The 52717-nt window shown below is 38.5% G+C and overlaps 3 protein-coding genes across 3 annotated transcripts; 2 read left to right on the forward strand and 1 right to left on the reverse strand.

Moving 5' to 3' along the window:
- The first annotated feature begins 3916 nt into the window (after positions 1-3916).
- Positions 3917-4852, forward strand: LOC128103772 (putative olfactory receptor 10D4). The gene has a single exon (XM_052728412.1). It carries the CDS (start codon positions 3917-3919, stop codon positions 4850-4852), a length of 936 nt encoding a protein of 311 aa, XP_052584372.1.
- Positions 4853-25920: 21068 nt separating this feature from the next.
- On the forward strand, positions 25921-26856 carry LOC128103780 (putative olfactory receptor 10D4). The gene has a single exon (XM_052728422.1). The coding sequence runs from the start codon at positions 25921-25923 to the stop codon at positions 26854-26856; it is 936 nt and encodes a 311-aa protein (XP_052584382.1).
- A 15975-nt stretch (positions 26857-42831) lies between these two features.
- Positions 42832-43749, reverse strand: LOC128103789 (olfactory receptor 148-like). The gene has a single exon (XM_052728433.1). The coding sequence runs from the start codon at positions 43747-43749 to the stop codon at positions 42832-42834; it is 918 nt and encodes a 305-aa protein (XP_052584393.1).
- Positions 43750-52717: the final 8968 nt, after the last annotated feature.

Below are 52717 nucleotides of genomic sequence, written 5' to 3' on the forward strand. Positions count from 1 at the left end.
AGTATATAATTTTTAGTGACAAAATTTCATCTTTGAACTAGAACAGATAGATTGTGGAGAAACTAAAATCCTGCCTCAACCCATGCCAAATGTAATGAACATAAGATTAACCAAATGAGCATTGATGCAGTTCCTGGCTGAGTCCCACGTGCATCATTTCAAAATGACTTGCCAAGGACCACTTCTACTGCGAGTATTTCCAAGTTTATTGCTTCTCCAAAATCATCTGATTAAAACTGAAAACCACATTATGCTTGTAGAACTAGTCACGCCCCTGTCCATAGTCCTTTTGTACAGTGGCCTTGTACATAGTCATAACCATGTCACCCAGGTACTTCTGGCAGATCTCCACAATTATGGAATACTGGTTATCACTGACCCAGCTCCTAGGTAACAGATGCAGTTCCAAGAAGTCATAGAAGCCCCCATTCCTGCACTTCACTGCCTGCTCTGGCCCTGATGTTGCCTTCTTAAGCCTATCCCTTAGATAGTCCAGTAGTTGCCCCATCATACCATTTAAGGGAAAGCCTGTTCAGCCATTGTGGAAAAATCCTAATTTTCAGTTGTTAGATTCTTCAACTGGTTCTACCTATAAACCTTGTTGTCTTACCTCATGTCTAACAAGACTGCAAATGAAAATCATTTCCCATGATTTTTTCAGAATAGGAGTAAGAAGGAGATGTGTTTATTAGGTTACACACACATTTTTTTCTGATATTATTTTCATTTGTGGTTTTTTTAATTAATCATTTATCCTGAACTCCAGATCTATGAGCTTAATAAATGTCTTCCCTTTAAATACTCAATCCCTGGAATTTTATTATAGCAATGAAACAAGTCGATAAAGATACCTTTCAAATTATGATTGATTGAATACTTTAGACTGCATCTTACTGAGTTACCCATGAAAAACTTGACTATCATCTTCATTCAAGAAGGACTAAATTTGTGAAGCTACTCACTCAGACTCCTAAGAAATTGAAAATAGAGGCTCTGACATAGAGACTATGACATTCAGGCCCAGCTCCTAAATTCTTTAAGTATGTTGAGTTCCTTTCCATCATGCAAAGTATACATGCCAATGCCTCAGATGGGAAATTGCTTTGTCCCTCCCTACCCAGTCTGCTGATTCACACTGCAGGTCCCAGCTAACAGAACATTTTCTGAGAAAGCACTTCTCTCACCTTCAGAGAACCCTACCTCACCATATAGGTCACTATGTGACAAATAGAATTTCAGAATTATCAGCTTGGAAAATCTTTAGCCACAGGTTAAGTATGTGAGAAAAATATTGAAATTTCAAGTAAACATTATTGAACAGTATTAGCCCTTAAGAATATTCACAAAAGATGTTGAAATACTCCCCTCCTACACCACCACCACCACCACATAATTAAAGCAAGGAGTTAATGAGATGCTTTTTCAATAAGACTCCTTCCTCTGGGGATTGATACCCAAAGGATGATCACTATTATTTAAAATCTCTAGTCTTGTGAATTATTGCAGTTCCTGGAACCAAACAGGAAATCGCTGCCAGGGAGCTAAAGCACACTTAGATGTGTGGAATTCTCCTGGAAACTGATTAAAATGAGGAGGAAGAATTATCAGTTCCAACTTACAGACTGAAGGATGGTGAGGCTCCTTCCTTCTGCTGGAGGTACACAGGAAAAGAGTGCTCAACAACACCATCCATCACATTAGGCTTCCTATTGTCTCAGTAAGTGCCCAAATGTCTCCTTCACCTTTATCAGAGTGCTCAGTCGTCTAGTCACTAGGGACATGATATGTTGGGGTCAGAGAGTTCAGAGTTTAAAGCAATAGATTTTCTGAGTTAACCTGTAATTTAAGGATTACCTGTATTAAAAAATGAAAATATGTCAGAAAATTTCAAAATATAAAAACTCAAAAGGAGTGCTTTCTATGCCCACCCCTTGTCTTTAACTCAAATATGGTTCCAGAACTAGACTTTGCAGCCTGAGGTAGTGGCAACAGTAGCTTTTCTTTTCCATATGGAATGCCAAGGTCTTTCTTTCTTTTTTTTTTTTTTTTTTTTAGTCGTATCTAACTTTATTAAGAAAATTATCAGGCATGCCAAAAAGTGAAGAAAGTATATAATACAATAAATCCCAGAGTATTCATCTTCCAGCTGTGACAATGTTTCACCCTTTTAATTTCATGTATCTTCCCCATCCCCAATGGACTGGTGTACACACTGATATAGTAAGGACAATATTTTCATTGTTGAAAAGGGGACACAGCATGACACTTGGTACATCTCCAGAAATTGTTGTTTTGTGGGACTGATGATGAGTGGTTGAATGTGTAAATGTGTTGACTTAGGACTTCATCACAAGTAGTAATTCACAGGTGCTGTATTATGTTACTCAGTCTGATATCCCTAGTTTGGTGAAAGACATGTCCAAAATTTTTCTCATGGGATAACTGTCATAGTCAAGTGTTCTATTGCTGTGAAGAGATGCCATGACCACAGCAACTCTTAAAAAAGAAGTCTGCCTCTATGCCACCCTGCTTCCTGCCAAGGTCTTTCTTTAGGTAGCCACTCTTTGTTGTCCCTCAGGACTCAATAATCATGAATGAAGAGTTAAAGGAAGCTCAGGTAGGATGATACATTCTTATGTTCACAGATGAACCTATGAAATTGGATGCAATCTTTCTTTGTTAACAGCAGGAAAACTGCATACCTTTTTAAATATCTGTGACTTTATTGTTTGCAGTGTGATCTTTGTGCATCCTGTCCCTTCCATACAATTGACCAAAAAAAAGTGCATTTGAGGTTGCCTTCTTGAACTCCACACCCTTAGTTTAATTTTTGAGATATATGTGACAAATGTCCTTTACAAATGTAACACAATGTGATTAGTGAGGTTTAGAAATGAGTCTCTCTCTCTCTCTCTCTCTCTCTCTCTCTCTCTCTCTCTCTCTCTCTCTCTCTCCCTCTCCCTCTCTCCCTCTGTGTGTGTGTTCATATATGTGCATATGAGATATATATATATAGATAGATAGATAGATAGATAGATAGATAGATATATTATGTGTTTAATAGAGAATGAAGAGATAGAGTAGACACAGCTCTTCTCTCATACAAGATGTGGCTAATGGAGTCTTCAGTCACTGTGTTATTCTCAATGTTTCTACTTGCAAGACACCGGATAATCCAATGTACAATCACACATCCTCATTATTTGCCAGAAGAGAGAGCAAGTATTCATGCTGCCAACTAAGAAAAATTTAGTGTAATTCATTAAGTTTACAATTTAGTGGTGTTCACACTTTAAACTTAAAATTGTGAGGTCTATCCTTTGCTGTTGTCATTTTCTAATAAATACTGTAGGTTTTGATCCTCATTTACCTCAGTCCAGAACTTGGTTGCTAATGTGATTTTAAAGACATAACTCTGCATTAATTGAATTTGTTTTGGACAGTTTTACGTCAGTATGTGATGTATTCTGATTATTCTCACTCCCCACTCTTCTTATCCCTCTCTTACCCTGCCTCCTCCCCATCTCCCCTACAAGTACATTTCTGGAGCTTTTTGTTTATTTTGGAATCACTGTACAGCATATGGGATGATAGAATGAGATCATTTATAAGAATTTGAGAGCAGAGGAGAGGAACCTTGGAAGTTAATTTCTGGATGGGGTTGTTAAGACACCTTCTACAATTGCCCTGTAAGTTATCTTCGGGCTGAGATTTTTAAGCAGCATTATCTGCAGTTAGGAGGCTAACTACACAAAGATACCCTGTCAACAGGAAAGGTGATTCTGTCTAGAACATCTCTCTGTAAATACCAGTATCTTTTTCTCTTCCACCCTGGTGAATTAAACTCATCTAATCCACATACGTAATAAATTTTACATCTTTCCACAGACTTCCAGGAGCTGATTCTTCCACAAACATGACAAACCACACCATGGTGACAGAATTCACCTTGCTGGGCATCCCTGAGACAGCAGGCCTGGAGAAGGTCCTGCTCTTCCTGTTCTCAGCACTGTATGCCTGTGCCCTCCTGGGAAACTTGCTCATTCTTACTGCAGTCATCTCCTCCCAGAGACTCCACACACCCATGTACTTTTTCTTGGGAAACCTCTCCATCTTTGACTTGGGTTTCTGTTCCACAACAGCTCCAAAGATGTTGTCATATCTTTCAGGACAGGGTAGAGGGATTTCTTTCCAGGGCTGTGTTGTACAACACTTCTTCTATCATTGTCTGGGTTGTACATTGTGCTTCCTGTACACAGTGATGGCCTATGACCGCTTTGTTGCCATTTGCTTCCCTTTGAGATACACGGTCATCATGAACCACAGAGTGTGCTGTGTCTTGGCCACAGGGACCTGGATGAGCGGCTGTGTGCACTCCATTATCCTAACTTCCCTCACTTTCCAATTGCCCTACTGTGGCCCCAGTGAGGTGGGCTATTACTTCTGTGACATGCCTGCAGTATTACTCCTGGCTTGTGAGGACCCCTCTCTAGCACAGAAGGTAGGCTTTACAAATGTTGGTCTTTTATCTCTCATTTGTTTTTTTCTCATCGTTGTGTCCTACACTCGAATTGGCATCTCCATCTTAAAAATCCGCTCAACAGAAGGCAGGCAGAAAGCCTTCTCCACCTGTAGTGCCCACCTCACTGCCATTATCTGTGTTTATGGACCAGTCATCATCATCTACCTACAGCCCAGTCCCAGCCCATTGCTTAGTGCAATCATTCAGATTTTGAACAATCTTGTGACACCCACACTCAACCCAATGATCTACAGCCTGAGGAATAAAGAAGTAAAAGTGGCCCTCAGGCATGTATTTTTTAAGAGATGTCTCAGTCTTGAAAATAAATGAAAACATCTAAATTTTTGCTGAATAAAGTTTTATTCACCATTTAATAGGACAGATTTGAATCTCCAACTTATTTTATAAGACAAATTGGCATCCATAACACCCAAGTCATATTAAAATGAAATATATTACATAAATTTACCACTTCCTTCATTGTTTGAAGATACATATTTATTTTGTATCTCCTTGTGTTTTATAATGAAATATAATTGACAAGGTCTCTTAGCAGATCCAGTGTTGATTTGTGTGTGTGTGTGTGTGTGTGTGTGTGTGTGTGTGTGTGTGTATGATGGATTAGGTTGTATAGCCTTGGCTATTCTAGATCTGTAGACCAGCCTGCCCTCAAAGGCATAGACAACCACCTGCCTCTGTCTCCCAAGGGCTGGGACCAACCGGCCTACCTGTGTTGATTTTGTGTTGTGTGGATTCTCTCCAAGCACTACTATTCCTCAAGCATTTGTTAGTCTTCTAACTCTTTAAATATGATCCCTCGCAATGTAGCTGTATGTACCTTACATGTGCCCAGATCACTTACTGTTAATTTTATCTCTAGGAGATAATCCAGTGTAGGGTCTATTTCTATAATTAAATTCTAACAACTCATATATGTGCCCTGATGGGCATATTGTAGTCATGATAAAATATGATATACTATTTTAGAATTCTGGCAACACAGTACAGCATAGAGCCTCAGTTAAGTTACAGTAGTAATGGCTGAGAGTTCAAGATGGCTTGCGTTGCCTTACCTTGTGAAAGAGCGTTACACTGCATCTCACTGCCTTGTGAGCAGATGAAAATTCAGACTGTGAAGTGTTGTTTCTATTGAGTCTATACCATTGTTTACATCATCATGAAAGCAAACATGCTAAGCAGAATGGTTGTGAATGGGGGACCAAATACAGCAGTTACCAAATAATGAAGTCCCGACTTCATCAACCATACTTAGCTTACTAATGGGTTTCTACGGAAGACTACCTCTCTCCTGATGGGCTCACCTCAATTCTTTCTATCAACACAGCATTCTAACAAACTTAGTGAAGCTGATACCCACCTTGTTGAGCTGTGATCCTGACTTATGAGAGGAAGTGGTCATAAGAGGACAGAATCTGTCATTCAGAGAGAGACAATTCCTTTTCAGAGAGATGAAAAATGCATCAAATGATGAAGTTCCTCTTGGACTAGAGAGCATTTATTCCCTCAACCCAGTCTGAAGCACTAGCTGTAATTGCATGTGACTATCTCAAAATTTTGGACTGGTTGGTAAAATGAGAGCATGGATAGAGGAATGGATGTCAAATGATAAATAATAAAGGGAGAGAAGATGCTATTGCTTTTCCACTTGACATGCAATCCTTGTTAACAATCAAATAAAAACTATTTCTCTTACACTTGCCTGGTACCAGTCAGAGACAAATACTGGAACAAATACTAAAAAAGAATACTGGTCAAGTTAGCAGGATTTTTTTAGTTTTAAGTATGTAGGAGACAAGGGACAAAATCAGGGTGAATTACAGAAATGCCAGTAACAATGTCCAAGATAGAGGTTTCTGAGTTCCAGGATGTAAACCTCAGCCTTGAGGACAGAGCTGTTCTGATAATCCGAGAATGAGTAGGTTCATATCAGACCCTTTGAACCACTTAATTTTTGTCTTACTGACACTATTCAGTGGCAATAACTTAAGTGTATGTGCCACTAACAACTTCAACCTCATCAATATCAACACTACAAGGTCACACAGCTCTCAAGATTATAAAGTCTTCATACTTTACTTTTAACCTCTTTGGGTCCTGTTTCTACTGTGACTAATTTTCTGAACTAGGTGCTGTAGGAATAGAAAAATAATCAGTTACCCAGAATTCTCAGAGGCTCACCTCAAGGATCCCATCTTCCATCTCTGTCCTTATCTATACTCTTGGGCCACTTGGATTACTTGTCTTTCCATATCTGTGATCACAGTACCTGACAGCACAAATTAAGGTGGAAGGTCAATTTGAGCTTGTAGTTACAAAGTCTTCATCGCAAGGTCACTTGATTCTGGGTGTCTGGGCCTATAATGTAACCATGAATAAACCCTGTTGCCAGGAATATGTGGTAGAAGGTATTCACTTCATGATGGGCAGAGAGCAGAAGCAGAGAATGACAGGGCTTGTGACAAGATCCAAGCCTTAAAACATGTCCCAGTGAACTACTTCCTCAAGACAGATGCACATCTGAAAGTTTCCATCGTGAGTGATAATGTTAATGTATGAGACAACATATTCCAAATCTGACATTGTCTCCCTTGCACTCAATGTCTCATACCCATCTAATAATTCCAAGACCACTTATTTTCTCTCCATCCATTTTCTTTGTGCGTTTGTTTGTTTTAGTATTAGAAATAGATCCTTCTCTTATACAATACATCCCTACCCAGTTTCCCCTGCCTTCATTCCTCCCGGCTCCCCCTGCCCCCAGTTTCAGCATTGGTCAAAAGTTCAATCCCCTGCCACCATCTGTGTCTAGGCTCTAGGAAGTGAGCCCATGTATATCCAAAGTGGCAGAGTTCCAGTGCACAGTAGCACAAAGCAAACATTCTAATTCCCAAATGAAGCAATGGAATAACATGAAGGAGCAATTAGACTGATGCAAGACTAAACAGGGCAAGCACTAAATCCTGTAGCTGTTTGCCCAGGATCTAGGAATCCCAAAGATTGTGCATTTGATCTTACTATTGGTGCCCACATGGCCTTTTTTTTTAAAAAAAAAAAAAAGACATAATTCTTTATTGATTCTTTGGGAATTTCACATCATGCACCGCAATCCCATTCACTTCCCGCTCCCTCCTATCTGCCCCTCACCCATGCAGCATGCTCCCCCTATAATTAATCAAAAACAAACAAACAAAACCCCACCTCTATCTTCAGTCTTTCCGACACCTCTTCATTCATCCTGATGGCATCTGGAGTTGTGGTGTGTCACACAGTATACCCGTTTGTCCAATCAGCCCCACCTACAAAATGTTTATTGCAATGAGTCACTGGTCTGCTTCAAGGCCTCTGGTACATCATCATCACTGGACCCTCACCGAAACTCCTCTTGGTTATCCTGCTGTACTCCCAGTAATGGAGATCCTGCAGTTAACAGTTATCTTTCCACAGGAGGTCCAGCAGGTCAGAGAGGGGGTAAATATTACGTAGGCCAACCCAAGGCCCAGGATTTGGGTCTGGGTGGTAGCTGAGCAGGCCAATCTTGCCACTGCCCCCACTCCACCTCTCTTATACCCATGCCACCTAGGCCATCTCTCCTACATCAGTGATGAAGGTTAGGGCCATCTCCTTGGATTGCTGGGGCCAGCTCTCTCATGGGAGTATTTGCCAGCTCTCCTGCAAAGCCCACTGAGGGGCAGAGTCAGTTATCCCAGGGCAAGTGGGGATGGATCCAGTTCTCTTAGGCCCATGGCACTCAGACCAGCTCTCCTACATCAATGATGAATGGTAGGACTATCTCCCTGGATTTCTGGGGCTAGCTCTCCCATGCGAATAGGGCCAGTTCTCTTCTCCTTGCCCAGGGTCAGCTATCTCAGAGCAAGTAAGGATGGGGTGGCTCAACATAGCCCTCAGATTTCAATACACATAGTTCCTATGATCCCTTGTGGTAACATAGCCATTGACATCTTCACAGACCCCAGCTTCAACAGAAACAAGGGCATCACCATGTTCCAGGTGGAAGCACAAACCACCCTGATCAGTATAGCCCTGGGTACAGCAAGGCCCTCAGACACAAACAGGGTCTCAGGTGGCTATCCAGACCCCAGGAGTCAGCATAGCCCCCGACTTATGGACATTTTTTTAAGCTGGCTTCACTAGTTCCTGTGGCTTTCCTTGAGAAATGTTCCATATTCTAAAGTTATCTAACATCCGGAGATCTCCATACTTGCTTAGCTTTTATCATCAGAGCTTCATCAATCACTCTGTCATGGACTGTCTGGAAAGACTGCAATCCATTGCCTGGCCTCAGTGACTTCCTTTTCAATGTGAGTGGAAGCCTCCATGTCTGCATAACCCTTGCATTTTGCATTCCTGCATATTTATTTAGATTTCCAAAAAAACAGGTACATGCCACTCCTGTGTACTTGGGGGTATATTTGGACAAGAGTTGAATAGTGTGTAAATCAGTGAGGTCCAATCAGGTGTAGAATAAACAACATCTATGGAAGGAGATTTGGGCTGGGGGGAATGCAAAGCCATATGCACTGTTTACCTAGTTGAAAACATGGTTCCACCTCATTATGAGACTAGATTTATTCATAATTTGTAAGGCAATAACATAAGTCTCAAAAGAATGGAATTTAACAGTTTACATATATATTAGATTGTGAAGTGAATAATTCAAAAACAATTATTGATTCCCCTATTCTGTACAATAGTCAGGATCTATGAAACACAGGTACACAAAATGAATATGAGGAGCTGACCTGCATAACATGAACTCTACAATTTTTGGTTTGGTTTGTTCTTTGTTTGTGTGCTCTTATTTGGTTACAATTTGGAGAGTTTGGGTGGTTGTTATTTTATTTTGTTTTGTTTTTTTGTTTTTGTAAGCTTTTTGTTGTTGTTGCCTTAGATCTTTGTTTGTATATTGAGAAAGCACTTATACTAGGGTGGGGAGAGAGGTGGAGAAGATCTGGAATGACTAGGGGGAGGAGAGGAACATGATGAAATACATTTAAATTTAAAAATCGTGTTCAATAATAAAAAGGAAAACAAGAAATGCACACCAGAAGGAATAAAGGACCTGTGAGGCAAACCCAAATACTATGATGTCACTGCTTAAATATTTGACTAATTTCCAAACAAGAAAACAGGAGTACTTGGACTTTTCTTTCCATGGAAGAATGAAGAATCTATCTTTAGGTTCTTTTCTGGGTATGGCAGCCATGTGAACCATCTGATCCTCACAGTATCATATTGATTAATATTTAGTTCTAAATCCAGATCCATGGTTTCTGTGCTCCAGGAAGCCATGCAACCTGCTGTGCATCCTGACAGTGCTGACAGTACCATCCCCTTTTCCTCCTGTGGTCTCTGTATATATATCTCTGTATATATACCCAAACCATGAAGTTTCTCTTATCTTTGAAAAAGCATAATATGATAATTATTTGAATTGGAATATTATTAAATGTCTGGGCATTTTTTGTTTTTGAATTGTTTAGGTGGCATGCGGATATTATGAAATCCATATTTCTACCCTTGGGAAAGTAGAAATTAAAGTCCCTGTGTTAGAACAATAAAACTTGTAAGTAGGAAAAGAGCCTCACCCTGTTCAATAATGAATGAACTCAGAGACCAGCAATAGGGAATCATGACTCAGTTAAGACACATCAACATCATATTAAGGTCAATGTGCAATTGTAGATGAAGCTATTTGGGGCTCATACATCTTTAAGAAATAACCAGAGAATAATTCATATTTACCTCTTAATATCTTTTCTAAAACGTAGAAATATTCACAATCAGAATTAATGCACTTTTTATAAATTAATAAAATTGGCATTCTATTACTTGGCATATTTTACAGTGTTGTAATTATTTTGCAGTTCATTGTATTAAGATAGAGTAAATATCATGCCCAGACATAATTTAATGGAGGTGACAGATGAGATAATGCATTTTTGGCTATATGCAAGTATTTACTGGATAATGTATTTATGTTCCTTTTTGGAATGAAATCAAAAGGTGGCCTGCTGGAGGACAGCATGCTGGTTGATTCAGGAAGCTGCCCTGTGGTTGCCTGGCAACAAGTTGCTGTGTGTGTGCATGCGTGTGTGTGTGTGTGTGTGTGTGTGTGTGTGTGTGTGTGTGTGTGTATGTGTGTGTGTGTGTGTGTGTGTGTGTGTGTGTGTCTGTGTTTTGTTTGTTTGCTTATTTGCAAATAGAATAGGCACATAAGCCAAGATTGTACTGAAAACAAGCAGGATAAAATGTTCTATTTCAGTTAATATCAACCTTTATGGAAATATGTATACAAATATGTATAGAATATATGTATTTATATAGAACTATAGAAATTAAATAGAAACATAAAAATCATATCTTTAAAGTCCCCAGAGAGACTGAAATATATTGAATTTTAGTAGTTAGGGTGAGGAAGTCAGCAGAAAGATGGTTGATAAAGCCCCTCAGTACACACAATTTCCTTGTTTTCTCCTTAGTTTTATAATGTTCCAAAAGTAAAAGTAAATAAAACCTTCAAGTTCATTTTTTCCTAAAAGCTGAAATGCAGAGGACTTATACTACCCCTTCCTGACATTATATTAAAAAATAAACAACTGGTGGTGAGAAGAGACTCTCAGACCAGCAGAGCTAGCTGCTTACAAGTCCCTCTAGAAGCTCAAGAATGCATCTTTGCTGAGTCACTATCCAGGCTGGGATGGGCTTCTCTGTGATGCATCTGCCTTTAAGTTATCCAAGCTTCTGTAAGTGACTGCTCATGCGTCCTACTCTTAGTAATCCCATCAACTCATTGGATAGGCAAGTTGGCCTTAGTTATCATTTTGGCATCATGTTGTTTCTCATTAACAGTTCTCCATGATCTTCAGATGCTGTATAACTCTTCAGTGCCCTTTGTGGTGCTGCACAAGACTACAGTGCTCTCTGTGGAGTAAACACATTTGTATTGTGCTCCATGGCATGCAAACACACACTTCTGTAGGTGTTTCTATTCACCAGCATAGAAGTGAAACCAACTGACTTGTGGTTTCTTAGTTACACTTTGTTACCTTCAAATAATGTTTGAGAAGGCTCCATTTACCTCTCCAACATATTCTCCTCACATAGTGTGTGTGTCTCAGAGATGTTGATTACTCCTTCGTGAGATTTAGAAAAATCAAAATGAAGAAGTGGTGCTTGGAATCCCACAACCATATTCACTGTCTGTGCCATTGTCCTGTCCCTTCAACTTCTGTGTTACATTTCCTCTCTTCTGATTCTGAGCAGCAATGCTTCTTCATGTGGATACTGAAAGGAACTGGCGATACTATTAAGCTAATGAGCAGCAATTGCAATGATGCCTCACAGAACTAAAAAGATATTTTGGACATCTTTATTCAATCCCAAATCATTCCAAGCTATATGATCAAACTAACTAATGAGCACTGAGCACAATACCTTCAAGTGGTGGATACTGAAGAAATATTTCATATACTATTGAACTTGGTCACTGACACCAGAGTTAATTCACGTTAATTAACTATGATTCTCAGTTAACTAACCTCTTATTTCAGAGATACAAACACCTTAAAATTATTCTGATATTAAAAAATAAAAATTAACATAGGCAAACTAAATAGGTCAGGAACCAGGGTTCTCAGAGTCTTCAACTGAAAGTAATTTTGCTTGGCAATCATTATTGGGTTTGTCAAAGATTTAGTTATTTTACTATTGACTAATATTGTAAGAAGAACTCACAAATCAACCTTTCTATCACACCTGTAAATATGGAAAAATTACTGGGCAGCATTTTTTCACTAAAACCCCAGACATTTGGAAAGACCTGCTTCGTCTACAGCAAATGGAAGCAGAACCTGGAATTTTATTCCAATTGAAATGAGTAGTTTGGTAAGGGAGGTTTCTGCTTTGGGTATCCTAACATGTCATTAGCTGGATAGCACATGTTTTGTTTGCCTGAAACAGTATTATGTGTTAATAAATAATAATTAAATAACAATTAATTAAATAAAAATAAAATAAATAATATTTAAAGGTTTTAGTTATTTATCAATGTATGTATATGCATGTAGAGAGTACATGGGTGCTTGTGAAAAGAACTCCAAAGGAAGGAGACAGTGAAGCCTTTGTGTGACAAAGCTTAAGGAGTCACCAGAGCATCTGATTACACAAAGTACCAGTGGTCACTTTGAAACATGGTCTAGGATGAGGCTAAGGATACTTTACCATAGTTCAGTCAACACTGAGTTTTAGTACATCATACTAGAGAGAACATATGGAGCGTTAACTGTAGCTATGGTGGAAACAGCAGTTACAATGAGCAGAAGGATATTCCTCAGCAAATAAACATCTCAGACTACAAAATTTAAAAACAGTTGGTCAAGAATGAAGTAATGAAAATAAGAGGTCCGATAAATCTGCTAACATTGTCTGTGGTAGAGGTTCTTTTTTTTTAGACTAACCTGATAGGATCAATAAAGCCCTTTATTTTTCGTTCAATAATGTTCTGTGTCTGAATGCACAATGAGAATCATATTTCAATTCTCATTAGCAGGAGAGACTCCCCTCCCCAGCCCTCAACAAAGAACCTCTGTGCACATCCAGGGACTGAGAATCAACAGGAGAGAGTAAGAGTTGAAATGAAAATAACTTGCCAGCAGTGTGGTGGCGCACGCCTTTAATCCCAGCACTCAGAAGGCAGAGATAAGTGGATCTCTGTGAGTTCAAGGCCAGCCTGGGCTACAGAGTAAGTTCCAGGACAGACTCCGATTTTTTTTTACGTTTCAGTATACCTAGTGTTGTCCCTGTCATGTCCACCCCATCTGCGACATTCCTGCAGTTTTAGTCTTCTCTTGTGCTGACCCAGAAGGTTGGTTCCACTAATGTGGAATTGCTGGTCTGATGCTTCTCTCCAGTATTTGTGTTTCTTGTAGACGAATTTCTAAACAGTCTTATTAAATAAGAAATGCCAAATATAGGGGTGAAAGCCGTAGAGATCAGAGAAATAGTGATAGCCACCAGCTAACCTTACTCACCACCGTAGCTTTCCCCAGAGAACCAGCTTCTTCCTATCTAACCTGAACCTTTATTGCCTTGCTGTTCTGCCTTCTCATTGGCTCTTTGACCAGCCACCTTATTTTTTCCGTTACTGCCGGTCTATATGGACCTCCAGGTCTTTATGGTTGGTACTAGGATTAAAGGCGTGGGTCACCACACTTGGCTGTGTTCTTGAACACACAGAGACTCTGCCTGCCATGTGATCGGATTAAGGGCTTATGCTACCACCGCCTGACTTTGGTTTATGGCTGGCTATGACCTCTGATCTCCAGGCAAACTTCATTTATTAACATACAAATAAAATATCACCACAGTCTCTTATGCACACATTGGGATTGCCATTCTGAGAATCAGTTCAGCAGAAGGCAGGCAGAAAGTATTCTCTACCTGCAGTGCCCACCTCACTGCCATCCTCTGTGCCTACGGACCTGTCATCATCATCTACCTGCAGCACACACCAAACCCCCTGCTTGGTGCTGTGGTGCAAATATTAAATAATATTGTCTCACCTATGCTGAACTCTTTAATCTGTCCACTAAGGAACAAGGAAGTGAAGAGGTCCTTAAGGAGAGTTTTCAAGGGTGTAACGCTTGCTTTTCAGAAATAATTTGTGGAATTAGTAATGATAGTCAAAACTTTGTCTCTTACCAAAACCCTTAATTTCCTTTATTTAAATGAAAAAATGCATTAATGGGCACACAATGGAATATCTGAAAACATGTGGCAAGCCTGTAACACTTTTTATATTCTTCTGCCTCTACAATTCCAGAGTCTTCCTACATAACGCTATAGCCAACTACAGAGGTTACTAGGGCTGAATTCTTAGTAATTCTGGTAATTGCTAAGCCAAGGGGCATAGTAACCAACAACAGAGAGATTTCCTGTGTATATGTGTATATATATATATATATATATATATATATGTGTGTGTGTGTGTGTGTGTGTGTGTGTGTGTGTGTGTGTGTGTATGTATGTATGTATACCATATATATATATACATATCTCACATACCTCATCCCACACATACCTCCTGGTTGAAGACTGGAGACAGCTATGACACTTTTCATCCCTTCCCCATGTCAAATCAGTCTCACTTCACACTTCTGCTTACTTAGAATGGGGTTACTCTCCTTTTCTGCTCCCAAGCCCTTCACTTCCCTGTTTCACAAAGAAGAATGTTAGACACTTAGAAGGCATGACATTATCTGGTGACTGTGATGCCCTCTTCACAACTATCATCTCCACATATGTACACACCACTCCTATAAAGTAAACGTTACCATTTCTATGCAAGAGTTCTCAGTATTGGAAACCTCAAATAACACATATTAAATCTGACATTATGTATTAGCATTATGGCCCTCAAGCATGTATCTAGTTAGCTAAGAGACTACTGTGCCTAATTGTCCACTCCTCCTGGAGCCACCCTTCATGACCTCTGTGGTGGCTTAACACACTCATCATCTTGCCAGAGAACTCATCATAGTAATGAATTGTTCAGGAAACAACTGATAATAAGTGCTGCTAATAGGTCTTGAGTATATATGGACCTCAATGTTAACTCCATTTTAATCTCTCGATTTCTCCACCTGTAGTAAGAATAGTTAGTATCCCGTCTCCTGCAGCAATCTATTGATGGCTGAACCTAGTCTGGGCCCAACTCCAATGCCTCCTTTCTTCATACTGTGTTAACAGCTTGATGCTGTCACAAGAAGGAACCATCGTGTTTTCACAGCATGGCTGATGCTGTTACATCCTAGAATCACTGTTTGTCTGACTGTGTTCACAGCATGGCCGATGCTCTGAACACCCCAGAACCACTGTTTGCCTGTTTTCACAACATGCCTGATGGTCTTACACCTCAGAAACACTGTCCGACTGTTTTCACAGCATTCCTGATGCTGTTACACCCCAGAACCACTGTTTGTCTGACTGTGTTCACAGCATGGCTGATGCTGTTATACCCCAGAAGCACTGTTTGTCTGTCTGTTTTCAAAGCAAGGTACTTGAAGATTTCATCCTGGTATTGGCATCATATTTTAGCAATTCTTTCATGGTGATGTCATCTCAACTCTGAAACATCTTAGCCTCTAGAGTAAAGTTATTTGGGGGAGGATAGTCTTTGTGTTCCCCACCGGTGGCTCAAGAGCTACAATGGAGGCTTTTGGGAATTTTCATTTGGCCACCCCAGATCTTCTAAATGTCCCATTACTGACTGTCTCTCAGGGCAGCAGCTGCTCTGGTAGGTGGCCGAGTGCTTTTTCACGAAGTACCCAGATACCACTGACTCAGTCAATTCTCCATTGTCAGTGAGGTGAATCCATCACTGTACATCCAGGTTGTGTCTGAAGAGTTTTCAGATGGCAATCACTTTAGTCTCCAGATATTTCTATACCTCTTCCTTATCCAGAAACTGGCAGAAATGTCAGAAAAGAGCTCTTAATATTTCAAGAGGGCAGCATTCTCAACCTGTGGTAGGATGCACTGGGATACTGGAGGAGAAAGAACTGGGGTTGAGAATTCTAATTTTTTTATATACTTATTTCATTATGTCTATAAAATGCATCCCACTGGAGATCACCACTGAATGTCTTTTCCCTGAGTATGAATTGTTTTTAGTGATTCTAGGCTGTCTTCGATTTAGAACAGATAGATTGTGATGAAACTCAAAGTCTACCTCATCCCATGCTAAAGGCAGTGAACATGATGTCAGGCTCATCAGCATTGATGCGGTTCCTGGCTGAGTTTCAGGTGCATCATCTTTCCAAAATGACTTGCCAAGGACCACTTCTCAGAGTATTTCTAAGTTTATTGCCTCTCCAATATCATCTAATTAAAACTGAATACCACATTATGCTTCTGGAACTAGACATGATCCTGTCCACACTCCTTTTGTGCAATGGCCATGTACTTAGTCACAACCATGTCACCCAGAGCCCCACAATAACGGAACCCTGGTTATCAATCACTGACCCAGCTCCTAGGTTATAGATGCAGTTCCAAGAAGTCATAGCAGCTCCCACTCCTTCATCTCACTGCCTGCATTAACCCTGATGTTACCTTCTTAAGCCTATCCCTTAGATAGCCTAGCAGTTGCCCCATCATACCATTTAAGGGAAAGCCTCCCCATCCATTGCGGAAATGTCCTAATTATCAGTCGTTATCTTGTTCAGCTGGTTCTCCCACCAAGCCTTGTTGTCTTACTTCATGCCTAACAAGACTGCAAATGAAAATCATTTCCCAATTTTTTTCAGAATCCAAGGAGCAAAAAGGAGGTGTGATTATTGGGATTATACCCACATTTTCCTAATATTATTTTTATCTGTGGTTTTTAAATTATACATTATCCTGGCCTCCAGAACTGTAAGCTAATAAATGTCCTTCCTTTATATTATAGCCAGTCCCTGGAAATTTTTTATGGCAATGAAAAAGAAATAAAGACCCCCTTCAAAATATGGACTACATACTTATTGGCATAAGAAGAAAGAACGTTAATAACACATTTTTATGCAGAACAGTGTTCTAAATTGGATGCATACCTATACTAGAAATGTACAGATATTTGAAAGTCAAAACATGAATAAACACTCATTCTTTGACTCCTTTTAAATAAATTTGTCAATGACTGTATCAAAAGTTCCAAACATTTTAAATAATCTCCAATTATAACACCCAACATTAGAATATTTAAAACTAATTCTCTAGATATATAGATAGATAGATAGATATAGATATAGATATAGATAGATATATACTATTAATAAGGAAACTATTAAAATACAAAGACATGGTTTTTGTTGATGGAAAAATTATGCTCTTCTATGCTCTTGTATTAATGAGACTATAAAACGGGAAAGTCAGAATGGAAATAGCATCATAGTTCCTTAAAAATAAGGAAGAATAAAATAATAAAATCAATCAATTCAGATTCTTATTGTATATACAAAATGCTCAAAAGTAAGATCCTGAAGAGCTACTTATGTTTCTGTGTTCATAACAGTATTAGTCACAAGGCCTAGGAATGGAAAATGTCTGAGTTTATGAATGGATCATCTCAATGTATTATACAATGGATATACAAAGTAATATTTTTCAGATGTGAACAGCAAGCAGGTTCTGACACATGTGTTACCCCTCACCCACATGGACAATCCTTGAGGAGAGTAAGCTAAGAGAGAACAGACAATCACAGTAAAATGAACATAGCCATTTTAGGCTCTAGAATGAGTTTCTTTTATTTAAAAATGAAATAGAATGATGGTTAATAAGGAGTGGAAACTTGGGGAGACTATAGAAGCAGAAGAAGAGGGAGCTTTGGTTTAATGGATGTATTTTCTTTTATCTTTTGAGATTATATATAAATTTCTCTTTCTCTTTCCTGCCTTCAAACTCTTCCTTATACCCAGCCTTTCTCTTTCACTTTCCTGATGTCTCTTTTCACTGATAATTGTTACAGGCATTCATGTAAATTATATATGTATATATTTCTAAATATAACCTGCACAGTCTAGATAATGTTGCTAATATGTGTATGTCTTCAGGGATTACCATGTGGTGTTGGATAGTCCATTGGTGTGCTCTTCCCTAGAGACTATTTCTCCTACTTCCAGCATTCTTATGGTTTTCAGTTTCTTTTAAAACTAATTTTAAATTATCCTACATAATCATGATCATCACTATGACACTTTCAGCATGTTTAAGTTTCAATTCTGCATAATGGAAGGATTCTATAGATTGTATAACAATGTGAATGCATTCCATACTGTTGAAACACACATACTAGAAGAGGTTTAAAGCTCTATCTTTAAAGCTGTTGCCTGTTTTAAGGCTGCATGCTTTTTGAGGTAGTGAGATAACTTCTTTTATTATAACTATATTCCTGGAGATTCTCGAACCACTCCATTTGAATTCTTCCCAACCTCAATGTAGCACAGCTAGGAAGCATCCGAGCAATAGAAAGCAGGGTGACTGAGAAACAGTGCTTACAGCATTAGCATTGTGTTCCCAGTTAGCACATCATACTCAATACCAGTCATGTGCGATTACTCTGTGGGTGCACCATAAGTGTGTCTGAGCTAGGCTGTTGTGTGATCATTTTGTAGATCAAATGGGAACTGGGAGTGTTAGAATGTTTGAAGTATTCACTTTGTGGAAATAAACAGGATCCTACTTCAGATGTTCACCCACCTTTGCACAATGGAACAAAATGGACTAAAACTAAATTGGTGACCATCACTATCTCCTAAGATATCTAACCACTATATTTATCCTGTTTATATCACTGGATTTTGTAGTCTTGTCCTCATATCCTTCACGGTCCCTCTTCTTAGCCATGGTTAATTTAGGTTTCTCCTTGTTGGCTTTATTACTCCAATTTTTTCTTTTGTTTTATACAAATCATCCTCTCTCTCTTTGAATTTCTTATCAGTCTGTTTCCCACCATAACAACTTCATTTTTCTCCTCATCTGGAAATAGAGATCTACTCTGGTACCATCATGTTAGGCTAACTAGCTCTTTTCCCATACACACTAAAGATAACATTTCTCTGAACTAATAACTATTCTTTCTCCTTCATTCCTGACCAAGTGTCTGAAAAGTCTCTAGTGCAAGGATCTTACTTGACTATTTGAATAGTATCTTCTTCCCCAGAACTATTCTTTGTACTGTAGATCTAATCATCTCTTCATATACTTTCTCACCCACAATATACTGAAACAGTCCTGCTTGAAATGGGGGCATTTCATCTACTCCTTAAATCAGAGACAACCTGCTTAATGTAAACAATGGGACCTTCAATCATCATCTGCTGTCTTCTCTCTCTCTGACTTTATCTTACTTGGAGTTCCCTTTCTACAACTCCTAACACCCCTTCCTTTGCAGTACTATGGATCAAACCTTTGGCCCTCCCCATGCTAAGCAATCACACTACAAATAAGTACACTTAAGATGAGCTCTATTCCTATCCACTTTAATTTCTTATTTTGAGACATGGTCTAAACAGGTTTTCTATGCTAACCTTGAATATACTCTGCCATTCAGTATAGGTGAAAGTTTCTGTCCTGCCAGCAACTCCCAAATATCCAGAAGCTGCTTTCCAAATTACCACATGGAGCCTTATATTAATTATAAATGATCAGCTGGTAGCTCAAACTTATTATTAACTAGCTCTTACATTTAAATTAACCAATTCCTATCCATCTATTTATTGACACGTGGTCCGTGGCTTACCAGTCCTCCAGCATCCTATTTCTTGGGTGGCTCATGGCATCTGCTCCACCCCCCACACCTCTTTCTCTGAGAGAAATACATATTCACAGGATACAAAAGACCATTCCATAGCTGTGTCTGGAGTTTTCGCTCCGGGTCCCACCAAGCCCTGGTAGTCCAACAGCCCACTTATAAAATAAACACACAGACGCTTATATTATTTACAAACTGTATGGCCATAGCAGGCTTCTTGCTAACTGTTCTTATATCTTAAATTAACCCATTTCTGTAAATCTACACCTTGCCACGTGGCTCATGGCTTACCGGCATCTTCACATGCTGCTTGTCATGGCGGCGGCTGGCAGTGTCCCTCCCCCCGCACCCCTGCCCCCCCTTGCCTTCCTGTTCTCTCAATTCTCCTCTCTGTTAGTCCTGCCTATACTTCCTGCCTGGCAACTGGCCAATCAGTGTTTTATTTATTGACCAATCAGAGCAACACATTTGACATACAGACCATCCCACAGCACATAGCATTTTGCCCTTTCTGTCTAATCAAAAGGAAAGGTTTTAACTTTATGATAGTAAGATTAAATATAACAAAACAATTACCAAGCAAGAATTATAGGTATAATATCTAGTCTATTCATATTTTATAAAATCAGAGAAAACATTTAATTATCTATGCTATCTTGGTGTGTCTAAAGTTTTATGTCTAATTTGCCTTTTATCATAACTAAGAAAAATTATGACTATGACTATCTAGTCTTCAACTCCATCAAAGACTTTAGAAGTTTGAAATGTTACCTAATGACAAGGACATCAGGCTGCCTGGACAGTCACCCAAAGTTTCTCTGAAATGTTGAGGCATCCATCTTTGGCCTACAGACCTAGAATATCTGACAGACCTTTTTCAGTAGCAGGAAAATTTGAAGGACTCTCTTACCCTGCCTTTGCAAAGTTTGGCAGTCACTTTTCTTTGCTTCTTGTTTGTCCAGACTAGAGAGTGTGCTTACTGTCAGCAGTCAAGGCAAGGGTAATCTCTTGCCCAATAGGCCAGTTGTGCTAAAAAGAAAACAAACTCCATATGGTCTGTCTTTGGAGCCTATCATCTTCTCTGAAGTAAATCGGAGCTGTCAGGAGCAGATGTGTCTCACTGTCATGAAAAGCTTTAAGTTATTGAAACATTTTAAATGCCATATTCTGTAGGTCTTTGAAGATTACCTATCTAATTGAAATATATCTTTGTATACCTAGATAACCTAACTAACATGACTATAAGTTTGACTATTATAGATGACTATTAATGTGTATTTTTAATAATACATTACATTTTTAAATAAGCTGTATAAACACAAAACCTGAAACAAGAGTAGAAATATACTTACAGTACAACAAAATTGACTTTAAATTTGTATCAATAAACTAAAATCCATAACAATGTAAAATATTTTGAGATTAACAGGTGTTTATTTTTTGGATTAAAGTAGATTCAATAATCTACCTTTTTTTCTATCATAATAGTCTATCCTTTCCCCTATCATTTTTATATCATATTCTCCTTTCTTCTTTAGAAAGTGATTGACTATGACCAATAACAATTTATAATCAACCCCCTAAACAAAGACAAACATCTATAATCTATTTTGGGGGAATGTGGGCATAGTTCTCTAGACTATTTCCTGCTGATTGGGGGCACTGATAATGATTTGGGACTCTGAGAAAATTTAAGATAATTGTTAAACTTTGGCTGTAGCATTTTGTGAGGCTGGATCATCTTAGTTAGCTGCCTTGAAGCTGTTTTGGATGCTGGATCATCTGGGCCATCGTTTTTATTGCTGTCTGATCCCCTTGCTCTAAAAATACATAAACTTTTAAAGGAAACATGCATCTCCATATTAATACAAATATAAACTGTTCATTGTACATAAGCCAGTCAAAGATAATTATTTTGTTTTATCTCTGAGCAGGTAAAATTATAAGTTACATATCTTGTAGTTACTTTAGGTTTATTTTCCCATGTCTGTAGTTAGAAATTCAGGGGGTCTTCCTTGATCAAACCTGATTTTTCTTAACCCTGAATGAAGCCTCTCATTTCCTGTGGAAACAAAAACAGAACCTCTTTCCCAGACAACATATCCCTTGACTTAAATTTTGAAGTCAAGACAATTTTAAAATATAGAGGTTGATATAATCTAGCAACTTTTATAATGTCTCTCAGCAGTTATCATTTGTTCATTAGCCATCAAAATATTTAAAGACATCATGATAATATACAGTATCCAGACTCTCCATATATTTTCCATTTTACATGGTTTATCATATTTTTTTTATTCTATTTCCTTTTTAAGGAACTTGTTATTTTTAAATCAATTTTTATGACTGTGATTACACTTTCTCTTCTTTCTCCCAAGTTCACACATATTTCTTAAACACATTTAGAGGGCTTTTTTGTTTTTGGTTTTTTTTTTTCTGAATCTATCTTTACTGCATATGTCTTTTTCTGACCATGAATGTCTTTAAATTACCAAGTGACATGATTAGGACCAAATCAGCTGGCCCCACCCCATTCCTTGGCTTCCTGAGAGTCTAGCTTCATGGTGGAGGTACTGGCTGGATCCATGTGTATCGCCCCAACACTAGGGAGTTTCTACATCTATGCTGTCACCAAGTAGCATGTCACCCACTGCACACAAAACCCATTTAAGTGTTTGGTAGCAGGGCCTCTTTAAAAAGCTACCCATTTTTGCCACTAACACTGAGTCAGGAAACTGTCTCTTAAAGGAGCTGTGCCTCTGCTTGCCACTAGCAAACAGAGCCTACCCAAGAAAAAGTGGTTACCAAGAAGCCGAGTTTAATTCAGTTTTCTGTGTTTAGAATCCTTTTTAAAGCTTTTAAGGCTTTATGTGGAAATTCTTGGCGAACGTTGGGTACCATATGTAAACAGAGGTGGAGTTTCTATCCCAGTTGCAACTCCCAAATACCCAGCAGCTGCTTCCCAAATTACCAACAGAGGCTTATACTAATTATAAATGTTTAGACTGTAGCTCAGGCTTATTATTAACTAGCTCTTACTTTTAAATTAACCCATTCCTATTCATCTATTTATTGCCAGGTGGTCCATGACTTACTAGTCCTCAGCATCCTGCTTCTTGGGTGGCTTGCAGCCTGTCAGGACCTTGTCCCTCTTCCTCTGAGTCCTAGTTTGACTCTTCTGCCTATCCTTATCCTGTCTTGCCATAGGCCAAAACAACTTTATTATCAGCTAATGAGAGAAATACATATTCACACTGTACAGAAGGACCATCCCCTAGCAATTCTGGAAAGTTTGTATTTGTGATCCTATTCCCTCAGACTCCTAAGAAACTGAAAATAGAGGCTTGTGGAATATTTTTTACACTGTATGAATATATGTCACTGTAACTGGTTTAATAAAGAATCTGACCAGCCAGCAATTGGACAGGATAAGGTTAGGGGGAGAGCCAACAAGAGAATGCTGGGAAGAAGAATGGTGGAGCCAAAGGAGCAGCAATCAGATACAGAGGGAAGCAAGATGGACATGTCATACTGAGAAAAGGTACCAAGCCACGAGACAAAGCAGAGATAAAAAATATGGGTTAATTGAAAATGTAAGAGTGAGCTAGAAATAAGTCTGAGCTATTGGAAGAGCATTTATAATTAATATTAAGCCTCTGTGTGGTTACTTGGGAGTGGTTTGTGGAGCAGAAAACTTCCACCTACAGAGACTATGACATTCAGGTCCAGCTCCTAAATTCTTTAAGTATGTTGAGTTCCTTTCCATCATGCAAAGTGTACATGCCAATGCCTCAGATGGGAAATTGCTTTGTCTCTCCCTACCCTGTCTGCTGATTCACATTGCAGGTCCCAGCTAACAGAATATTTTCTGAGAAAGCACTTCTCCTACCTTCAGAGAACCCTACCTCACCATATAGGTCACTATGTGACAAATAGAATTTCAGAATTATCAGCTTGGAAAATCTTTAGCCACAGGTTAAGTAGGTGAGAAAAATATTGAGATTTCAAGTGAACATTATCGAACAGTATTAGCCCTTAAGAATATTCACAAAAGATGTTGAAATACTCCCCTCCTACACCACCACCACCACATAATTAAAGCAAGGAGTTAATGAGATGCTTTTTCAATAAGACTCCTTCCTCTGGGGATTGATACCCAAAGGATGATCACTATTATTTAAAATCTCTAGTCTTGTGAATTATTGCAGTTCCTGGAACCAAACAGGAAATCGCTGCCAGGGAGCTGAAGCACACTTAGATGTGTGGAATTCTCCTGGAAACTGATTAAAATGAGGAGAAAGAATTGTCAGTTCCAACTTACAGACTGAAGGATGGTGAGGCTCCTTCCTTCTGCTGGAGGTACACAGGAAAAGAGTGCTCAACAACACCATCCATCACATTAGGCTTTCTATTGTCTCAGTAAGTGCCCAAATGTCTCCTTCACCTTCACCAGAGTGCGCAGTCTCCCAGTCACTAAGGATATATTATGGGGGGGGGGGGGGTAAGGGAGAGCACACAGGGTTTTAGGCAATAGATTTTCTGAGTTAACCTGTAATTTAAGGAGTATACTGTATTGGAAAATTGAAAAACTATTAAAGTATCAGAAAATTTCAAAATATGACAACTCAAAAGGAGTGTTTTCTGTGCCTACCCTTCTCTTTAACACAAATATGATTCCAGAATTAGACTTTGCAGCCTGATATAGTGGCAATATTAGCTTCTTCATTCCACCTAGAATGCTAAAGTCTTTTTTAGGTAGCCTATCTTTCTTGTGCCTCATGCCCAAGGAAATAATCTGGAACATCAATGAATCTACTGTATGAGTGACTTCAAAAATCATGAATAGACAGTTAAGGGAAGTTGACGACTGATTATACATTCTTATGTTCACAGATGAACCGATGAAATTGGATGCACCTTTCTTCATTAAAAGCAGAAAAAGTTCATACCTTTTAAAATATCTGTGACTTCATTGTTTGCATTATGATCTTTGTGTATCCTGTTTCTGCCATATAATTGGGCAATAAAGTGCTTTTTAGGTCGCTTTTTTTTGAGCCTCACATAATTATATGTGACATGTGTGACAAATACCCTTAAAAAATTTAACACAATATGAATTGTGAGGTTTGGACTTCAGTGTTTGTATGTGCATGTGTCTCTGTGTATGTATGTCTGTCTGTGTGTGCATCTGTGTGTTTGTGTGAGGTGTATATTATGTTTCCAAGAAACAGAAGTAAGTGAAGCTCTGCTATTATAAAAAGTAACTCTGGAGACTTCAGTCACTATGTTAGTCTCAACTTTCCTTCCTACAATCCGCAGAATTTTCCCATGTAAAATCACAAATCCTCATTTTTCACAAGAACTGTAAGCAAACATTCATGCTGCTGTGTAAGTAAACTTTAATGTATTCATTCAGCTTCCAGCTCCAGTTACGTTCAGATTTTGATTTTAAAATCATGAGGTATATCCTTTGCTGTTGTAATTTTTGTCATAAATGCTGTTGGTTCTGATTCTCTTTACCTGTAGTTCCAGAACCCAGGTGCAAATGTGATTGGAAGCAAAACTTTTTACTAATTAAAATTTTTCTTGGAAAATTTCAAAACTGTGTATAACACATCTTGATTATTCTCATTCCCCACTTTTTCTTATCCTTTTATACCCTTGCCATTTCCCCCATCTTCCATACAACTCCAATTCTAGTGTGTTTTTCTTCATTTTAGAATCATGAGCATCTGGAATGATGGAATAAGATCATTTATATGAATAGGGGAAGAGAGGCGATTAGCCTTTGAAGTTACTTTCTGGGTGAGATTGTTAAGACACCATCTGCAACTGCTCTGGAAGTTAACTTCTGAGTGACAATATTAAGAAGACTATCTGCAACCAGGTGCCTAACTGAGAAAAATACTCCATCAGCAGGAAAAGCAATTCTGTCTAGAACATCTCTCTGTAAATACCACTATCTTTTTCTCTTCCACCCCGGTGAATTAAACTCATCTAATCCACATACATAATAAATTTTACATCTTTCCACAGACGTCCAGGAGCTGATTCTTCCACAAACATGACAAACCACACCATGGTGACAGAATTCACCTTGCTGGGCATCCCTGAGACAGCAGGCCTGGAGAAGGTCCTGCTCTTCCTGTTCTCAGCACTGTATGCCTGTGCCCTCCTGGGAAACTTGCTCATTCTTACTGCAGTCATCTCCTCCCAGAGACTCCACACACCCATGTACTTTTTCTTGGGAAACCTCTCCATCTTTGACTTGGGTTTCTGTTCCACAACAGCTCCAAAGATGTTGTCATATCTTTCAGGACAGGGTAGAGGGATTTCTTTCCAGGGCTGTGTTGTACAACACTTCTTCTATCATTGTCTGGGTTGCACAGAATGCTTCCTGTACACAGTGATGGCCTATGACCACTTTGTTGCCATTTGCTTCCCTTTGAGATACACGGTCATCATGAACCACAGAGTGTGCTGTGTCTTGGCCACAGGGACCTGGATGAGCGGCTGTGTGCACTCCATTATCCTAACTTCCCTCACTTTCCAATTGCCCTACTGTGGCCCCAGTGAGGTGGGCTATTACTTCTGTGACATGCCTGCAGTGTTACCACTAGCCTGTGAGGACTCTTCTCTAGCACAGAGGGTGGGCTTTACAAACGTTGGTCTTTTATCTCTCATTTGCTTTTTCCTAATCCTTGTCTCTTACACTCGAATCGGAATCTCTATCTCAAAAATCCGCTCAACAGAAGGCAGGCAGAGAGCCTTCTCCACCTGTAGTGCCCACCTCACTGCCATTGTCTGTGCCTACGGACCAGTCATCATCATCTACTTACAGCCCAACCCCAGCCCATTGTTTGGTGCTATAATTCAGATTTTGAACAATCTTGTGACACCCACACTCAACCCATTGATCTACAGCCTGAGAAATAAGGATGTGAAAGTAGCCCTGAGGCACATATTTCTTAAGAAAACTCAACATCCAGAAAGTAAATAAAAATGTCTAAATCTTTGCTTAACAAAGTTTGAGTCAACATTTAGTAGGTCAGATTTGCATCTACAGCATATTTCACAAGAGAAATTGACAGCTGTAACTTCTAAGGCATATTGAAATGAAATGTACATTACATAAATTTACCACTTTCTTCTTTGTTTGAAGATATATATTCATTTTATGTTTCCTTATGTTTTATAATGAAATATAAGTGATAAAGTCTCTTAACAGATCCTGTGTTGATTTTTACGTGGTATGGATTCTCTCCAAGCACTGCTATTCTCCCAAGTATTTGTTACTCATCTAACTCTTTAAAAGGATTGAGACATATTTACTCCCTCAAACAGACTAAACCAGAATTTTATATCCTTTCTAAAATAGAAAGGTAGCCTCAATTTTCTACCAGAGACTCATAAATTCAAACTCATTAAGTTATATTTAAAGTGAGCTCTTCCAAGCATACAATCTTGCATGATTTCAAACTTGTTCCCTGTGCACATCTTCTGGGACTGAGATATGTGTGTTGTTCTGTAATTGTACCCCTCAAAAGGCACAAATGTGGATTATTTCTCAAGAGGTGGTCAATAAATCCCCTTTGTTGTTTTAAAATTTGTTTAAATCAGACAAAAAGGCCAATTAAATTGAAATACATTCATGTATTTTATGTGTCTCAATCAGGCAGCTGTAGTAAACTTTTAAAGGGATAACATATAACGTGTGTTTCTTCCCTTTTCATAGTAACATCTACAATGAATTTACCTTTCTCTAACCTCTACACTTCAAAATGCCAAGAAATAAATAGATATGTTTCATTTGTAGAACCTAGTTAAGTTTCTAATGAATGTATTCTTCCTCTTATCTTGGTTTTAGTTTTCTCTTAGTTTTTATATCTTCCTGACATCCAGGGCTATTCTTGAATTCTATATTCATTCCTATTTTGAAAAATAAATGATTAGATTATAGAGAGGGAGAGAAGAAAGAAGAAAGGGGAAAAATCTAGCTGTGTTGTAAAAGAAAAATTAGTACTGCATAATGGAACGATTGGTGTGTGTCTTTTTCATTAAGTTTCTGAGAAGCGACAGGGGAAGGCAAAGTCTTCCACAACTAGAAATTATAGATCAAAAGAACAAATCTGTAAGTGTGGTCAACTCTGTTAGAAAATATTCAAATGCCCCAGAGACAGTACGTTCCAATAACCAGGGCACTATGATGTGCTGTCTAAGGATCTTTGAGATAAAATACTGTAGATATCAGACAATACTGCTAGAAATCAAAAAGACATTAGTTTAACACAAGAAATCTTAGGTCCTTTCAGACAGCCAACATTAATTTGAAATATTAAACACACTAATGTTAAAGAGTCAAATGTAACCCACAGCTTTATACTCCCTCTGTCTTCAACATAAACCCTGAAAGTGGAATAACTACCCATTTCATCAGGAGGTTATGGTGTCAAACACTCTGCAACTCAGGAACCACTACAGTCAGACCTATCTTGTTCCTCTGCACTTGCCTTCTGGACAGAATGTCAAAATGGACGTGTTTTACAACCTTGCCTCACTTCCTCACTTTTACTACTTTTTCCACATTTATTCTCCCTCTTCTCCCTCTCCCCCTCTCCCCCTCTCTCCTTCACTCCCTTCCTCCCTCCCTCCTTCTCCCTCTCTTTTCCTCTCTCTCCCTCTCTCTCTCCTTCCCTCCCTCCCTCCCTCTCTTCCTCTCTCTCTCTCTCTCTCTCTCTCTCTCTCTCTCTCTCTCTCTCTCTCTCCCCCTCTCCTTCTCTCTTCCTCTCTCTCCCCCTTTCCATCTCTCCCTCTCTCTCACATAATAAATTGTAGTCCTAGCAGTTGCTGTCTTTTCCATAATAGCTTTGTGGTAAGGTTCACGGTCTAAGAATTTGTACACTAAAATTTATTTGGTTCAGATTACCAAGGGTGGATTCCACTCTTATGGTTTTCAGGACACTACTCATTCATCAGCAAAGTTCCAATTCTGACAGAAAAAGTTATGAGTTACTATGCTGCTACACACCACAGCTGACCATGACGACATTGGTCACCCTCCTGACAAATCATCATTACAAAAACATCACATGAAATCATACCATTTTGTTGTAAAAAAAAAAAAGTGTCTCTATTTAAACAGTACTTTAAAAAAACACAGAAGAAATTAAATATTTCTAAGTATAGAAAGCATACTTCAAAATAAATATTTCTAAGTATAAAAAGCATACTTCAAAAAATGTTTCTCACTCTCTGTTGTCATGAAATCTACACAGACTACATAGTATTGACATTTAAAAATCTATAAAAAAATATGGAAAAGGTACTATATGTGTACTATACAGGATCCATATACCCTTTACTCATTCTCAAAATGTTACAATTACATTTTGTTTACTTTCTTCATAGCACTGTGTGTGTGTGTGTGTGTGTGTGTGTGTGTGTGTGTGTACAGTTATGATGTGTTCTTGCCATTATGTAAACTCTAGAGTCACTTGTTCACTACTTATGAAGATGTCATTGATTTAATATGTTATCTGAAAAAATTACTTGACCAGGAAGGTATTTATTTCACTTTCCACATTAAAAATGATTGTTTTTGAAGTCAAGGGTATTTGGTGATTATTTCAACGGCTATTAAGCCTACATCATTGAAAGATGCTTCACAACAAAAGTTGAACACATCCTCTAATAGAACCCTTGTAAGCAAAGAACAAAATAGTTCAAAGGTGAAGTTAATACACTGATTCCTCACAATTTAACTGTGCCTATCTTATATGTGCCCAAAATATTTACTGTAACTTTTAACTGAAGAGGATCATCCAGTGTAGGGTCAATTTTACAATTAAATGCTAAGAGCTCATGTATGCTCCCTTATGGGTATATTTTAGTCATGATAAAATATGGACATTATATTTTAAAATGCTGGCATCACAGTAGAGCATGTAGCCCCGGTTACTCACTGCAGTTTTAGCATAGCTGAGAACTCAGGTGGCTTCCATTACCCTATATTGTGAGAGAGCATTAAACTGCAGGTCCCTACCTTGAAAGAAGATCAAAATTCAGACTTTGAAGTGTGGTTTCTATTGACCACATACCATTTTTTACATAATCATGAGAACAAGCATGCTAAGTCAAATGATCGTGAGTGACGGACCAGGTACAGTATAGTTACCAAGTAATGATGTATCTATTTAACCAATCATACTTCACTTAATTGGGTTTCTACTGAGGACTACCTCTATTCTGAAGGGCTCACCTCAATTCTTTCTATCAACACAGCATTCTAACGAACTTAGTGAAGCTGAGACCCACTTTGTTGAGCTGTGATCCTGACTTATGAGAGGAAGTGGTCATAAGAGGACAAAATCTTTCATTTAGAAAGAAAAAATTCCTTTTCAGAGAGATGAAAAACATATCAAATGAAGAAGCTTTACTTGGACTATACAGCATCTATTTCCCCTCCGAAGTCTGAAATGCTAACTCTGATTGTATATAACTGTCTCATAACTTTGGACTGATTCATCTCTTTGGGAACATGAAAGTATAGATAGAGAAATGAATGGCAAATGGGAAATAATAAAGGGAGAGGGGTAAGCTTTTATTTTTCCCCTTGTAATTAAATAATTGTTGAGTTAACAATCAAATAAAAATCAATTTCTTTTTCACTTGCTTGGTGCCAGCCAGACAAACACTGGGTAAAATTCTAAACTAAAACAAATAAGAAGTTTTTTTTGTTTGTTTGTTTTTTTGTTTTTTGTTTTTTGTTTTTTTTTTTTTAGTATTAAGTATGTAGGAGACAAGGGACAAAATAAGAAATGCCGTGTAGTCTCAGTTATACACTGTCATATTTGCATAACTGAGGGCTCAGAGTGGTTTCCATGGCCTTACATTGTGGGAGAACAGAATTACAGAAATGACAGCAACCGTGTCCAAGACAGAGGTTTCTGGATTCCAAGATGTAAATCTCAGCATTGAGTGCAGAGCTGTTCTGATAATCTGAGAATGAGTAGGTTCTTATCAGACCCTTTGAACCACTTAATTTTTGTCTTACTGACACTATTCAGTGGCAATAACTTATGTATATGTGCCACTAACAACTTCAACCTCATCAATATCAATACTACAAGGTCACACAGCTCTCAAGATTATAAGGTCTTCATACTTTACTCTCAACCTCTTTGGGTCCTGTTTCTACTGTGACTAATTTTCTGAACTAGGTGCTGTAAGAATAGAAAAATAATCAGTTACCCAGAATTCTCAGAGGCTCACCTCAAGGATCCCAACTTCCATCTCTGTCCTTATCTATACTCTTGGGCCACTTGGATTACTTGTCTTTCCATATCTGTGATCACAGTACCTGACAGCACAAATTAAGGTGGAAGGTCAATTTGAGCTTGTAGTTACAGAGTCTTCATCGCAAGGTCACTTGATTCTGGGTGTCTGGGCCTGTAATGTAACCATAAGTAAACCCTGTTGCCAGGAATATATGGTAGAAGGTATTCACTTCATGATGGGCAGAGAGCAGAAGCAGAGAATGACAGGGCTTGTGACAAGATCCAAGCCTTAAAACATGTCCCAGTGAACTACTTCCTCAAGACAGATGCACATCTGAAAGTTTCCATCGTGAGTGATAATGTTAATGTATGAGACAACATATTCCAAATCTGACATTGTCTCCCTTGCACTCAATGTCTCATACTCATCTAATAATTCCAAGACCACTTATTTTCTCTCCAACCATTTTCCTTTTTTGTTTTGTTGTTTTTTTTCTTTTTACTTTTCCTTTCTCTTTTTAAATTGAAAATAGATCCTTTTCTCATATAATACATCTTGACCATAATTTTCCCTCCCTCCACATCTCACAGCTCCCCTCCAGTTTCAGCATAGGTCAAAAGGTCAAGCCCCTGCCACCATCTGTGTCTAGGCTCCAGGAAGTGAGCCCCATGTAAATTCAAAGTGGCAGAGTTACAATGGACAGTATCATAAGGTAAACATTCTAATTCCCAAATGAAGAAATGGGAGGACACAAGGACACAAAGGAAGAATTAGAGTGAAGGAAGACTGAAACTCAGCAGGCAAACACTAAATCCTGTAGCTCTATGCCCAGCATGTAGGGATCTCACTGCTCTAATATTAGCTCCAATGGGCTTAGGTAGCACTGTGCATTTGATCTTGCAATTTTCAGTCTACATGGATTATTTCTTTTCTTTTTTTTTGCTTTAAGAAATTTTTTTTACTCACTTTACATACCAACCACAGATCCCGCTTTCATCCCTTCTCCCACTCCCCATCTGCAGCCTTCTGCCTCCAACCCACCCCCCCATCCCCTCCTCCAAAAGACTCCCATGGGGAGTCAGCAAAGCGTGGTACATTCAACTGAGGAAGGTCATGACCCTCCCTGCTGCATCAAGGCTGAGCAAGGTGTCCCACTATAGGTAATGGGCTCCAGAAAACCAGCTCATGCACCAGGGTTAGATCCTGATCACACTCACAGGGGCCCCTCAAACAGACCAATCTACACAACTGTCTCCCATATGCAGAGGGCTTAGTCCAGTTCTATTCGGGTTCCACAGGTGTCGATCTAAAGTTCGTGAGTTCCTACGAGCTTTGTTCAGTTGTCTCTGTAGATTTCTCCATCATGATCTTGACACCCCCTTGCTCACATACTGCCTCTTTTCTCTCTTTGACTGAAGTCCTGGAGCTCTGCTTGGTGTTCGACTGTGAATCTCTGTATCTGCTTCCATCAGTTACTGGATGAAGGCTCTATAATGACAGTTAGGGTATTCACCAATCTGATTACTGGGGTAGGCCAGTTCAGGCACCCTCTCCACTATTGCTAGTAGTCTAATCTGAGTCATCCTTGTAGGTTCCTGGGAATTTCCCTAACACCCCTTACCCGTAACAGTTCCCTCTATCAAGATTTCTCTTTCATTGCTCTCCCGTTCCTTCCCTCCCCTAGCTCGACCATCTCATTCTCTCATGTTCTCATCCCCCATCCCCTTCCCTCTATTGCCACCCATCCCCAGTTTACTAATGGAGATCTCATCTATTTCCCCTTTTCAAGGTGATCCATGCATCCCTTTTAGGGTCTTCCTTGTTTCCTAGCTTCTATAGAGCTGTGGGTTGCAGTCTGGTTATTCTTTGCTTTATATCTAGAAATGGATTATTTCTTAAGCTGGCTTCACTAGTTCCTGTTACTTTCGTTGAGAAAGGTTCATATTCTTAACTTACCTAACATCCCAAGATCTCCCCTCTTGCTTAGCTTTGACCATTAGAGCTTCATGAATCACCCTGCTATGGAATGCCTGCGAAGACTGCAACCCACTGGCCTCAGTGACTTCCTTTTTAATCTGGGTGGAAGCCTCCATGTCTGCGCAATCTTTGCATTTTGCATGTCTGCAAATTCACTTAGTTTTGCAAGAAGTAGTTAAGTACCAAACTCCTATGTATTGTTGGTGCATTTCTATTGGACAAAAACAGAATAGTGTGTAACTCAGTGATGTCCAATCAGGTGTAGAGTAAACATCTATGGAAGGAGATTTGGGGTTGGAAGAATGTAAAGCCATATGCACTGTTCACTCACTGAGTTGAAAATGAGTTTCTATCTCATTTGAGACTAGATAACTGAACTTTATTCATAATTATTAAGTCTAAAACACAAGTCCCCCCAAAATGGATGTTAACTGTTAACATATTAGATCATGAATAATTCAAAATAAGTATTGATCACCTATTATAGACAATATTTAAGATGTAGCAAACATAAGTGCACAAAATTAGCATGTACCCAACCTTAAGAAATGCACATCAAAAGGAAAAAACGTACTTTTAAGGAAAGCCTAAAAAACATGACATCAATGCTTTAAATTTCCAACTTATGACAAAACAAGAAAACAGGAGTATTTGGGCGTCTATCTCCAAGAGAGAATGAAGTATCTGTCTTTGAGCACTTTTCAGAATATGACAGCCATGTGAACCATCTGACCCTCTCAGTATCATATTGATTAAAATTGAACTCTAAACCCAGATTCATGCTTTCTGTACTCCAGGAAGCTATGCAACCTGCTGTATATCTTGACAGTGCTGACAGCATCATCTCCTGGTCCTCCTGTTAACTCTGCCTGCATGTATGTATACCCAAACAAAGAGGTTTCTCTTAGAATTATTGCAGAAGCAAAACATGATTACTATTTTTCTTGGAATATACTAAATGCTTGGGCATCCTTTGGCTTTGCAATGTTTAACTAGACTTTGAGTATTATGAAATCTATATTTTTGCTCTCAGGAAAATGGAAATTAACTTAAAGTACCCATGTTGAGCCATGGAATTTGTAAGTAGGAAAAGAGCCTTGAAAACTAACAACAGGGAATCATAACAATAAGTAAGGCATGTTAACATTATATTAAGGCAGGGGTTCTCAACAGGTGGGTTGTGACCCCTTTGGAGGTCAAATGATCCATTCACAAGGGTTGTCTAAGACCATCCGGAAACACAGATATTTACATTGTGATTCATAACAGCAATAAATACAGTTTTGAAGTAGCAATGAAAATAATTTTATGGCTGGGGGTCACCACAACACGAGGACAGTATTGAAGGGTCACAGCCTTAGGAAGTTTGAGAATCACTGTATTATGGTCAATATGAAATGATAGAGGAAGGAATTTGGGGCTTACACTTCTTTAACAAATAACCAGAGGATAATTCATATTTACTTCTTAATTAACAGTCAGAATTCATACACTTACAATTTAATGAAATTGGCATAATATTTCTCAGCATATTTTACCATGTTTTATTTATTTTGCAGTTTGTTGTATTATACTACAGTAAATATCATGACCAGACAGATTTAATATAGGTGAAAAATGAGGCAATGTACTTTGGGCTGTGCTTGAAGTATTTACTTGATAATCTGTTTATGTTCTTTTGTAGAATGAAGTCAATAGGATGGCCTGCTGTAGGACAGCTGATTCAGGAACCTTCCCTGTGGTTGCCTGGCAACAAGTTGTTATGTGGTGCATTATGCCAATAGAATAGGAGCATAAGCTGGGATGCTGCTGAGAGGAAGCAAGGTAAAATATTTTGTTTCATTTATTGTCTACCTTTATTTTCTTTAAGACTAACATTTTATTCTTTCAAGTCCCCCCATAGATGCTGAAGTCTATTTAATTTTAACAGTCAGAGGTGAGTAAGCCAGCAAAAACATGGTTGGTTAAGCCCATCAGCACACATGATTTCTCATCGGTCTCATAATGTTCCACCAAGTTAAAGCAAATAAAACCTTCAAGTTCCTTTTTTTTCCTGAAAGCTGAAATGCAGAGGACTTATACGGCCCCTTCCTGAGGTTACATTAAAAAATAAACAACTGGTGGTGAGAAGAGACTCTCAGACCAGCAGAGCTAGCTGCTTACAAGTCCCTCTAGGAGCTCTGGAATGCATTTTTCCTGAGTCGCTATCCAGGCTGGGATGGGCTTCTCTGTGATGCAGCTGCCTGTAAGTCATTCAAGTTTCTGTAAGTGAGTGCTCATGCATCCTACTCTTAGTAATCCCATCAACTCATTGGATAGGCATGCTGGCCTTCAGTTATCTTTTTGGACTAACATCAGGTTATGTTTCTCATTAACAGTATTCTGTTGTGGCCACATCGCGAGACCCCTGAGCAAGACCACCACAGAGCCAATATCCAATGCAAAACACACTGGGGTTTGTTGATAACAGGCAAGCTCGGGCTTGGTCCTCCTCCAACAAGCAACACAGCAGGTGAAGGAGAATGCCTCTGAGCTCTCAGGGTGAGCGGTTTTTAAAGGGAAAAACCACAGGCATGGTGGTACAAGCCTTAGCATCATACGATTCAGTGAGGGTATGTAACCTTTGAATTTACTGGTTGGAGGTTACAGTTATCATTTGGGGCAGGCCTGGGCAAGTCCCAGGCTCTGTCCTTGAGTTGCCATGGAGGCTGACTGGCCTTGCACATTCACATTGACCCATGCACATAGCTCTAAGTTGGTGAGGGGTCCCAGACAGTAAACAACTGGCAGAACCTTGAACAGTCAGGGTACATGCAGAAAGGGAGCTACTGCAAGGACTGTGTCTTTTGTTCATGGCCCTCCCAGAAACTGCTTGTTTAAGTCTCAGGAAACTGAAATTGAGGCCTGATCTCTGAGAAAAGACCGAGCAGCCTGTTATGGCATCTGCTTGGTCCTTTCAGTTTCATGAACTTCAGATGCTGTATGACTCTTCAGTGCCCTCTGTAGTGCTATACAACACTCCGTGCCCTCTGCGGAGTGAACAACATTTGTTTTGTGCTCCCATTGTATGTAAACACACAGCTCTGAAGGTATTTCTATTCACTGGCATAGGAGTGAAACCAACTGACTGTGATTTCTTAGCCACACTTTGTTACCTTCAAATAATGTTTGAGAAGGCTCCATTTATCTCTCCCATATACTCTCCTCACACTGTGTGTGTGTCTCAGAGATGTTGATCACTCCTTCATGAGATTTTAAAAAATCAAAATGGAGAAGTGATGGTTGGAGTCCCACAGTCATATTCACTGTGTCTGCCACTGGTCTGTTCCTTCAAATTCCTGGGCTTCAATTTCCTCCCTTTCTGTTCTGAAGAGCAATACTTCTTCATGTGGTTGCTGGAAGGATTTGGTGTTATTCATTAAGCTAATGAGCAGCAGTTGGAATGATGCTTCAAAGAACTAAAAAATCATTTGGGAGATTTTTATACAATCCCAACAATCATTCCCAGCTATGTTATCAAACCAGCGATGACCTGAAAATATTAAGCACTTAGCACAATGCCTTCACATAGTGGATATTGAAGAAATATTCCATATACTCTAGAACTTTGTCATTAATTGAGAGCAGAGTTAATTCACAATATTAATTAACTTTTATGCTCAAGAATTTAATCTCCTTTTTCAGAGATATAAAAAAAATCTAAAACATTTCTTGTCCTGACAGAAAAGAAATGAGCATAGGCTAATTAAACAGTTCAGGAATCAGTTTCCCCAGAGTCAACTGAAAGTAATTTTTCCTGGGAATCATTATTGGGTTTTGTCAAAGATTTAGTTATTTTTTACTATTAACAAATATTATAAGAAGAACTAACAAATCAATCTCTCCATCACTCCTGTAAATATGGAAAAAGTTACTGAGAGGAATTTTTTAACTGGACACCCAGACATTTGGAAAGACTTGTTTCACCTATAGCAAAAGGAGGCAGAACCTGAGTATTATCCACACTGAAATGAGTTGTTTGGTAAGGGAGATTTTGGTTTCGGGTATCCTAACATGGCACTTCCTGGATAGCACACGTTTGCCTGAAACAGCATTCTATGTTCTAAATAATATTTAAAGATTTTATTTACTTAATTATCAATATTTGTATATGCATGTAGGAGGCTCAGGTACTACATGTGTGCATGTGTAAATAATTCCAATGGTAGGAGACAGTAAAGTCTATGTGTGACAAAGCTTAGGAGTCACCAGAGCATCTGATTATGCAAAGTTCCGGTGGTCATTTCAATGACATGGTCTATTATGAGAGTAAAGATACTTTGCCATAGTTCTATCAATGTTGAAGTTTTGTATATCATACTAGAAAGAAAATATGGAAAGTTAACTGTAGTTATGGTGGAAACAGCAGCTATGATGAACAGAAGGATATTCATGGACAAATAAACATCTCAGTGCTTATTTGTGTTTGAATGCACACTGAAAATCATATTTCAGTTCTCATTAGCAGGGACAACTTTTTCCAACTCACCAACAAATATCTTCTGTGCATACTCAGGGAGTGTGAATCAATAGAAAAGGGTAACAATCGAAAATGAAAATAACTGATCACCATTCAATGGGATCAGGGCATTTGATCACAAATGCGTTTGGAGTGATATAGTGCATAACACGATCATAATGCCACAACTTGAACATCTATATGTCATGAGTGAATTTTTCTCTCTCTAGGAAATTAATCTCATTTTTCTCTCAAATATTTAGCTCAAATAATTAGTATCAATAGATCCCATTATTATGTGTCTATTATTTTCTATTGAAAAAATGGCTATACAATACTATAGGTATCATAAAGTAATTAAAGGAGAACATTCAGAGATAGTAGTGAAGGTCCACCATATGTGATCACACCAGTGAACATTTATGAGAACACTATTTCAAGCATATCTGTGTATATGAAAACATTTATATGAAGACAAAAAATGATCTGTATGTTTTTCTAATGTTTTACTCCTTCCTGCTATGAGAAATAACACTTATGGCTCTGGTTGTATTTCTGTCAATTTATTTGCTTTTTATTATTGTTTATTTTTCATTTCTGATAACAAAATTTTAACAACAGTCTATGAATATGCATATGCTTTTAAATAACATACTTTTAGGCAGATGAAATCTTTAATGTATTCTCAGTTTTATTTCCTCAGAATCACATCAGTATAAATTTAGAAGAAGATTGCAAAATGATGATAAAAATTTTAGATTTCATGTATTCCATCTTTTTAAATATTTATTTATTTATCTATTTTACATCTTAAACACAGCTTCCCCTCCCTCTTGTCCTCCCAGTCCCTGCCCCTCCACCTCCCCTCTCCCACCCATCCACTCCTCCTCCTTTTAATTCAGAAAAGGGCAGGCCTTCCCTAGATATCAACAAAGCATGGCATATCAAGTTGAGGTGGGATTGAGCTCCTCCTTTTGTATTGAGGCTGGGCAAGGAAACTCAGTATTAGGAATAGGGTCCTAAAAGTCAGAGTCAGAGGCAGCCCTTGTTCCCACTGTTGGGAGTCTCACAAAAATACCAAGCTATACAACTCTCACATATATGTAGAGTAACAAGTCAGTCCCATGCAGGCTCCCTGGGCTCCTATGAGCCCAGTTTAGTTGATTCTGTGGGTATTCCTGTGATTTCCTTGACCTCTCTGGTTCCTACAATCTTTCCTCTCTCTTTCTAGCAGGATTCCCAGATTTGGCCTAATGTTTGGCTGTGGGTCTCTGCATCTGTTTCCATTAGTTGTTGGATGGAGCCTCTCTGATAACAATTGGACTAGGAACTGACCCCAGCACATCCTATAGGCAGAGTACACTGTAGGTGGAAGGTTATGTGGCTGGGTTGGTGTCCCAATCCCTCCACTGTAAGTCTTGCCTGGTCACAGAAGAGGGCCAGTTCAGCCTATTCCCTATTGCTAGTAGTCTTGGCTGTGGTCATCCTTGTAAATCCCTGGGAATTTGACTTGCACCAGGTTTGTACCTACTTCAGTCCCCCAGTCGAAGACTAGATAAAGAAAGTGTGGTACAGACCCTTTCCAGTTGGCTCCTTTAGTACTCTCCCCCTAAACCCTCACACCTGATCCTCATGTTCCCACCCCGACTCCACTCAGTAAATCCTACATGACAAGAACTTCAAGTCTTTGAAGAAAGAAATTGGAGAACATATCAGAAGATGGAAAGATCTCCCATGCTCATGAATCAGTAGCATTAACACAGTAAAAATGGCAAACTTACCAAAAGCTATCTACAGATTCAATTCAATCCCCATTAAAATTCCAACACAATTTTTTACAGACCTTGAAAGAACAATATTCAACTTCATATGGAAAACCAAAAAAAAAAAACAGGATAACTAAAACAATCCTGTACAATAAAAGAACTTCTGGAGGTATCACCATTCCTGATTTCAAGATCTACTACAGAGCTATAATAATAAAAACTGCGTGGTATTGGCATAAAAACAGACAGGTGGATTAATGAAATCAAATCAAAAACCCAGATGCAAATCCAAATACCTATGGAGATCTAATTTTCAACAAAGAAGCCATATTATACAATAGAAAAGAGACAGCATCTTCAACAAATGGTGCTGGTATAACTGTATGTGGAAGAATACAAATAGATTCATATGTATTACCCTGCAGAAAATTCAAGTCCAAGTGGATCAAACACCTCAACATAAATTCAGATACAGCGGACTTGATAGAAGACAAAGTGGGAAATAGCCTTGAACTCATTGGCTTAGGTGACAACTTCCTGAATAGAACACCAATAATACAGATAAATAATAAATGAGACCTCGTGAAACTGAAAAGCTTCTGTAAGGCAAAGGACACCTTCAATAGCACAAAATGGCAGCATACAGAATGGGGAAAGATCTTTAGCAACCCCACATCAGATACAGGGCTGATCTCTAAAATATGTAAAGAACTCAAGAAACTACACATCAACAAACCAAATAATCCAATTTAAAAATGGAGTACAGATCTAAACAGAGAATTCTCAACAGAGGAATCTCAAATGGTTAAGAAACACTTAAAGAAATGTTCAACATCCTTAGCCATCAGGGAAATGCAAATCTAAACCACTATGAGATTCCATCTTACACCTGTCAGAATGGCTAAGATCAAAAACACAAATGACAGCTCATGCTGGAGAGGATGTAGAGCAAGGGAAACACTCTTCCATTGCTAGTGGGAATACAAACTTGTACAGTCACTTTCAGTATGGAGGTTTCTCAGAAAATTAGGAGTTGATCTACCTCAAGACTCAGCTATACCATTCTTGAACATAGACCCAAATAATGCTTAGTTATACCACAAGGACACTTGCTCAAATATGTTCTTAATAGTTGAGCTTTGTATATAATAGCCAGAAACTGGAATCAACCTAGATGTCCCCCAACTGAAGACTAGATAAAGAAAGTGTGGTACAGCTGTTAAAAACAATGGCATAATGAAATTTGAAAGCAAATGGAAGGAATTAAAAAAAATCATCCTGAGTGAGGTAATCCAGATCCAGAAAATAAAACATTAGGGATGTACTCACTTATAAGTGAATATTAGCTGTAAAGCAAAGGATAATCATGCCACAATCCATAGACCCAGAGAGGCTATGTAACAAGGAGTGTACTTGGATCTCCCTGGGAAATAGAAGGGGAAATAGAAGACATATATTCTAGTCTTATTTAGATATTTATATATGTTTTCATTTGGATATATTGATGTTCTTTTGCTGAAACATTAAATCATGTTCCTATTCTGTCACAATAACTATGCACATCTATCACAGTTTGAATTGTTAAATGGTATCTAGTAATTCATTCAATAAGTCTTAATTAACCATGTCCTTTGGACATCTCATTGTCTATAAAAGTATTGTTGAACATCTCAACCTTTCCAGATGCCATGACATTGTGGTTTCTCCCACCAGAATCCAACCATCAGAGCAACAAATGTAGTCTAGGATATATAACCACAAAACCACAAAACCACAAAACGTAGAACTAAGATTTTCTGTGGTTTAGATGATTTTCAGTCATTTTAGGAGAGATATATAATCATTAGGTTGTACCACATGACACTTTTTCTCCATGTGTGGGTTTCATTGTCTTCTTACTTCATTTAAGGGAAGAATATTCTCATGTTTAATACTCTTTTTTGTTTTATCTTGTTTCATATTATGGTTTTAAAAATATGGAGATTTGGGAAATTAAAAATCAAAACAAATCCCACAAATGACTAAAATGTGATGAAAATGAAGGTCTGGTATGGAATGGAATCCTCAGTAAATAGAACTTTCTTAGTTTCTTTTCTATTGGTGGGATAAAACACAATGACCAAAGCCACTTGGAAAAGAAAATGTTTTATTTGGCTTATGGTTTCAGAGTATTAGAGTCTGTGATGGCTGAGCAAAGGAATAGCTGAGGGCTCACTCCTTGATCCACACCCATGAGGCAGGAGAGAGCATGGAGAATTATGCCTCAAAGCTCAGCCCCCAATGAGAGACCTCCTCCAACAGGACCATACCCCCAACCCTTCCAAAACAGTTCCTCCAAGTAGGGACAAAGCTCAAATGTATGACCCTATGGGGCTCATTCTCATTCAAACCACCACAAATATCCTTGTTTCCCTTCTTGGATTCTGATTTTTTTAATGAGAAATAATTCTCATCTCCAGAGTAGGTAGAGGCCCAGTTAGTAAAATGCTACTTGGAGAGAAAATTAAATAAGCATAATAATTGAACCAGTTATTCCATAGTGCTGGGTGGGAAGGCTGTCCAATGATTTAGGCTGATAGTAATGTAATATATTGGCAGCATAGTGCAAGGATAAAATCATGGCAGAGGATTCAAAAAGAGGACGTGAGCCAATCCTGGTTTCACCTGAATATGGCACAGAGAAAATGACTATGACCTACCTACAAGTGGAGCCAAAGTAGAGCAGAATGACTAGTGACAACAGAGTCAATGTATCAACAAGGCCTGTGTCTGTTGTCATTCCCAGTTATTCTCTGACCCACTCCTTTCTATCATAAACTTTTTGAGAGCTAACAATGAGTGACATATTGCCAGGCATGTTATTTAAAGAAACTTTATTCATAAGGACTTAACAGGTGTGTGTGTGTGTGTGTGTGTGTGTGTGTGTGTGTGTGTGTGTGTGTGCACGCATGCGCGCATGTGTATGTAGATCCTACTTTTACTTTTTTTTAATATACTTGAGTGGGTAAAAGTGTGGAGATCAAAGATATGACTCAATAGGTAAAGAAGTATTTGTCATCAAACATCAAGAATTTTGACATCAACTTCATTTAAGCTAAAGCTCCAGTTAATGAATTATAAACCAAACTGGTTTGGTATTTTGAAGATCTTATCATTAAAGCACTTTTAGGAATATGTAAACTTTACTTTATGGTCAACAAAGGAAAATTAAATAAGTTGGCATATGTGAAAAATATCATCTCAGTGTCTGAAGAACAGTTAGTGCTCTGAAAATATAACTTAAGAATCAATAAAATGTGAATAGGAAATGTTAGTAGGCAGAAAGAAGAAGTGCATTCCAAGCACAATAGAAGTTGAAGTGAGGCCAGATTTGATACAGAGAAGAATAAAAGAAGTTGAAGTGAGACCAGATTTGATACATAGAAGAGTCAAAGTTCCATAATTCATTCCTAAACACCTAAGCTAAACTGTGAAACACTCTTCTCAAGGACCTCTTCACTTCCTTATTCCTCAGTGAATAGATTAAAGAGTTCAGCATAGGTGAGACAATATTATTTAATATTTGCACCACAGCACCAAGCAGGGGGTTTGGTGTGCGCTGCAGGTAGATGATGATGACAGGTCCGTAGGCACAGAGGATGGCAGTGAGGTGGGCACTGCAGGTGGAGAAGGCTTTCTGCCTGCCTTCTGCTGAACGGATTCTCAGAATGGCAATCCCAATGTGTGCATAAGAGACACAAACACTGAAGAGAAGGAGCAGAGCCAGAAAGCCAACATTAATGGAACCTACCTTCTGAGCCAATCTACTATCAGTACAGGCTAGAGGTAAAACCGCAGGAATGTCACAGAAGAAATGGTGGACGTGCTTGGGCCCACAATAAGTTAACTGAAAGGTAAAGGATGTCAGAATGCTAGACTGAAGACAACCTATCAACCAGGATACTATAACCAAACTCAGGCATACTCCAGGTTTCATGATGAGCATGTATCTCAGTGGGTGACAAATGGCAACGTAGCGATCATAGGCCATCACAGAATAGAGGCATCCTTCAGTAGAACCCAGAAAGTGATAGAAGAAGAGCTGGGCAGCACAGCCTTTGTAAGAGATGGCTGGGCTCTGACCAGAGAGATAAAGCAGCATCTTGGGACAGGTTACTGATGGGAATAGCATGTCAAAAATGGATAGAAGTCCCAAGAAGAAGTACATAGGGGTGTGAAGGGTAGATGAAGAAACTATTGCTGTAAAGATGAGCAAGTTTCCAAGCAGGGTGAAGAAGTAGATGAATAAGAACACAACAAAGAGTAGAGTCTCCAGTCCTTGTGTCTGGGGTATTCCCAGTAGGATGAATTCATCCAGTAATGTGTGATTCCCCATGGTCCAGGAATCTGTTTTGAATTTTCCCAAACATGAAAACAGGAATGAAGAGCTTGATATTAGTAATGTATTTACTGTCATAAATTTTAGTTAATTTTTCCTTAGAAATAACAATGGGAATTATTTCAAGGTCATTTATGTGCTATAAAAACATAATACAAATACAGACTTCATATCTAGAGATATATTTTCTCTCAAGCATGGGACAAAGTAAAACCTTAACATGCTGAAGTAATGGATGAGGTAAGAAGACAAAAATCCAAATAGTGAAGAGTGACATGGTTTAGCTAATTCCCACAATCCAATTGTTCAAAATTAATACAGAATTAAAATCCAACCTGGAAGATTATTCTTCTCCTTTCCTTTTAGAGCATTTGAAATTACTCAATGACATTAACCAGCAGGCTAAAATGTCCATTAAAATTGAACTTGGGAACTCTCACCTCTAATTTGAAGTATGATTCATCATAGAGTGCAATTTGTGTAGTATTTACACTATTCTAATTTCACACACACATACATATTTTTGTGTATAAATTTTGTGTATAAATATTTAAAAAGTTCTAGTGAGACTGAGTCCAGGGTCTAAAAAGTTCATGGTCCCTAAAATAAGGACTGAATTTTTAAATCTTTTTTGTTTTTGTTTTTGCTTTTTTATTTTATTTTATAATTTAATTTAATTTTACATATTAGCCACAGATTCCCTTGTTCTCCCCCTCCCACCCACCCCACCCCCGCCTTCTCCCCAGCCCACCCCACATTCCCATCTCCTCCAGGGCAAAGACTCCCCTGGGGTTTGAGTTCAACCTGGTAGATTCAGTCCAGGCAGGTCCAGTCCCCTCCTCCCAGGCTGAGCCAAGTGTCCCTGTATAAGCCCCAGGTTCCAAACAGCCAGCTCATGCACTGAGGACAGATCCTGGTCCCACTGCCTGGATGCCTCCCAAACAGATCAAGCTAATCAACTGTCTCACTTATCTAGAGAGCCTGATCCGGTTGGGGGCTCCTCAGCTATTGGTTCATAGTTCATGTGTTTCCATTCGTTTGGCTATTTGTCCCTGTGCTAACATGGTATGTACTCACTCACTGGAGGATACTAGATGTAAAACAAAGATGACTAGACTGCTACTCACAACTCCAGGGAGGCTACCTAGAAAACAGGACCCCAAGAAAGACACAGGGACCTCCCAGTGACAGAGGAATGGATGAGATCTACATGAACAACCTGGATGTGAATGGGGGTAATGAAGGGCAAGGGTCGAGGGAAAGAGAACTTAGGGGAGCAGGAGATCCCAGCTGGATCAAGAACAGAGAGGGAGAACAAGAAATAAGAGACCATGATAAATGAAGACCACATGAGAATAGGAAGAAGCAAAGTGCTATAGAGGTCCACAGAAATCCACAAAGATATCTCCACAATAGACTACTGGCAATGGTCGAGAGACAGCCTGAACTGACCTACTCTGGTGATAGGATGGCCAAACACCCTAATTGTAGTGCTAGAAATCTCATCCAATGACTGAGGGAACCGGATGCAGAGATCCACAGCCAGGCCCCAGGTGGAGCTCCAGGAGTCCAATTGGCAAGAAAGAGGAGGGTTTGTATGAGTGAGAATGGTTGAGACCAAGATTGGAATTTTTAAATCTTAATCTAATCTAGCACAATATTTACTAAAGAGCTGGAACTTAAGTCTTTGCTCAGTGGATGCATCTCTGAACGATAAGTTAGAAATTACTTCACAGACATAATTGGGCTATGTGTACCAAGAAGAGACCATGTTTATCATAGTTATTACTGCATCTCTATAACATATTTGGGGTGTTACCTGTTTGTTTTGATACCAAGTTTTTGAAGGCTCAGAAATGATTACTTTCAGCCTGGAACCATATATAGGACTTTGAAGCAATGAGCTCCAGAGTCACAACATTCATCTTTTGTCTCCAGATTTTATGCCTACTGGAGAACATTCAAATACTCTTCACTTTGTAGAGCATCTGATTCTTGAGCAAAGAGAGAGGCAGGTGGAATGCCAAATATCTTCAGAATTGCTGGCAAGCAATTATTGTCCGTTGGTAAAGAAAATAATTTAAAATAGTAAGTTGAGTGAAGAGTGAAGGAAAGAAAATGTAATTTCCTGAAAAGAGCCACATAAGAACATCACTATTACTAAAAATTCACATAACAACATGAAAAAAGTGTGACTAGGAATAAGTGTAAAAATATCTGAAATAGAATAAAATCTCTTCATACAGCCCAAGAGTGCTTAAGATCCATTTAGATTGTTCACCTTACTCCTTGTGATAATCACATATGGTAAATTATTAAAATATTAATGTAATTTATTTTTATTATTGTATGAAGTTTATAATGAATGTTTATTGCATTGAAGTAATTGAATCTTGGATACTTTGGGGTTCATGTTTTTAAAAAAGCTAATATTATCCCTGTTTATTCCAAAAAAAATTTACTGTTTCTCATGGAACATCATTTGGGCTTGAATTCAGTTTTTGTATATGCAGCATTGTAGAGAAGAGATCATGATTACTGGTTACAGTGGCTCTGGAACAGCCATGTCCATATAAAAACATCATTAGAGTTTTCAGGACAACTTAATTTACTCTCAGTAAGGAGGGAGAGCAAACAGAAAAACTGCTGTGTAGGTGTATGAATGTATTTCAGGGAAAATAATCTTAGCAAAAAGGTATAGAAGAGATTGGAATGAAATGAATGATATGAACCATGAAAATGTAGGAGACAACGAGGAATAGAGAATCACTAAAATCTGAATAAAATGGAAAAATATTATTGAAAACTTTTAGTGTTACTCACTATAGGTTTGCTTAAAGTGTAATGACTATTCAATTATGCATATTATTGGTGATCTCAGATAATATCTCTCAATTTCCTTGTTAAAAATAAATGTATGATTTATCTTGCACATGACAGAATTCTGTTGCTGCCAGAAGGAAAAGGGGAAGTAATTAGAAGAAATGTGACTTGTAAGGAGAGCAGATTTACTTGAAATGTTAACGAGTTCTAGTCATTTGTAGAGTAGGAGGGTCAAGAATTGTTATTTACATTTTCACTCAAGGCAAGGGGTGGGGAGGAAGCACACTGGTTTAATATTGGCATGAATACCACACAGTATGAATGTCTGTTTAGGAACTACCCTTTGTTCTCTATAGAGATAGCTGAATTTTGTTGAGAAATATAGCAAGTGATAAGAAGATTGGGGATGCAGGCTTAAGTGCCTGTAGTATCGTGTCCCATACAGCTTACATGTGAGTACCCTCTCAAAACATTCCAACACACTGCTATATAAATGACACTAATGGCTGATATCAGTGATGTGCAAGAGGAATCATAAGCCACATTACAGCCGATTCTAAAGCAGCATACACAAGATTCATACAAAGATTATAATTCAAATCAAACAAAGCCCATATGAAAATAGCACTGTTTGCAAACTGAGATATCGTTTGCACCATTTTGTAACATTTTCACATACAAATTCAAGCGACATTAAAAAAAAAAAAAAAAAACATAAAACCCTGAGGCATCTCACTAATTCTACACCCACCAAGGGCAAGCTCATAGAAATCACAAACACATGTAAAAAGAATGATAATTCAAGTAGCAACTTAGGATATCTCAGTTTTAAAGTGGATATGGATTCCTAAAAGATACAACTCAAAATTAAAGCATTTTCTATGAAAGATAAGCATGGTCTACCCGAAGTAGCTTAAACAAAATTGTAAAAATCTAATTTTAAAATTCTCACATGCGTGTGCGTGAATGAGTGTGGGGCGGGAAGGGGATATATTTGTATGTATGCAGATGGGTAACTTGTGGGTCCACATATGGAGGCTGATAATCAACTACAGTTATCTTGACTATGTCTCCCTACCTTGATCTTTTGAGAAAGGGTCTTTCACTTACCAGAGCTTGGTGTTTTGGTTAGCTGGCCATCAAGCCCTCAGAATCCACCTGTCACCATGCTCCATCTACTGGTGCTGGAGTTGCGGGTATCTACCATCACCCCCAGTTTTTATATGGATGCTGATGATCTGAACTGGTTCATTTCTGACTTTTATAATTCCATGATTTACAACTTTTAAACTCAGGTTGTCACCTTAAGCAAGGATAAAATTGTACATCAGAAACATCAAGCAAAAGTCCATAGTTAAATTTGCCATTTCAAGCAGATTTTTAAGAGTAAAATGGAGTGTTATGACTGTTAAAAAGCAGCACCATGAGAGTAAAAAGGAAAATTAATGTCAGACCGTTGAGCTACCATTATTCGTTCCTCATTTGCTCCCCATTTGTGTCGCACGATACTGGTTTTTGTCCTATGCCGTTATCCTGTGATTTGGGACTGCATGAGTGCTGTTATGAACATATAGGGTGCTTTTGTAAATCAATACCTGATTATAGTGAACATCCACTAAATGTGCTTTATTAACGTGGAACAAAATTCACTTCGCAGAGTTGCTGTCAAGATTTAATGTGATGATATTCTTGAAATGTTTTTATGCACAGGATAACACTGCATAGTGAGCCCACAGTTTCATGGACACTGTGGGAGTCCCTTTCTAAAGAATTTGGAAAGTGCTGAAATAAAAGTGAATATGTTAGGCCTGAATGACGTAACCTGGCAAGAGACCATAATGCCTGGAGATATATGACTAGAGGGCAAACCTTTGAAAATACTGTATTTAGATAATAAGAAAAAAGACAGACACTTATGAATGAGTACATTCATCTTTCAGAGAATTAGGAAGTCAAGCCTAAGCATTTGTCTTATGTTTCTTTGGTAAAGATCATTATTTTCTCCCATTGAAGAAAAAATATTTAACTAAATTCTATAACTGTAACTTTTTGTGGTACTATGGAACACAAGTGGTGATTAGTTAACAAGGAATAATGGCCCAGTATTTCCTCAATGTTGTGAGACACTGAGTGAGCAAGGACACTGGCCAGTACATTGATGGAAGAGGAAGCCTCGTCAGGACTTTCCTTTAAATCCTTGCACCCTAGGACTTCGAAATTGTGAAAAAGAGAATGTAAGAAGGAAGGGAGGCACTTACTTCGTGACAGATCATAACAGCTCTATGAAGGAAGTAATTTTTACTTTCTTCCAAAGGTGATGGGGCCCTCCACTCACCAAATGTTCCCCTCCCATGATGTCAGCATTGGGCTTGAGTCTTTTTTTTCTTTACACTCTTTTTTTTTAACCTAAAAAACACAAGTGGCCTCTTTTTCTTCCAAGATCATGCACAGAAGAGTGTACTACACCTAGGGGACAGGATGGTGTGTTGTTAGTGGAAGTAAAAGGACCTTTTGAGTTTGTGGGATTTTAAATGATATCATGGTCCCTCTGGAACTATATTCATGTTATAAGACTCACTGGTAAAAATCTTCTGAGCTCAGGGATTGATTAAACAATTATTACAGAACAGTGCAGTATGGAAGATAATTCTAAGGTAATTGACAGAGTGTGTGAATCCCTCCTGACCACCCCACTTTCTCTTGTGTGTAAATGTCTCATTAGACCACCTGTTCCCTGGGAACCTCTGCAAGTTCTGTGCCAAATCTATTGTTTTTCAAATTTACATCATTCCCTTATCTCTTGTGGCCTCTCATTTCCTGTTGATTTTAACTTCTTATCAAGATCATAGCAGTTCTAGGACAGGCTAGTAAATGTTAAAATGGATAGCGGTAGGTAGGCTTGCCTCCATTTGAGTTTCCTTTCAGTATAATGCTCAGTCCTGAACGCATATATACAAGTGGCTTTATACAGATTAAGTGGGTTGTATTTATGTATTTAGGGATATATATGAATATACATACACATATGCACATGTAATAACAATGAGAAAGAGGCCATGAATTTGAAAGAGAACAAAGAGAGGTATATGGGAGAATTTGGGAAAGGGGAAATGATGTAATTATAGTCTCAAAAAAAATAAAATAAAGTTAAAAAGCAGGTGAACATCAATATTAGAGGATACTTAAACATACTAAATCACAAGGAGGAACATTTATGTGGAAATAATTAATCTGAAATAACTTCCACTTGTCAACATAAGTCATGCACCACACAGATGGTTCAGTCAAAGAGCACCAAGTAGAACATGTCTACAATCTAGTTACAGAGGACCATCATGAAACTACAAGTATTTTCTATTGCCTAGTGATGCCCTAGCTTGCAGTAACGTTGACGTAAATAAGCCCACTGTACCACTTGTCCTTTATCAGTATATCAATAATGCTGTTGGCTTATAAATTTACCATACTATACTTTCTGTCAGTGTTTTAGGGTATAATCCTTTTATTTTTTAAAAAGAAACTCACTATAAAACAATATCCTATGTTATGCCAGGAATAGCTTCCACCCTGTGTTATGAATCTCCTGAGATTGCATCCATATGCAGAGGACTTTACTAAGCTATAACATAAAATAAAATTTACAGAAAAATTATGTATATTTAAAATATTATATTGAGACAACCTATGTCCAGACAAATATTTTGTGTTGTATCTAATATGTGGAACACAGCTTCTAAATGTTAAATGCATATATTTTGGAGAAAGAAACTGTGGAAGGATCCCATAAGATAGGAAAGAAAATGCTTAAAAGAAAAGAGTCAGGAGTGGAACAGAAAAAATGACATATGAGAGAGGAAGAGGGAATTACTCATGAGTCAAACGGCTCAACTTGGAAGGTTGGAGCAGAGAGACAGGCGAAGGACCTGGAGTTGAGTAAGTTCTGCATCTAAAATGAACATACAGAAATTGTTCTTGCTGTTATTTCTTCAATACTGTACTTCCACACAAATTACATTCTATTACATATAAATAATAATAATAATAATAATAATAATAATAATAATAAAGACTTCACTGGATAAAAATTCTTGTAGTGCAACTCAGATGAGTCAGATTGTCTAGTATGTGTCATGAGTTTCAGATTAAACAATAGGAAGTAGAAAGAGAACTCAGAGGGCAGCTCACAGTATAATGACATATTGAGTGGTGACAAAACATGGATATGTGAGCATTGGTGTCTCAATTTTTTCTGCTGTTTTATCTTTTCCTGATGTACAGAGAAGGGGTGCCTTAGTCCAAACATATGCATTTGTTTTTCTCAGATCATTGTAGATCCTCATAGTTCATGTTTCCTTGCTATCTATGTGCATACCATGTGAAACTGGACTAAGATAAGAACATTACAAATAAAAAGAATTGTTAGGATCCCCAAATGGGCTTAAGGGTAATGTTTCTACACTCTTAATGAACTTCTTCCCAGGAATACTTCCTCAGTTATAACTGTCACAGACACTGGACTAGAACCACTTGAAGCAGACTCTTCAAAGCTCAGCTGTTTGGTAGTTTTCTCTTCCTAGGAGGTAATATATTTTGGGGAGTAGGCAGCAGATGAGAGTTCTTCAAGCCCTCTATTTTCAGGTAGCAACCTAGATTCATTATTTACAACATAAGACTTGCAACCTTATACCCCACTGAAACAGGGTGCCTTCTAGTCAAGCAAAGCTGCCTTGGCCATCTTGGCCTACACCAGCTGTCTTCAGGCAATGCCTGGACCCTGCAGACCTGCCTGCCATTCTCACTGGAACCTGCTGCACCAGCCCTTGTCTTAGTCATTGTTCTATTGCTGTGAAAAAACACCATGGCAACAGCAACTCTTATAAAGGAAAGCATTTAACTGGGGCTTGCTTACCGTTTCAGAGGTTTAGTCCATTGTCATCATGACTGGAATCATGGCAGCATGCAGGCAAACATGGTACTAGAGAGGAGTTGTGAGTTCTACATCAGAATTTCACAGGCATTAGGAAGAGAGAGACGCTGAGCCAAGCCTGAACATTTGAAACCCCAAAGCCCACCCTTAGTGACACACTTGCTTCAATAAGGCCACATCTACTCCAACAAGCTCACACACACACACCTCCTAATCCTTGTCAAGTAGTGCTCTCCCTAATGATAAAGCACTCAAGTATATGAGCCTATGGGGCCTATTCCTATTCAAAGTATCACAGCCCTCTTTTCACATATTGGGTGCAGTCTGGGAACATTTTCTGTTTAGAACTCTGGCTACAATCTGTCTCTGGTATCAGGAACCTCCCTCAAGGAGTCTAAGGAATCTAAGCTCCATAATTTCCCATCATTTCTCTCTTTTTTGATTCTACTCGAGATTTTGGAGAGAACAGTGCTCTGCAGCTGATTTCCCTCCAAATGACAAATGGCTCCTGGTGTCTGGATGAAGATGTAGTCAAGTCCTTGGCTATTTAGATTTGGAAGACATACAGTCTGCAAATCCTGCCAAGATGAGATACAAAATTAAATAAATAAATAGATAAATACATGTGGTTTTCATAATGAAAATCAGGGTCCAGCTGAGAAAGAATAATATTGATGATGTATAGATGAAATTAACTTGTAATAAACAGAAAATGAGATCATCTCTGCTTAAGCTAAACAACAAAAAACACTGAATTGATGGGTTAGCAACTGGGAGATGTGGTAAGGCCAATATCCATCAGCAGGAAAACTGAGATCTTCTTCTGCTTTTATCTTCTTAACTGACAGGCTTAGTCATAAAATTAAGAATTACTGAGCTTAACTTTTCCAGATGCTGTGCTAAGCACTTAATATTAGGCTTTAATTTATTTGTTCCAAACTTCAATTATTTAAGGTAGGTCCTACTCATGTTACTACCTGTATTAGTAACTTTTCTACTGCTGTGATAAAGCACCACAACTAAGGCAATTTACAAAAGAGTTTATTTAGGGTGTGTGGTTTCAGAAGCTCAGAGTACAGAGGTAGCAAGCAGCAGGTGGTTGGAGAAGCAGCTGAGGACTCACATCTCAAACAGGATGCAGAAAAAACAGACTCAAAGTGGTATCAGTCCTTTGAAACCTCAAATCCCAGGCCCAGTGACATGTTTCCTTCAGCA

The sequence above is a fragment of the Peromyscus californicus genome, unplaced genomic scaffold (genome assembly GCF_007827085.1).
Source record: "Peromyscus californicus insignis strain IS unplaced genomic scaffold, ASM782708v3 Scaffold_11__1_contigs__length_118956290, whole genome shotgun sequence".
Lineage (NCBI taxonomy): Eukaryota > Metazoa > Chordata > Mammalia > Rodentia > Cricetidae > Peromyscus > Peromyscus californicus.

Coding starts and splice junctions, on each gene's coding strand:
- LOC128103772 (XM_052728412.1), top strand. CDS start 3,917: ATGACAAACCACACCATGGTGACAGAATTCACCTTGCTGGGCATCCCT.
- LOC128103780 (XM_052728422.1), top strand. CDS start 25,921: ATGACAAACCACACCATGGTGACAGAATTCACCTTGCTGGGCATCCCT.
- LOC128103789 (XM_052728433.1), bottom strand. CDS start 43,749: ATGGGGAATCACACATTACTGGATGAATTCATCCTACTGGGAATACCC.